Genomic DNA, 72,089 nt, shown 5'->3' with positions numbered 1-72,089 from the left:
CATATCTGTATTATTTACACATAATGCATTTTGTGTACTGTTTACATAAGAATTCTAGCTACTCCAACATTAATTTCTTTGCTTTTTACATGTAGAATTCAAAACGTTGGAATAGCCAGAATAAACCTATTTTAGAGCCAAGATTATGAAATGACATAAATTTAGTTAATATTTTGCGAAATTCAACTGTCACTCATTGTGAACCCTTAGAAAGTTGATAATAGTAATTTTAGTCTCAGCTTTTAAATGTTACAGGCAGGTTAAATATTTAATTAACAATAAATACATGATAATAATATTCCTTTCTTGTCTGTAAACTAGACATTGCTCCTAACTGTACGAATACCCCTCAGCTGTTGAACTCTGTACATCTGAGGACCAATGTGGACACACGATTTATATTGGACACTATTTTGATGGGGGAAGAACTAAACATTGTTGACACACAATTTGCTGCCATTTCTAAACCACAGCTAGTGATATTGTTTTTATTGACAAGACAATGACAGAATACAACTGCAAATTTACTTTAAACATAAATTCCTGAAATTTTTGTCAAGATGCAAATCCCAATACCCATCAAGTTTCATTCCAATCCTGCGAATTGTTGAGGAGGAGTTGTAGACAACACACAAGACCACGTTTTTCTAAAAACGCCTAAATTCAACAGCTGTCATTTCTACAATTTTTGCCCGCACATCTCAATATGGCAATCTAACACTGCATTGAGTTTCAATATAATCCTTTAAGGGTAAGGACGCTTACCCTACCGGTGCACCTGGTCCATGCTCCCAGTTTTTAGTGGAGTAGGAGTTGCTCATTTACTTTCGTTACTTTGTATGTATGATTTTAGTTACTGTATGTTTTTTGTTGTGTATGTCTGTTTTCCATGTCTGGTCTTTGTCCCTGGATTACATTCTTTTGATTACCGCTATAAACTTGGTTCCCTTGATTACTCTTTTAAATCGTTAGGAAGGAGCTGTGGACAACGCATGAGACCAAGTTTTGTTACAAATGCCTAAGTTCAAACAGCTGACATCACTTTAACAATTTGTGTCCATTAACATAAATTGCCGATATCATGCACGTCCAAATATGGTAGTCTAACACCCCATTCAATGTCATAACAATCCTGAAAGTTGTTGAGGAGGAGTTGTGGACAAAGCACAAAACCAAGTTTTGGTGGAAAAAACTCCTCAGTTCAAATAGCCGTCATTTCTAAAATGCATAAATTCCTGACAGTATACACAGCTTATGTGGTTATATTTCATCCCCAAAAGTTTCATAACAATGCTGCAAGCTGCTTAGGAAATAGTTCGAACAGACAGAGGGACAGACAGGATGAAACCTATATAACGGCCCGAACTTCGTTTGCGGGGGTATACATGTATTTTTGAATCTGTGTTTCCTATACGGTGACATATATCCAGGATCTGATTATATTATGTATTTAAATGAATATTTGTATTTTCTGTAAATGCATTATAAGTAATTAGTTTACCCTATATCGTATACCGTACATCACACCTTTATAACATACCTCATATCACACCTTAATCCCTGCATATTAATATCATTCCCCAAAATTACAATAATTTAGACAACTTTTAATTTACTGTGAGTATTATAAGCATACGAAAACCAAGTCTATTTAAAGAAGTGCAGCAAACAAAATGCGTCAATCATATCCAGTTCGGGAAAAAGTGTGGTCTTAATGTATTCTATGTGTTTAGTCACATAGTAAGTAGTACATACAAAAACGAGGAACGCCAACATTTTGTCCATGGAATTCCATTCCTTAAAGTGCATGTGTTACTTCTGGTTTGCTACTTGTTCTTACTAGAAAGTAGAAACCGAGTATTAACCCATGTGATCAAGCCGTTTCTGCTTTCTTCAAGACAGCCGTGGTACACTAAACTAATTTTAATTGAGAAGGATAAACAGAAATATCATTATGTCAGACTAGTTATATTTCAGTGAAAAATTAAACTTTTAGTTTCAAATTTGGGTTTGATTATGAGGAATTTTCATCGATCTATTACCATGTTTTCTCTTGTCGCAGCCTTTCAGAGCTTGCTTAAAGTTGCATTGACACCTAATGAAGAACGTTTGGTGACCTCTGAAATGTATTATCCGTTTTGGATTTAGGTTATTCGCTGGTGCATTTTTTGGGGTGTCATCGTGTTATCCGGTCTTTTTTTATTGGAACATACATTAATTATTTAAGCTATTCATTTTGAGATCAATAAGAACCACACTGATATGAACGTCCTTTTATTTTTAAAATGGAAGTTTTACACAAATAGAAATACTTTCAGATTTTGGATGTAAAGCTAATGTTAGGGTTTTATGTACCAACAGTTTCATTGCTATTTTTGTAGATAATAGTACATTCAAAAGGATTTCAAACAAAAATGTATTCATAGTATTGAGAATGAACATGTTATTCCGTTATTACTCTATTTGCTACCGAATAGAATAATAACGGAATAACATGTTCATCCTCCTGTTACAAGAAAATGTTTAATTTCTTTCTTTATAATATTTTGAATAAAAGCATCACTCATATTTATGACGTGTTCGTGCCAATATAGGTGATACTGGGCTTTGCGTGGGGATTTCTTTCTGTCCTATATTTACTGTCCGTGTTCATTCAATATATTCATACAGAAATATAAAATAAAAGTAGATTTTCCAAAAAAAGATAAATAAATGTTAATTAACGAATAAATAATTAAGTTCGACACGCGTCTTCTCACTACGGAATTAATTAATCGAAATCCCTTAACAAATAACGTAAATGCTAAACATACGTCTGCTCATGGTGGAAATCCCAATCAGATAACTTATATGCTCAATTTGTGTCTGCTCGGGATGGAAGTTCTAGATAGAGTCTTTAAACAAATAACTCAAATATATCTGTTGGCGATGAAAGTTTAATCGGAGTCTCTTAACAAATAACTTGTATACTCAATACGCGTGTACTCATGATTGGAAACCCTTAACAAATAAAGATACAACTTGAATACAAAAATATGTTGCTTAGCAAGGAGTTTGTGTATTATATATATATATACTTGTGCAAAGAAATTGATGTTTTGAGCCTTTCCCGTTTTTGATCTGCTAAGCGGTACTCTTTAATCACTATAAAGGATTTAAAATCAATAACGATTCGTTTTCTTTTAATCTGCTAACCGGACTCTTTAATCACTATAAAGGATTTAAAATCAATAACGATTCGCTTTCTTTCGTACAAGCCCTTAAAACAGCTATCTATCTATCTATCTATCTATCTATCTATCTATCTATCTATCTATCTATCTCCTAGCTGGCCGAGTGGTCTAGGGCGCTGGACTTAGTGCAGGCGGTGTTGCCATAGATGTCACAGCGGTACGAGTTCGAGTCCCGCGGAGGGAACGACCAAAAATTTGCTTCGCAAATTTGACAGTTCTAACATCGGTGGGAATTTTTCAGACCCCTATATATATAAACGTCTCAGAATGTGACGTCGCTACACTGCTCCATCGGGTGATATTGATACAGGGAAGATACTGTAAGCAAAGATGGGTCTGAAAAATTCTCAACGATTTTAAAATCGTCATGCAGGCTAGCTGGTCGAATGGTCTAGGGTGCTGGACTTTGTTCAGGCGGCGTTGCCATCGATGTCACTAAACGGCATCAAATTTGCTCCGCAAATTTGTCAATTCTAACATTGTTTGTATATATATATATATATATATATATATCTGTGTGTGTGTGTTTGTGTGTAAAATTAAGTTCAAGTTACACCCCACCAGCGGGATTCGAACCCCTCCTCTTCTCTGACATCACCACCTGCACTATGTACAGCGCCCAAGACCACTTGGTCAACAAGGTTATATATACTTATAATGTATATACAAACAAGTTGTATTTTAATCTAAATATATGACATAAAAATAGAGCTTTCATTAACCGAGTGATACTACTTCATAAATAAATCTATAGCGCCAATATCAGAACATGGTGTAACTGAACAATACAACCTCTGATAGTATCGGATAAGACATTAGAGGATCTGCGACGGTATACAAATACAGCCACACCAAGTGTATAATATATACAGAATTTATTGCATAGTTCTATCATTGATGATAACATGAACGAGGGCTTATAATAAAAATCAAAACATCGACTAAGTTGACAGCCAAGAGGAGCACATGTTAAGGACAAAAATGTACACTTACAGTAGCATGCAACATGTAAAAGAATTATGAAAACTGAAGATACAAACTCAAAAGTTAGTTATTTATATACATCATATATTTAGATTAAAATATAACATTTTTGTATATGCATTATAAGTATTTGTTTAAACCCTATATCATCTATCCTATATCGCATACCCTATATCACACCTCTAGACCTAAATCGCATACACTATATATATATCTCACACCATTAGACCTCTATCGCACACCTTATATCGCACCTCTAGACCTATATCGCATACCCTATATCACACCTCTAGACCTATATCGCACCTCTAGACCTCTATCGCATACCTTATATCGCACCTCTAGACCTATATCGCATACCCTATATCACACCTCTAGACCTATACCGCATACCCTATATATATCGCACCTCTAGACCTATATCGCATACCCTATATATATCACACCACTAGACCTCTATCTCACACCTTATATCACACCTCTAGACCTCTATCGCATACCCTATATCACACCTCTAGACCTATATCGCATACCCTATATATATCGCACCTCTAGACCTTTATCGCATACATTATATCACACCACTAGACCTCTATCGCACACCTTATATCGCACCATTCACAGACCATACTTGAAATATGGTTAAAATATATGATATAATGAAGATGATGTGTTAAAATCTGTATCACATGCTGTACCAACCCTCGACCTATATCACTCCGGGCCGCCGGTCGGTAGCCCTAATGGTAATATAGGAGTCTCGGGTTGATACAGGATGTGATACAGATTTTGACATGTAATATTCAGTATGGATCACTTTGCGTGCTCCCATCTTGGTCTGATTCCCTTGTTAATTTCATAGCTTCTTTATATAAGGAAGTGAATCGATCTTTCGATAAAATATGAAATAGTATGTGGGTTGAGGTAGTTCCTCCCCCGTGCAACCCCCACGCATCAACCAAAATATGATTTTCAGGTACCCTTATACCTTTCATTTACGATTCTTTTTGTCGCCAAAATAAACTGAAGTATTTTGGATTTTTTATGGCTACTTTTTATACTTCGTTGAAGCAAACATTTATATTTACATGTTTTTTTTATTCTTCGAACTTCTTCTTTCTACCGAAACACTGACACATACATTTATCATCATGTAGCCGAAATGGCGCAATAATACCAAGAAAGCTGCAGTAACACCTAGGGTTTGGGGAAAAAATGTACCCCTACCCCAACAAAAAATCGCTTAAATTGACATATCAAAACCCCTAGAGTATTTAAGCTTCGGTAAAAGAGTGTTTATTTGCTATGTTAGTAGTGTGAAAATGACAATTCTGCCCCACATGCAGAAATCCTGCATAAAATCCCCAACCCCAACGGTCAAATGCAAACGGACGGCATCCCTATTGAGCATAGGGTAAATACAAGAATTATGTCTTTCGCACAGAGCATAAGTCAGGTCGCCCCAGAGGATAGTGGGGATGTGGATAAGGACACCTTAAAGAGAAGTGTGTCACAGATTGAAATAAATAAAGGGATGGCATCCAATAGTGAAAATATGGATCGCTTACAGGATTTATTTCTGAAGAATCAAGAAGATTTGGAGGATACCATTCCAACCCCAATCCCCCAAAAGCAGCAGCAGTGCTGCGATAACCATAGCATGGCGCAGATGGATGAGCATACCCATATGTGTCAGAATTGTGGTGCGCAGTCCGCCAAGCCGCGATTTGAGCATCAACCAGATGGGGAGCAGAAGACCACCTGCGATTATCCACTGAAAAGGAAGAAGGGGCAGTTCTGCAAGAGCAAGCCCGGGATGGGTGGTCGCTGCTGGAGGCATAGCAAGCAACCACGCCAGAGGAGGAAGAGGTCATCCCAGTCGAGGGGAAGATGGTGGTCAAAGAGACCATGAAGACCCTCCGTCAAATAGCTAAGCAGGGTCTGAGGGGATTCAGTAGGAAGAACAAGGAGGCCTTGGTGAAGCTCATCGAGGAGAAAACCGCCCGTAAATTTACCCGTAGGGAAGTCTTCAGCAAGAAGCAGCTGAAAGCACTCGCCAAGAATCGCGGGCTCACCAGGTACTCCCGGCTCAAGAGAGAGGATCTACTCCAGCAGGTGGAAGAGAGCATCAGAAGCGCCCCAGTCGAAGAGGAGATCAAGATCACCGATAGGCGTCAGGCACTGAATGGTGTATTTGGCACAGTCGTCATCGAACCCTTGAAATCGCATGACGTAGCTACTTTTCTCAAGGTAAGTCGAAGCACAATCTCCACCACCATCTCTGATGCTCTCACCGAAAAGAAGGGATTGAAGGTCCACTTAGTGCTTCTAGCAGAGCTGGTAAAGACCAACCCCGCGACCGGAGAAAATACCTACATCACCCCCTACTTCAGATCGGGCCTTACTACCCTCTCCGAATCCGCAGACCTCGATCTGGAGATTGCGTTCATGATGGAGAAGATCAAGGAAAATATGGCTAAATACATGCGGGAAGGGAGCGGATGGACTTTCGGACACGTTGAGAAGCTTGAGATCCACCTCAACCAATTCAAGCCTCTCAAGGGGGCTTCCTTCATACCGACCCCATCAGCACTCGCGAAAAAGAAGGCGATCATCAACGTGCAGAACGAGGATCAGGAGTGGCTTCAAGTGGGCTATCCTCTCCGCGCTTCATCATGAGGACGTGGATCAGAAACATGCCAATCGCCCCAATCAGTACGTGAAGTGGGGGGATGAGCTAAAATTTGAAGGCATCGACTTCCCGGTTTCGCTCAAGGCGATCGATAAATTTAAAAGGCAGAATCCTACCATCAACGTCAACGTCTTTGGCTTCAATGGCGTAAAGAAGGGTGAAGATGAAGAAGAGAATCTCCAGGTTTACCCCCTCAAGATATCGAAAAATACAGGCCCCACCCACGTAGATCTCCTCTTCCTGACCCGTGAAGGCAAGCAGCATTATTGCTGGATCAAGAGCCTATTACGCGTTCTGACAGCGCAGGTCACGAACCACGATGGACAAGCGTACTTTTGCCGAAGATGCCTCTCCCACTTCACCAGGCAGGATCTCTTGGACGATCATATGGAATATTGCAGCCAGAAGGATGCTATCAAGATCGAGATGCCGGAGGAAGGATCCGCCATAGCCTTTCACAACCACAAGAAGCAGATGAGAGTCCCATTCGCGATCTATGCGGACTTTGAATGCTTCACGGAGAAGATCGATACCTGCCAGCCCGATCCGACCAAGTCCTACACGAAGCAGTATCAGCAGCACCGACCATCAGGTTTCTGCTATCGCGTGAAGTATGCCCACGGCGACTACAAGGAATCGGTCGTCTACTGCGGGGAGGATGCGGCTAAGAAATTCGTGCAGTGCATCAAAGAGGAAGTTCAGACGATCAGCAAGATATGCAAGGAGAAGAAGTCGATGGTGATGAGCGACGAGGATAAGGAGGGCTTCGAATCAAGCACGCACTGCCACATTTGCGGGGGTGAATTGGAAGAGGATAAGGTGCGGGACCACGACCATCTCACCGGGAAGTATCGGGGCGCGGCACACAACCAGTGCAATCTAGATTTTTAGCTTCCGAAGCACGTGCCCATCCTCTTGCACAACTTGAGTGGGTACGATGCCCATCTTTTCGTGAAGGAATTCAAGGGATGGAAGATCACCTGCATCCCCAATACGGATGAAAAATATATCAGCTTCTCGAAGCAACTAGAAGATGGTCTGGAAATGAGATTCATCGACTCGTGCAGATTCATGCTCAGCTCCCTCGAAAATTTAGCGAAGAATCTCACACCCGATAAATTCAAGGCGGTTAGGGAATGCTTTGGCGACAGGTATGAGCTGATGATTAGGAAGGGGGTCTATCCCTACGATTACGCCGATGGGCCTGCCAAGCTTGAGGAGACCCAGCTCCCACCCAAGGAAGCTTTCTTCAGCACGCTCACCGGTGAGCATATCAGCGATGAGGACTATGCGCACGCTCAGAGAGTATGGGAGGCCTTCGAGTGCAAAACCCTGCGAGATTATCACAATCTCTACCTAGAATCCGACGTGGCCATACTGGAGGATATCTTCGAGGATTTCAGGGATATCTGTCAGACTCACTATGGGCTTGATCCTGCCCACTACTTCACATCCCCAGGGCTAGCCTACGATGCCGCCCTCAAAACCACCGGCGTCAGATTGGAGCTGCTCTCCGATCCAGACATGCTCCTGATGTTCGAGAGGGCAACCAGAGGGGGCGTCGCCATGATCTCCCATCGCCACGGCAAGGCTAATAATCCCTACATGGCCGACTACGATAGCTCCCAACCCACCAAATATCTCACTTACCTCGACGCCAACAATCTCTACGGTTGGGCGATGGCACAGCCCCTTCCCACGGGAGACTTCGAGTGGATGGAGCCGGAGGAAATCGAGAAGGTCTTGGAGTATCCTGACGATCACGAGTACGGAGCCATGGTGGAATGCGATCTGGAATATCCGCAAAATCTTCACGACGCCCACAATGACTACCCTCTCGCGCCGGAAAACGTGGAAATCGACAAGGTGCACAAGCTCGTGCCTCATCTGGTCAAGCGTGAAAAATATACCCTCCACTATCGAAATCTCAAGCTCTACTTATCGATGGGCATGAAGCTCGTCAAAGTCCATCGCATCATAGGGTTCAGGCAATCCCCCTGGCTCAAGTCGTATATCGAGCTGAATACGAAGCTTCGAGCCGCAGCCAAGACCGACTCCGAGAAAGAATTTTTCAAGCTGATGAATAATTCGGTCTTCGGCAAGACGATGGAGAATATCCGAAAGCGCGTCGTCTTCACCGAGAATCTAGCAGCCGTTCATATGAAGAAGACCAAGCTCAATTTCGATAAGCCCGTCTACCTAGGAGCGTGCATCTTGGATATCTCGAAGCTCCTGATGTACGACTTCCACTACGGATTCGTGAGGACGACGTACGGCGATAAGGCCCGGCTGCTCTTCACCGACACCGACAGCTTGGCCTACGAAATCCAGACCGCCGACTTCTACAAAGACATCGCGCCACACATCCAGGAAAAATTCGATACGTCCAACTATCCGGCCGAGCATCCCTCCGGCATCCCTACTGGCGTGAATAAGAAGATCATCGGAAAATTCAAGGACGAGTGCGGCGGCAAGACCATGACCGAATTCGTGGGGCTCCGCGCAAAACTATACGCCTTCAAGATGGACGACGGTAAGGCTACGAAGAAGGCGAAGGGAGTCACCAAGAGCGTCATCAAGTGCAGCATCGCCTTCGATGACTACAAGCGCTGCCTTGACACCCAGCAGGAGATCCATCGCCCGATGAATATCATCCGGAGCCATCTCCACCAGATCTACACGGAGCAGATCAACAAGATCGCTCTCTCCACCAAGGACGATAAGCGCCACATCCTCCCCGACGGCATCAGCACCCTTGCCCACGGACACTTTCGGATCACTCACGGCAGCAATTGAGGTAGGACCCCTCCCCTCTGCACTTAGCAGGCTCTGACGGATGCGGATGCCCATCCCGCACCTAGCAGGCTCTGACGGGTGCGGATGCCCATCCCGCACTTAGCCCGTACCTAGATAAATGAGCAGCATACGCGTGCACGGCCTCCTCCTCCCCCATAAGCCCCTCTCCAACGTAGAGCTTGAGGAAGCCACCAAAGCCCTAGGCATCCATCGATTCAGAGGAGTATTCATGCGCGATGCCCTACCATCCAACCCCAATCCCGCCGAATGCGGCATCCTGAATCACGACGATCGCAATGACCCTGGCACGCATTGGACGTGCTGGCATAAGCGTGGAGGATTCAAAGTCTACTTCGACCCCTACGGCCTGCCCCCACCCGACGAGATGGTCAACTATCTGCGGCCGGAAATTCGATATAATACCGATGAGCTCCAGCGGCGCGGCGACGTGGTATGCGGGCACTTTTGTCTGCACGTCCTGAAGCTCCTATCGGAAGGTCGGACGCTCGAGGAGGTGATCTTCGGACTATAGATAAATGGATAAGTTTGGATCTCACTCGAGAAAGCGCATGCCCGTCTGGCGGATGCTCCAGGATCTCGATATGAATGAGCATCGCATCACCAGCTTGGGATTGCCCCAGGGCAGCTCGGACGCTGTGACGAAGCGATGGGTCAATCAGCAGATGAAAGACGGTATGAAAGACCTCGAAGAGCTAGATTCGGAAATAAAGCAGATGCAGATGATCATCAAGCGGATGCAAAGGGAGTATGACGCATCCAACAAAGACCTTACCAAAAAGCTAATGACCGTGGAAGATGGCAAAGTCGATAAGTCAGAGTGCGTCTCGACCAATGGCGGCTTGATGACTAAGGACCTAGATATGCAAAAATATCACCTGCTAAATCTCCCTCTCCCCAAGACCGATAATGAGCCCATCACCAAAGCCCTTTACGATCGCCCGCAGGAGGATCTAGACGCATTAAGGGTCTTCGTCGAGCTGAAGCATGCATAAATCAAGACTTTCTGGTCTCCCTTGATCGAGACCGGAAAGCCTGGGGGGATCATTGCCAGTCGGACTCCTTGACCCAGGAATTGAAGGTTTTGGGATATCCTCACCACTTGACGCGGATTTCTTTCTTCCCATTCCGGATGCGTCGGCTCAGGATTTTCTCGATGCGGAAGATATCCTGGTCGGTGCGCTGGAGCTCAGGCTCGTAAAAGGATCCCTCGATTTCCTCACCCTTATAGTCTTTGCGGCGATAGGTGGGCGGCTGCGTCGCTAGGGCCTGGGCGATGGTAAAGATCTCCGTCCATCGCGGAGTATATCCCTTCTCGAAGATGCCCTTCTTCTTGGTGATCCGGACCTGATCGCCGACGTCGAATCGCTGAGGCTGCATGGGTGGAAGGTCTTTGTAGAGATTCCAGAAGACCTTAGACTCGTGCTCTTTCTGGCTGGCGGCGATGGGGGTCATCTTGATGGATCGATGCTTGGTGGTATTATACTGGCGGACGAGATCGTCCAGGACGGGGAGATAGGAGCGCGTGGAATTGACCGAAAAGTATTTGAACATCTTCTCCTTCATGGTACGATTCCAGCGCTCCACCACGCTCGATTTCTCTTCGTTCTCGATGGAGTAGAGATCGACGTCGTGCTTCCGGAGCAGATCCTTCACCTCGCGATTATAAAATTCCGTGCCCTTATCGGTCCATAGCTTCTCGGGCGTGCGATCCTTGAAGACGGTCCGGAAGGCATTTCGCACCGTGGCGCCCTTCTTATCCTTGAGCGGCACCAACCAGCCGTACTTGGAGAAGACGTCGATGATGCTCAGAAGGTATTTGAAGCCTCGGTTATCGCGGGAGAAGGCGCTCATATCTACGAGATCGGCAGCCCAGATATTATCCACCCCACCTACCATCACGCGACGCTTCTGAAATTTGCGCCGGACTGGCTTGTGCAGCTCTTCGGCTAGCTTATCCGTCCATCGGACTTTTTTTCCCCCACACCCAGCCCAAATCGTGCTTTGGTGCCGATGATGGGTCTGACGATACCACGCTCGAGACGCTCGCGTGCAGTGGGATTGGGGATGGCATCGAGGGAGGCTAGCATCGTCTTATCGCAGATCGAATTGCGTGCGGCCGTATCCTTGTGCTTGGCGTAGCAAGATCGTGGCGATAGGCGGCCTCATCGACTCGATTGATGGGTCTGGACCAAGGTTTGGGGGTGCCGTCGGCATTGAGTCGCTGGCTGAGTCTGGTTCCCGGACCGGTGAAATTATGCCCCGGCAGATGCATCTCGACGGGCATCCGATTGATCATCTTATTCATGAGTCCGGCGCCCCTCTCCGTCTTGATGAATTCCGACTTTCGCGCACCGCACTCGGCGCAGGTCCCGATCTTCCGCCGCCGCCGTCCGTCATCACTCGTGATCACGGCGCGATTATTCGTCTCCGTCTTCTTCTGGCACTTCAAGGAATACATTCCAATTTTATATAGATAAATGGACGTTGAAGACCTTACCTACGATGAGCCCGCCGCGAGTCGTCGGCATAACCACTTTCTCCTCCCGCAGCGATCCATCCGAGGTCTGATCATCGGGAAGTCAGACTGCGGCAAGACGACTCTGCTGAATAATCTCCTCCTGCGCGATGGATGGCTCGACTACGATCGACTCTACGTCTTCGGAAAATCACTCCACCAGCCCATCTATCAGCTGCTGCGGCAGGCGTTGGGGAAAGGATTTTCGAAAGACGATATCCGCGACCTTCTCTCCATCAAGGATAGCTATCCCCACTCTCTGGTCGACGTGGTGCAAATGATGAAGCCGCCGTCCAAGCCTAGCGGCATCGAAGCTTTCTTCTTCGAGGAGGCGAGCGACGTGCCCGATCCCCGAGAGCTCGATCCCGCCCGAAAAAATCTCGTGGTCTTCGACGACTTGATGCTGAGCAAGCAGAGCAAGTGCGAGGATTACTACGTGCGCGGTCGGCATAATAACGTCGACTGCTTCTACCTCTGCCAAAATTACTTCAAGCTCCCGCGGCAATCGATCCGGGAGAATGCCAACTTCATATGCCTCTTCGAGCAGGATGCTAAGAATCGCGACCATATCCGCCGAGATCATTGCGGCGATCTCACCCCAGCCCAATTCGATGCCTTATGCGACCACTGCTGGTCCAAGCCTTACAGATTCATGACCATCGATCTCACGAGCCCCAAGACGAATGGGAAATATCGATGCAATCTAGACGATTTCTATCGAGTCTAAGATAAAGAATGGATCACTTGAAGGAATTTTTCCTGGAGAATCAGTTCGAGCTAGAGAAAGGTCGATCTCCATCGATCGCTGAGTTAAGGGGATACCTCTTGGATGTACTCTCCAAGCCTCCCCGATGGCTGGATAGGTGCGAGGGGTGCTCTGCGGATCACTATTTTGACCGATACGGGGAAGAGTGTGAGTGCAAACTTCTCGGCAATATTTTCCACCCCTGCATCCGCCAGCACCTGGGCGAATTTGGAAAGTGCGAGTGCCGCTGCCGCCATAGCCTTGAGGATGGCTTCTGCAATAAGTGCGGACTCACGCTCATTCGCCGCATCGATCATCAGGATTTCGAAGGAAGGACCTATAATTCCCACTCCAACCGCAAATCTAAGCCGCCGCCCGGACCCCAGTGCTGCATCAAGACCATCCGCGGCCATCAGTGCACGTATCCCTCCATATCGGACAGTGATAAGTGCAAGAGGCATTCGAAGCTTTTCCCTGAGGCATACTGCCGGTGCGGAGTCTCGATCGCCCGCAGTAAGGCTTTACATCACGAGGAGACTATATACGTACCCAAATTTGCCACCCTCTGGTCGGGCGTAAAAGTGAGGATGGTGGGGGAGTACGATCTCATCAAAGGCATGAAGCCTTTCTGCTCCTCCAAATGCATGGAGAGTGCGTAGGATCTTCGGGAATCTACGGTTTTTGCATCCCGCTGAGGCAGGAGGCAAAAAGCATGGGAGGTGGCTTGAACGCTATGGGGCAATTGATCCATCGCTTAGGGGCGTTCGTTCCATCGCTTAGGGGCGTTCGATCCATCGCCTTGGAGCGTTCGATTCATCGCTAAGGGGCGTTGGCGATGCTATAAATAAAATGACGTTCATCAAGATCACCGACCCCAAGCAGCGTGACGCGCTTGCCAGGGACTTGCAGGAGACCAAGCGTAGCATCCCGGCCAGCGATATGCAGCGTCGCCTAGATAAGATCGGACTCAGCCGCGATCTCTCCAAGATATTCAAGCCCGTGGTCGAGACGCAAAAGGAGACCGCCTCCCAGATCACCAAAAAGATCGAAGATATCCCACTCGCTCTGCCCGCCCCGGTGCCTGCCCTTCCCCCTCCTCTCCCTGCCGCCGAGGGCGACGACGATCCGCTTGCCATCGAGCAAGCATTGAGAACCAACCTCGGTCCGCGAGCCACCCATTATCTTCAGCTCAGTATGACTCCCAAGGCCGACCATACCTTTGGATTGCGAGTGGAAGACGGCGCCATCATGATCGGGAGTCTGCCCGTCACCTTCGATGGAGACGATATCCTCGTCGATGACGAGCGCTATATTGGTACCCCCGACCTATGGGAACTTATGGTCATGAAGCATCAAAGATTTCGAGGTGGATGACCTGCATACCTATGGTGATATCCTACGAGCATCCAATGCCATGTATCAAGGCAACTCTGCGCTCTCGCAGACCCCCAAGGCAAGCAAGAGTCGGAAATGGAAGGAGATCGTCTCGTACATCTATAAGCAAGATAAGTATGGGAGCGGGGTATCGACCGTCTTCCTCCCCACGTGCTTCGACCAATTGCTGGATCGTCTCGATCTTTGCGCCGCCGCCTACCAGGCCGGAAATAATGGGGTGCGCAACGAAATCGTGGCCATCCTCGACGCCATGAGGAAGTCCGGTCATATCAGCAGGGGTGAGTACGAGAAGCTGCATCGGAAGCTCCTCTAAATAAATTTACGATGCCTTTAGTAGGAAGTATGCCGTCGGCGGAAGAGGCCTTTTCGATACCATCGCCAATCTTGCCGGACGGGTGCTTACCTCCTCCGCGGCCAAGACGTTGGGTAGCCTGGCCGTGAGCGCCGCCTCCAATGCAGCTTTGAAAGGCGTGGAGAAAGGTGCGAGCAAGGCGGTGGACCACGTCGTCAATCGAGTGGCCCACAAAAAGAAGCCTAAAGTATCACCCACCAAGAGGACCCCACAGCAGCAGACCCGTCTCAATAATCTCATCTCGGGCGGGGGCATCGCCACCATCCACGACTTCGTCCAGCGCTATAGATAAATAAATCATGGCCGATATGTTCTCTATCACCGAAAAACTGACTTTCGATGAAAGTCTCCAGGAATATCAGGTTCATGAATACGAACCTCAAGCCGGGGCACAGCTGAATAATGCCGGCTATGAGATACGCATCAATATCGAGACTCAGGATATCTTCCTCCATCCCGCCGAAAGCTATCTCTTGATCGAAGGCCGACTTCAGAAGAATGATGGCGCTGCGTATGGCGATGGCGATCTGGTATCGCTCGTCCATAACGGTGCCATGTATCTTTTTCGCAGCATCAGCTACCGACTCTCCGGCCAGCAGATCGAGCATCTCAACGACCCCGGCATCGCCACCACCATGCTAGGAATGCTGACGTATCCCGACGACTTCTCCAAATCGCAAGGCCTCAACCAGCTATGGTTCAAAGACTCCACGGCCGATGCTGAGGCAGATAACGTTGGATTTGCAGCACGTCGCGGGTATATCATCACCAAGCCAGCCAATAAGGGGTCCTTTTCCTTCTCCATCCCTCTCAAGCACGTCTTTGGCTTTGCCGAGGACTACGATAAGATCGTCTACGGATTCAAGCACGATCTCTCCCTGGTGCGTGATTCGGATGGAAATGCCATCCTCTGAGCCGCTGCCGCCGTCAACGACGTGGCCAAAGTAGTCTTGAGCAAGGTCTCCTGGTTCGTCCCCCAAGTCATCCCGTCCGACGAAAAGAAGCTGCGGCTCTATAAGACCATCCAGAGCAAGACCAAAATCGATTGCGGATTTCGCATGAGGCAGTGCGACTCCATAGCCGTGCCCCAGACCTCGCAATTTCATTGGCGCCTAGCCACGAAAAGCGGGCGAGAAAAACCGCGATGGATCATCGTCGCCTTTCAAACCGAAAAGGACAACGACCAGCTGCATAATGCCGCCGTCTTCGACCACTGCCGATTGCGAAATATTCACGTGACCCTCAATGCGGAGCGCTATCCCGCCGTGGACTTCAATGTTGGCTTCACCCAATGCAGGGTCGCCAGGGTCTATAAGGAGGCTGCCGAATTCCGCAAGAAATTCTATAGCATGGAAAGTCTGCCGAGCAATGGCGGCATCAATCCCTCCGACTTCATCGATCTCTATCCCCTATTCGTCATCGACGGGAGCCATCAGTCCGAGCGGCTGAAAGAGTCGACGGTGGATATTCAGATCCGAGCCGACTTCGAGCGCAACGTCCCTGCCAATACCCAAGCCTTTGCCCTGGTCATCTCCGATCGAATCCTCCAATTCGAATCCGACGGCCAGAAGATGAGCGTCGTCTTCTGAGGAGGCTTAGATAAATGGACGTTTCACTTTTGCGGAAAATCGCCACCAATACCGAGCCCAAGCACGGGTTCTCCTTCATCGTCTCTGGGAACGATAGTCAGACCTTGACTCGCTTCAACCCACCCCTCCAGCTGCGCGAGGAGAAATCTTCTGATATGGCCCTCGTGAATCTGGAGACCTACTACTCCATCCCCAATATTCATGCAGGTAATAATTCCTTCCGCTACTCTCCCGATGACGGGGCTAGCTGGTTTCCCGTCGAGCTGAGCACCGGCTCCTACGGCATCGACGATATCAACGATGAAATCCAGCGGCAATAAGCATAAGGCTAAGGTCCTTCTCGATGCCAATCGCGCGACGCTGAGAGCAACCCTTTCTCGCCAGAAATTATCAAGTGGATTTCGACGTGCCTAATAGCCTAAATACGGTGCTTGGATTCGAGCACCGGACGTATACCTACGACCGTAGCACTAACGGCTACGCGGAGGGTGAGAATATCGTCAACATCATCAGCATCAATAGCATCCTGGTGAATAGCGATATCATCCACGGAAGCTACGTCAACGGCACGTAGCAGTCCACCATCTATAGCTTCTTTCCCGCAGCGAATCCTGGCATGAAGATCATCCAGACTCCCAAGAATCTTGTTTACTTACCCGTGACCCTGAGGACCATCGATCGCATGCAGACGTATCTGACCGATCAAGACGCTCGCCCCATCGATCTGCGAGGGGAAAATCTCACCATCCGCTTCCATCTGCGTGAGGTATAAATAAATGGATTATCAAGAGTATGGTCTGAACTTGACGAAAGGTCAGGCAGAGAAGATCCAGCGTGCGGCAAAGAACGGTTGCCTCGTGAGCGTCCGATTGTCGCATGCCAATCTATCCGGCGAGCATAAGATGCTCCTCATCCGCCGTCAGATCCAGCGCATCGCCAAGCTCTTGCAGAGCGGTAAGGGTGGAATGGTCTTGGAGATGAGTCCGAAGCAGGTAAGGCATAACGTGCAGAAAGAAGGTGGATTCCTCCCCATGCTGGCAGGTCTCGCCTCTGCCGCGCTGCCCATGCAGGCCAAAACCGTGCTGCCCGCTTTGGGCGTGGGCGCATTGAGCGGTTTGGGAAGCGCAGCCATCCAAAAGGCCGTGAGATCTGGATTATTTCTCAAGAAGGGTGCGAAAGTATGCTGCGTGAAACCTCATGGTCGTGGTCTGTATCTCAGCCCAGGTACTTTGCCCAATACTTACGGCGATGGCTTATACTTGAAGAGCGGACGTCGGTTCTACGATGGTAAGGGGTTGATCTTAGGTCCCAATAGCCCCTTCAAAAGCATCCCCATCTTAGGCATGCTCCTATAAATAAATGGACTCCGTAGACTTTGGGAAGAAAGCCTACAGGGAAGCTAGGATCGAATCTATCGGGCGAGAGCTCAAATTCGAAATGCGTAAATACGCCCGACTGTCGAGGATCTATAAACGAGTGGACAAAGTGGTGTATTTTGCTCTGGGTTCATTTGCCGTGCTCAATGTCATTTGCACAACCGGCACACTCAGAACCGCCCCAACGGGGATAGGTGCCGTGGCATGCATTCCGTTGAGCTCACTAGCCGTCGTGAATTCCATCACGATGGCGGGGTTGGCGGTGCTAGCCAAGCGCATCCGCCAAAAGCGTAAAAAGCATGAAGATACCGTGCGCATCGTCAGATCCTACCAATCCAAGATCGAAAATGCAGTGAGCAAAGGCCTGGAGGATGATGATATCGATAAATCTGAATTTGCAGGGGTTGTGAAATGTCTTAGCTTCTACTACGACGAAAAGCAGCAGCTGCGAAAATCTTCCACGGCCACCACTTTTAGTGAATACCTTACTGCGCATGCGCCATAGGGAGGAATCTTCCAACGCGCGCCTCGCTCGGCTACGCCTCGCTCCCCACGCTTATTCCAGAATCCTCCAGATCAAAGTTCCAAGTGACCAAAAAAAAAAAAAAATTCCCAATCCAGTAATTTGGATTGGGAAATTTCGAACCCTATACCCATAGCCCTCGATTATTTTTTTATTACTTCCTCACCAGATCATAGAAGAGGTACTGCTGCTGAGATTTCTTGCTCACCTTGAATCCAGTGCTCCGAACGAAAGCTCCTTGCAAGGGACCCTTCTCCTTGTTAAGAATGGGGCAGGCCCATACCTTGGTGATCTCTCCGTCTCGATTCTTCAAGGTGAGGATTTTGCTTTTACCGAATTTCCCATCCACTTCTACCACCTCCAAGATCTTATAGATCGCCCCGGTGGGTAAGTCCTTCCATTTGAGTGCTTCCTGATTCTGGTCCTGCACCTTCTCCTGGAAGGCGTCTTCGCTGATGAAGTCATCCCCATCTGTGGGAATGTCAACGAATCCATTGTGTACGAAAGTCATATTTCTCGTATTTACCCTATGCTCAATAGGAATGCCGTCCGTTTGCATTTGGCCGTCGGGGTTGGGGATTTTATGCAGGATTTCTGCATGTGGGGCAGAATTGTCATTTTCACACTACTTATGTTCTGTTAAGTATTATCACAATTAGTACTTCTTGGTTTGTTATGATGAATTTTGGCGTTTTTCTTAGTTTGAATTTATCAAAAAAAAAAAAAAAAAAAACACGAAAAATGGGATTTTCGATCTTTCCGTAAAATGACACATAAAGTCGACTCCACAAATTATTGTCTGACTAAAACGCCTTACTTGTGGTATCGTTCGATAGATAATTCAATAACTAATTTTCAAGGCAAAAATTAAAACAAAATGTTAAAAATACTACCCCTACTCATAGAAAACTGGTCTAAGTATCAAAAACAGAATTCTCATTTACAGCTTACCGACACCGTAAAACTAATTTTTAAAGCTTACATAAATAAGATAATGATGTATCCAACATACCTGATCAATTTAGACGCTTATATTTTCTTTATATGTCTTTCTTCTATATCACCTGTTATTTTCATTTTTTCAGAATATTGTAGATTAAACATGCTTATGTGTGATACAGTAAATTAGTATAGTGTTTGAGCTTCCAAATGAGCCCAAGCAATAAATGTTTGAACATTTTCAAGTCAAGTTAGTTGAAAAATTGTCACCCCTACCCATGAAAAAATACCTCAACATGAACTAAAATATTAATTTTTGGTATATAAACGGTGTACAATAGACATGTTGGGTACTGTTGTTTTAATTATTGGTGTTTCCAGCACATCTTCTCAGTTCAGGCACGTATTTTTCAGTTTCAATATAACAATAATTAACAATAATGAGTTTTATAAACAGGGGAATTTTGGAAATTTCATAATTTCTTCCATTTCACCTATAATTGGCATTTTTTTTTCAAATACCAGTCTTCAAACAGCTTTTGTTTATTCAAATACAATTATATAGTGTCTTAGCTTTCTAATGAGCCCAAGAAACAAATATTTCAAATTTTCAAAGTCAAATTAAATGAAAAATTGGCATGTATTGCATTCTGTATATCACACCTTACACAGAACACTTGAAGTATGGTAAAAATATAAGATAGAATGAACATGACATGCAAAAATCAGTTTGGTATGCAGTATCAGCCCTCGACCTATATTGACCAGTGGGCCAGAGGTCCTTGAGTTTATATATGAGTCCCCAGTTGATACTGTATGTACAATTCAGTATGGAATTAAAGAAATGGTAATACGATGTGCATGTGTATTATATACATACACGTATAAGTCATACATTTGTAACTGATTATCAATATGATTCTTTTTTAGTACATTGTCAAGATATACCAAACCGGTTTATTTGTCGGATTTGTATAAGTCAGACTCATTGACTGTGTTGCACAAAGATATTTCTGTCTCTCAAGGATAACCTGAGATCCCTTCCAAATAGTGGCAGGAGACTGCTGTCTAATTTACACATATTAGAAAATACAAGGTTGGAAATCTCTTATCATTGGTTGTATTTTCTTTACAGTTTACTATTTTTATTGACGCGTTACCTCGTTTCTATTTTCTTTCCAGAGTGTTGCAACATTTTTTAGTCTAAAACGATACAATGCAGTTGTGCCTGTTTTTGAACTTTTGGTTTTGTTAATTATTAATGTTTTCATAAAATGATTTTTAGAACCACTTCCTGCTGTGTGAATAGGAGGATCACCCTTTAATATTGATCTGACAAAACAATTGGTTGATGTTTATCAATCAAGCCATATTCTTTGGTTTCGCAACGTATGATATATTTTTTATTACGATATATCGTTATAGGGTATGTAAGTCTCGTCACGTGACTCCGTGGTTTCAGTATGGGTAACAGTCTACCATTCAAATGTATGGAGATTTGTCATTAACTTAGCATTGAGTTCAATATTAAAAGCGAAGTATCATTTTTGGGTAAAAATACTGATTAAAAATGACAATTATCAAGTTCTAAGAGATAAAAATGTTTAGAATAGCATAAAATAGAAGATTTTGCATTGTGAAGCAGCGTTTCAATTTCCCGGAAGTACACACTAAAATACATATGTGTCTTCGGATTTCAATACGTTCTACACCGGAAATTCCGGAAGGGAAACTGAAACTAGAGCGAGACTTACAAACCCTATTGCCAAGATAATTGCTTTCAACAAATGTAACGTAATACGAAAATGTAAATTCAATTAATAATAACTAAGCTTTCGAAAGTAAATAGAGCGAGGAGGTGGTCGTTGACAAAATGCGTCCAATATTAAGCATTTAGCGGTGTGATATCCAAATATTAATGATCCAAAATCTACATCTACCATTTTTTATTTTCATAATTATCATACATACATAAAACATAATTTTGTTTAAAATGTCAATCAACTGATGGATATGTATATAAAATAAAACTCAATTCAAGACACGCTACCTTTTCAATCCTGTATATATCTGCCCACAAGAAAAAAAACCAAACAAACAAACAAACAAACAAACAAACAAACAAAACAACAACAAAACAACAACAACAAAAACAACAACAAAAAACAATAAAAAAAATATATAAGTGTAATTTTTCTATAATCAAACAGATTAACAGAAAATTTCTGATTTTTACCAGAAGTATTTCTCTTCTTTCTAAAACTATAAAACACACCAGTAGGAGTAGCACAAATCACCTGGTATTGATTTTTTTGGATACATGTAATATCTTTTGCATCCATTTCCTCTGTACGGCTTCGATGGTGTCTGAATAGCATGCTCGCTTCAAATGCAGGAGGTCATTAGTTTAAAGATATTTTATTGAAAAATAACAAACATTTGGAAAATACAGATATACAATATACAGTTTAGGAAAACATCAATAGGATTTCGCAACAAGCTTGTTCCACCTTTTACAGGCCATCTCCCAGGGGTCGTTGTTTTAATTTCAGGCCGAGTCACACCAAATACTTAAAGAGTAATCAAGGGTACCAATATTCGAGAAGACATTAAAAGAATATAATTCGTGGATAACGACTAGACAGGGAAAACAGACACACACACCAAAGAACATGAGACAGGGAAAAAAAAAACACACACACACCAAAGAACATGAGATAGGAAAAACAGACACACACAACAAAGAACATGAAATTATCAAAATAACACGTACAAAAAAAAAAAAAAAAAAAAAAAAAAAAAAAACAAAGTAAAAGAACAACCCGAGCTCTACTAAAAACTGGGAGTATTGACAAGATATATTATCACAGCTTTTTTGAAAAGCAAACAACGTTTAAGTGATGACATGTAGGACCGGAGTCAGAACTATGTGCCCAATTTGGGTGGCATGCTTTAACTGCTGGTTGCTGCTATTGTGAGATATGAAAATAAAGATCCGACTCACCGTGACGCACTATTATCCTATATAATAGCATACCAGGCGCTGCTCACAACCCGTACGCTTTGCAATTGCGACTATGACATCGACTCATTCATGTAGAAGGGTTTTAGAAGATAACATTAATGCTACTTAGACAGTGATACATTGCACATTGGTCAAAACGTTCGATGGTCCCACCATGAACTAATTACGCAAGCTCGATTGTAAACAAAGCAGATTTGTTATGTAGATAACTTGTGATATCAGCTTAGCCAACTTGAGATAAGCTTTGCTAACTTTTACATGTAAAACTTTACTAACTTAATTGTTACACCAAAAACAAATGAACCTGCTGTACATTTCATTGGAAGTAGTCTTCATTTTCAGTACACAGAATGAACTTTTTTACTGGAATTTTCGTTTAAATACAGAAGTACTCTATGACTGCATTATGGTATGATCAAATATAACTATTCCCCAGACACGGCGTCATTATACCCAAAGCAATATTAAACATCATTGTAATTCAGACTTAAAAACGTAAAAACCACTTCAGCATCGCCTAGGTATTAAATATAAAAAGAGAAATTGTATTAAATGTCTGCAAAGTTGTAAGTGTTTTAAGCCTCATGTGTTATCATTGTTTAAGCGTAGAAAAATATATGTAAAAGAAGACAAAAAAAAAGCAAAACAAACAGAAACAAAAAACAAACAAAACCAAAACAAAACAAAAAAAAAACCCAAAAAAATCAAAAACAAAAATAAAAATAAAAACAAAAACAAAATAAAACTTCTGCGCAGGCTATTTTATTTTTTTAGCCAACGAAATTAATGTAACCATAATAATCTTGTGTCTATCTGGTTGTTTCTCTCAGTCAGTTTATGAATTATTAATTCTTCACATGATGTTCCCTTTTTCATAGACACCTATTTCACATTTTTTTACCTTCTGTTGAAAGTCACGTGTCGAAAGCAAAACAACAACAATTTACAATGACAGGAGATCACTATTAATAGAAGGAATTAGTAAGATATCTTCCAAGATCAATTAGCTTAGCCGGAAATCCCTTTGCATACAAAAGCTTTCAATAGTAAAAGGCGATATAAAACGCGGTACTTGACACACCTTACACATTTTTTGACGGGTGAAACTCACTTTTTCTTAGACAAAAGAGAAACTTCAATATGGTGAGTGTATCTTAACGCTTGCAAGTTTTTTACATAACAATATAGAGAAAATATTTATATAACACTATTAACCACCAATTCCTAGCGAGCGCATAAATGGATCTTACATTCTTCCGTTTTCGTTGTTTTTCTATGACAGTAAATAGCCTATTGCAACACGTTAAGTAAATACTCAGAGGGTGAATGAATCAAATAATCCAACTTGTTGTACAAAGCGCTCCACTTACCAAAAAACGGAATATCTCACACTCGTGGAAGACATTACAGACGTTCAATATAGACAAGTGAAAGGATAATCTTAACTGTAGAATGAAATCTTTGCATTTGAATGAATTGGCATGAGATGAAGTGGCAGTGGTTTTCCTTTAAAGTCTTAATTTCAAATATTCCTCCTCTCTTAAACGTTGATTGCACACACACACACACACACACACACACACACACACACACACACACACACACACACACACACACACACACACACACACACACACACACACACACACACACACACACACACACACACACACACACACACACACACACACACACACACACACACACACACACATATAATTCTTATAATTTTCAGAGCATCAACATTACTGTTGGACTGGGTACACTAAGGCTTTCTTCCTTATCGTTTCTTCAAGATGTTCTTCATAATCTCTACAATATCAAAATAAAAAAATAGACGTCCATGACTATAAATAGAAACAGAAAAATAACCAAATAATATGTCAATTGTAACGAACGGAAATGTGCAACTTCACAAAAAACTGGACCAGATGTTCCAGTCGGATAAGCATACTTTGTTTTTGTATATAATACATAATATGTTTGCTATTATATATTCCTGGCTATTCTCATACAAGATGGTGGTTGGACTTTTCGTAAAACAAAATATTGTATGGTCATCGAAATTTTTTTCAAATAACAGGTGAAACAATGGTAAAATGTTACATCGAATTGGAAGTTCGTAGACAAAAAAGTTCACCTGTTGGTACCTCGATAGATTGAGCACTCGGTACACAACGATCTTAATGAAGGGTAATACACAAATACCGATCTGATAAAATATAGGAAGCAGCAAAACGGAAAGTCCGCATAACAATTGGGAATATCAGCGTAAAAACTGAAAACCACCGCTGACTAGGTACATACATATCGAAATGAAATGTGGGTTGCACTAGGTTATTATTTACTCATTATTTAAGTGAATAACAAATAATCCGTTTGAAATTATTGCAGCTTTCCATTTAAGGTAGATCTTCCCTTTACAGAGAGCATTTTTTTCAATCATGAAATTACACAGACATACTTATGTATTTTCAATAAAATAATATTATCTTAATGATACTAAAATATTATATTTGTATTATTTTGAGAGAATAAAATGAAAAACAAAGGTATGGTGAACTTACAAACAATAATCTATAAATGCATCTTTCAAGTGGAAAACAACTCGTTTTAGTGATACTAAGACTTGTCAATTATGATTTTAATGAATTCTTCTTGTACTGATGATATATTTCATATGGCGTGGCTAAACAAGTATCTTTAAACAGTACAGCTTTATTGCAAGATTATGCATTGAATAACTAGCATAGCCAAACTCGATACATCGATGCTTTTAGAACAATCGACGTAGAATCTATGATGATCACATTTTTACAATTGTAAAATCACTTTTATTTGTTTCCTTAAGTTTATGAAAAGCATCGAAAGATATTCGTTTGAGCATACGCTTGATTTTTTTTACAGTGCCACTGTCGGTACTTCTTTCTAACATTTAACCAAAGCATTTAACCAAAGGTCACTGTAATAGTCTTCTGACAATAAGTCAATGTCCTTCGCGGCAGTAAGACCTTTTAGGAGTGGTACAAGGGGTTCCCATTTTATTTCGAAATACCGCTTCAAAAGTGGATTTTCTACAGCAATAAGGCGCTGTCCTCTGCCAATTAATGGCTCGTTGATTTCATCTTTCATTTCATTGACATCCAATAATAACTCAAGAATATTTTCAGTGTTTTCCTTGTTGATATTATGCAAAGCCAAGAAAAGTTCTTTTCGAAGATGGTTTTGTCTTTCTGAAATATATCCTTCATAATACATCGTGTCCAATCTAGCCAACAGCTTAGCACCCTTACCACGGAACGAGTTCGCTGCTTCGTCTCGTTTTTCTAATATTTTTGGAATATTTTCTTCCGTGTACAGACCGTGCATTCCGCTTCCGTGATCCGTGAACCTCAATGTTTGAGCGCCGCCTATTCCCACTCCGTCTACACCAGCATAAACGGTATACTTGATTTCGTCATACTTGAACCCAGCAGAGAAATATGTTAGCAGTCCACGTAAATGGGCCTCATGATTTACAGTCAGAGCTGCTTCAGGAGTGAGTTGATAAATAATGCATTTTGATGGATAGGTATCGGATGCTCCATCCCATGTAAGCGTGCCGAATCCACCTTCAACAGTAATTTCTATTGCCCACAGCGCTATTTCTATTCGCTTAGATGACATTCGTGGAGTCTTTTATTTATAATCATCCTCAATTACCTGATTAAGATTCCATGCCTCTGAAAGTATTCGTTTCTTCTTCTTCAGTACCTGGCCTCTTAATTCAAACATATATCTGTGAAGTCGTTAATCCTTCCATAGATATTTTACATTCAGCAGCTCCTAAAGAGAAAGCTGCATATGCTGTAGCAGCCATGATGTGTGTTTAAGAAAATCTTCATCGAAATCACCCGAGTCTTTTATGAATCTACCAACATAGTATGTAGTAGGAACCGATGGACCAACATGACGACGAACTCTTGCAAAGTCGTGGAGGGATGGGATACGGTATGATTCAATATTTTCTCTGGGAAGGTTGTGGGGACGTTCTAAGTGTTCCATGTGGACAGTTGTACCTTTCATCCAGTCGTTGAATCGAGTTGTTCCTCGCACGTGACCTTCTCCTGGATCTGTAATAGCCATGTGGGTTTGTGTGTATGGTCGAAAGCCTGGTGAACCGAGACATCGAGCTGTTGAATTATCGGCTTTTCCTCCGTAGAATGTTTTATAATAAGCTAGCTGAAAAGCAAGGTATTCTATAACAGATGGTTGTCTAAATTCATCTCGTAGGATCTGCGAGAGGTAACTTACTGCTGGTATAAACTCATTTTTAAGTTTTTCAGTCCCAGTGTAGATGAAGCCTGTTAGCTTCAGTATCAATGAAGGCCTCAAAGTGTTCTTTTTCTCCTGAATAATTCGGAATGACACCAATGATATTTTCATTTTTAATTTGCCATTTTTTTGTCTGCAAGATCATTAACTTCATGTCAACAGCAACTCTTGATGGGAGTTTCTCGTCAGATTTAAATGTTTTTTCCAAACTCTCCAGCTTGACTTTGACATTGTAGAGATTATGAAGAGCATCTTGAAGAAATGACAAGGACACTTGCCTCAGATTTCCCAATCCAACAATAATAGGTGTTTTATTCTGAAATAAATGAAATGTTACGGCTGTTTATTCAGACATTATTTTGTCTTCTATATCATTGTAAATAATCCAAATGCCTTGTTTGTGTAAATTATTTCAACCTATATCATGAATCATTAAACAATATCTGCTTTGTTGCAATTTATGCCAAATTTTGTGAAAAAATACTAATTGCAAAAGGAGACGCATGCTATTATTTTTGAAATTAGAGTTACGTAAAGGAGGTACGAGTTTACTTATGACTCTTTTTGGATTATTCGTTGAAACACCAATCTATGAATCACAATGATATTAAATTGGAAGTTTCTCCCTTATCAAAGAACATATTTTGCATGTCAATTCTTTGCATCAATTCCGTTGGAACATATTCAATTTTTTTATAGAAAACATTGTTCACACTTCTAAACCGTGTTACCGAAAACCAGAAAAATTGTGATACATTTATACTCACCAATTATAATATTTCGTCCTTGTTTGCAGATATATGTTGGTTTCGTTTCATTTTTCCCAGTCAAAATATGTTAATGGTAGGCCTGCATCACATTTAACTTATCAGTTTTTTTATTAAATGGAATGGATACAGACATGGACATGGACATAAACTACAAAATTTTGATTCGTAAATCAGCAATTTAAATATCGGATTTCCTGTGGTTGTATATCATTCTCAATACACAAATAATATATGTCGGTTTTTGAAATATACTTTTGAATATTTAATAATATACCATAGATAGAAATTAAAAAAGAACTGCTATAGTAAAACGCAACACATGCACCAGTGTATAACTAAAATTCAAAATAGTAGATACTTTCAGAGATCCCCCAAAATGTTTTGCAAAAAGTGTAAAAACTCTGAAAGGCTCCTATCCACAAGTAACACAATCAACGGTAACAGAACGATGGCACTTCTTCAAACTAAAACTATAAAGTAATATAATGACACAAAGTCACGCGTATGTGTGCGGTGTGATTTTTAATTTTAAACCCAACCACATGTAGAGCGAAATCAGTACAAAATAGGAAGACAATCTTCAATAGCCTTACGATTATTTTCAATTTGGACTGAAATGAATATTAATAAAGAAAATTCCGCTACTCCGAAAACATATAGACTGTATTTGACAGTAATAGTGCAAATGAAAGTTGGTTACTGAATATATTAACACTTAAGATTGATTGCGTTCTACTACAGTAAACTAATGGAAAATTTTCCACCATAGTTTTAGTTTAACACTATGACCAGTCAAAATTATTTCATGATATATATCAGAGCCAAGAAAATGTAAGAGTGTTGCTCTTAGGACATAACAAATGAGTTTGAACAGCTTATTCAATTATCATGAGATATGGTTATCATCCCCAATCTAGTTTCTAAACACACCAATGCTTATAAAAAACCTGAACTGCAATCTATTATAGTGTTGGTCATACATGAGGAATCTCTTATTTACTAATATGAAGAAGGTAAAACCTTAATATTCTTCTGACAATAAGTCAATGTCCTTCGCGGCAGTAAGACTTTTTAGGAGTGGTACAAGGGCTTCCCATTTTATTTCGAAATACCGCTTCAAAAGTGGATGTTCTACAGCAATAAGGCGCTGTCCTCTGCCAATTAGTGGCTCGTTGATTTCATCTTTCATTTCATTGACATCCAATAATAACTCAAGAATATTTTCAGTGTTTTCCTTGTTGATATTATGCAAAGCCAAGAAAAGTTCTTTTCGAAGATGGTTTTGTCTTTCTGAAATATATCCTTCATAATACATCGTGTCCAATCTAGCCAACAGCTTAGCACCCTTACCACGGAACGAGTTCGCTGCTTCGTCTCGTTCTTTCTAATATTTTTGGAATATTTTCTTCCGTGTACAGACCGTGCATTCCGCTTCCGTGATCCGTGAACCTCAATGTTTGAGCGCCGCCTATTCCCACTCCGTCTACACCAGCATAAACGGTATACTTGATTTCGTCATACTTGAACCCAGCAGAGAAATATGTTAGCAGTCCACGTAAATGGGCCTCATGATTTACAGTCAGAGCTGCTTCAGGAGTGAGTTGATAAATAATGCATTTTGATGGATAGGTATCGGATGCTCCATCCCATATAAGCGTGCCGAATCCACCTTGAACAGTAATTTCTATTGCACACAGCTCTATTTCTATTCGCTTAGATGACATTCGTGGAGTCTTTTATTTATAATCATCCTCAATTACCTGATTAAGATTCCATGCCGCTGAAAGTATTTGTTTCTTCTTCTTCAGTACCTGGCCTCTTAATTCCAACATATACCTGTGAAGTCGTTAATCCTTCCACAGATATTTTACATTCAGCAGCTCCAAAACAGAAAGCTGCAGAAGCTGTAGCAGCCATGATGTGTGTTTAAGAAAATCTTCATCGAAATCACCCGAGTCTTTTATGAATCTACCAACATAGTATGTAGTAGGAACCGATGGACCAACATGACGACGAACTCTTGCAAAGTCGTGGAGGGATGGGATACGGTATGATTCAATCTTTTCTCTGGGAAGGTTGTGGGGACGTTCTAAGTGTTCCATGTGGACAGTTGTACCTTTCATCCAGTCGTTGAATCGAGTTGTTCCTCGCACGTGACCTTCTCCTGGATCTGTAATAGCCATGTGGGTTTGTGTGTATGGTCGAACGCCTGGTGAACCGAGACATCGAGCTGTTGAATTATCGACTTTTCCTCCGTAGAATATTTTATAATAAGCTAGCTGAAAAGCAAGGTATTCTATAACAGATGGTTGTCTAAATTCATCTCGTAGGATCTGCGAGAGGTAACTTACTGCTGGTATAAACTCATTTTTAAGTTTTTCAGTCCCAGTGTAGATGAAGCCTGTTAGCTTCAGTATCAATGAAGGCCTCAAAGTGTTCTTTTTCTCCTGAATAATTCGGAATGACACCAATGATATTTTCATTTTTAATTTGCCATTTTTTACGACTTTGTCTGCAAGATCATCAACTTCATGTCAACAGCAACTCTTGATGGGAGTTTCTCGTCAGATTTAAATATTTTTTCCAAACTCTCCAGCTTGACTTTGACATTGTAGAGATTATGAAGAGCATCTTGAAGAAATGACAAGGACACTTGCCTCAGATTTCCCAATCCAACAGTAATAGGTGTTTTATTCTGAAATAAATGAAATGTTACGGCTGTTTATTCAGACATTATTTTGTCTTCTATATCATTGTAAATAATCCAAATGCCTTGTTTGTGTAAATTATTTCAACCTATATCATGAATCATTAAACAATATCTGCTTTGTTGCAATTTATGCCAAATTTTGTGAAAAAATACTAATTGCAAAAGGAGACGCATGCTATTATTTTTGAAATTAGAGTTACGTAAAGGAGGTACGAGTTTACTTATGACTCTTTTTGGATTATTCGTTGAAACACCAAGCTATGAATCACAATGATATTAAATTGGAAGTTTCTCCCTTATCAAAGAACATATTTTGCATGTCAATTCTTTGCATCAATTCCGTTGCCACATGTTCAATTTTTTTTATAGAAAACATTGTTCACACTTCTAAACCGTGTTACCGAAAACCAGAAAAATTGTGATACATTTATACTCACCAATTATAATATTTCGTCCTTGTTTGCAGATATATGTTGGTTTCGTTTCATTTTTCCCAGTCAAAATATGTTAATGGTAGGCCTGCATCACATTTAACTTATCAGTTTTTTTTTATTAAATGGAATGGATACCGACATGGACATGGACATAAACTACAAAATTTTGATTCGTAAATCAGCAATTTAAATGTCGGATTTCCTGTGGTTGTATATCATTCTCAATACACAAATAATATATGTCGGTTTTTGAAATATACTTTTGAATATTTAATAATATACCATAGAAAGAAATTAAAAAAGAACTGCTATAGTAAAACGCAACACATGCACCAGTGTATAACTAAAATTCAAAATAGTAGATACTTTCAGAGATCCCCCAAAATGTTTTGCAAAAAGTGTAAAAACTCTGAAAGGCTCCTATCCACAAGTAACACAATCAACGGTAACAGAACGATGGCACTTCTTCAAACTAAAACTATAAAGTAATATAATGACACAAAGTCACGCGTATGTGTGCGGTGTGATTTTTAATTTTAAACCCAACCACATGTAAAGCAAAATCAGTACAAAATAGGAAGACAATCTTCAATAGCCTTACGATTATTTTCAATTTGGACTGAAATGAATATTAATAAAGAAAATTCCGCTACTCCGAAAACATATAGACTGTATTTGACAGTAATAGTGCAAATGAAAGTTGGTTACTGAATATATTAACACTTAAGATTGATTGCGTTCTACTACAGTAAACTAATGGAAAATTTTCCACCATAGTTTTAGTTTAACACTATGACCAGTCAAAATTATTTCATGATATATATCAGAGCCAAGAAAATGTAAGAGTGTTGCTCTTAGGACATAACAAATGTGTTTGAACAGCTTATTCAATTATCATGAGATATGGTTATCATCCCCAATCTAGTTTCTAAACACACCAATGCTTATAAAAAACCTGAACTGCAATCTATTATAGTGTTGGTCATACATGAGGAATCTCTTATTTACTAATATGAAGAAGGTAAAACCTTAAACGCACCCGAAGAAACATTAATTAAATAGCACCCCTTAATCTTTCAATATGGTATTTTTTGTAATGATATACGGTTTTATTTGTAATGATCTGAAATGTGTTTGGATCGAATTGTCCGGCATAGGTAAACATTATGGTACTTATAAACTGTGAAACGTTTTTAAATATTTTATTTCATTTAATTTAGAATAGTCTGTTTCGATTTGTCTTGTTTTATTTCGTTTTTTTTAAATTTTGTTCTGATTCATTTTGTTTCGAATTATTCCGTTTCGATTCACATTTTACCGACTCCTTTCTGTTCGTTATCTTTTTTGTAATATTTATATACCCAAGAATTATGAGTAATACTATGTACGGCATTTTCGTAAATACCAGGGCGCCATGATGTTTACTGTTTTGGCCATCCCTGTCTTGAAAAACGCTATGGTATTAATCACCGAAGCTGGGGAATATTTTCCGAGACTGGTTTGGTTCTCAATCGCATTTATAAAGAATACAAAAATGAAGCTGCCATGATGCTACTTTGAAGGTCCTGTGGTCCTTTTCACAAAAAATCGTAAGTGTAAAATTAGTAATAGACATAGTAAATCAAAGTATTGTGACGTCATAACTTACGACTAATTTTACTCTTACGATTTTTTGGGAAAAGGACCAGAGAATCTGAAGGTACAAACCATATATTGATCCTTTCCTGACTGTAAGTATACAAAACCCACTTAATGATACAACCATTAGCGCTCCCTTTTTGAGCATATAAAGTTCAGTTCGGGCATAAGTAATGTACACAAAATCTCCATGAGCATGATTAAATACGCCTTGAATAGATGACATTCTACAGCAAAAGTTTTAGTTAAAACAACATACATAAAGTAATGTTTAAAACTGAAAATTGTACTTTCATAGTTATCAAAAGAGTACCTAAATGTAACCATGAACAACAATTTATTACGCGTTCCGTATGATAAGGTTTTTGGTTCAAGGCGAACGCTACTGCGTTTCATGCGTTTCTTGCGTTTCATCATATGCGTTGTTTATTTCGTTGTTCGAAATCTTCATTTTCAAGAACTGTATATGTTTTCATGTGTGTTTAAACTATTTCAAAATCATCACACTTTTCAATAGTGTATGAGACATATCTTATTTTAGTACTTTACTTTACTGTTTGAGAATACATAGAGAAAAAATAGTGCATGAGTAAATATCTTAACAGAAAGAATATATTATATTGGATAAACATAACAAAAAAAAGAGGATATTTTTGTGCTTCATAGGTTCAATAATGATTGAAAGTTGAATATCGTAAAATATCAACTCAAGTTACCTCGGTGGGTATGTTGTGATTTTCCAAACAAACGTCATTTATTCAATGACGGAAGATAAAAAATAAAACAAATAAGTGAAAGCTGTATAAAAAGAGGGAGTATAAGTTATGTATATATACATCTATGCTCCCTGTTATAAATGATAAATCATAATGCAGAAAGGCGTGGCTACTTGAAAGCGGCAATCACGTACTAGATTATATTCCCATTTGTACATTTAAAGAATCATACAAACATATCTTGGTGGATATATGTGGGGTCAGAGTGGATAAAATTGATGCAGAGCTGCAAGTAGAGTGATATTTTCACAGAGTTTTTATTAATCTGAATTTTAAATTGTTGAATAAAATTTGACAAAGTACAAGGAATTCAATGTTTTAAATTAATGAAATTCAAAAGAAAATTAATTTAACTTCCTATCTTTGTGATTTACGTATAAGAATTACCGAACCCACAGCATGTAGCATAATAAACATGGCCCTAGAATTCTTCCATAAATGGTTGTTTCTGAGCGAAGACGACAAATGTATAGTGAGGTCTCACGTTCTCGTAATTTGCTTATAGAGAAATCATATAAACAATTAGAATGTCCTCTTTACAGGCGATTTGGAAAATTGCAATGTAACGTCACAATGAGTGTCATCAAACAACATTTAGAAATTCCTTTTGACAACAGGTTGATTTGAATATGAAATGTAGCAAAACGTTTCACGGGAGAAAATATACTTTCGAGTGCCACTAATGAAAATTTGATACCTCTTTAACTGGTTGGAGAATCTTTTTTCCATAAGTTCCGCTCATGTTAGACAATATGGATGTATGTAAAGACTAACTATTCTATACATGGCTGCCTTTTTTTACAATAATGCTCAATTAGTACATTGACAAAAACAAATACGAAACAAAAATAAAATTAATTTCATGAATATCACTTTAAATATTTAAGTCTGTGAACGCTTGAACAGAAGTACACGATTAATTGATTAATAAGTTAATTAAAACTGCGGTCGTTGCAGATGTCTCAAGAAACATCAGCACGAGGATATTTCTGTCGCTCAACGATGACCAATCCTCGCCTTATCACAAATTCTTTTGATACACCAAATATAGTTCAACAGCTTCCGGGCGAGCGAAATTGAAAGTAGGGGAAAATAATAATCCAAACATAATATACAATACAAAATAACAGCAATGACAACAAAACATCTAAAATCAATCAATGTTGAATAATATTATTGAACTGATATCATTTGTTGACTGGAGATTTCGTAAGATAAACTTCAGACTGCCAAACTGGCTATAGCCTGTTAAATGCAGCTCTAAAGTTAGATTTTAATTGAATTTTATAACATACATATATATTTTTCAATTTTCCCAAATCTCCCAAGTGTACATCGGATTAGGGACGTACGTTCCCGATCTTATACACTCTAATAAACTCGTTTGTAATGATTATACTCTGTAAAGGGCCATTACTTAATAATCAACTTATACTGATGTTAACTTGGCTAATATAGTTTCAAGAGTGTGTTTTATTCCGGTGAGACGAAAAGAAGTTTTAAGAACTGTTGTTCACCTCATGGTCCTAAAGTTTATTCAAATATCTGAAATTTGCTGCCATAAAGTGAAAATAAAATCATGATGGTGGAAAGTTTCTTTGTTGAATTCATTAAAAATCCATTCGACACTGACGATTTATTAAAGGAATTACTTGTAGCAACGGTTTTTTATGAGTACTACTTCAGCTATTTTTTTTTTGATGGTTGATTAAACACAAAAAAGAACTCCGATATTGAGCTGTAGTAATACATGTACGAAACATTATTTCAAACGGTCAGAGTTAATACATTTGTAACGCAAGACATATTATATGTGTTATCAAAAAAAGTGATGTACCATGAATACTTCTTTGAATACGACCAGTCCACTCATTAATATCATTGTCGGCAATATTGGCAAAAAAAAAAATAAAATAAAAAAAAAATAAAAAAATAAAACAAAAATAAAACAAGAAACAAGAAAAAAAAAACACAAAACACAAAACAACAAAAAAAACAACAAAAAAAAAACAACAACAACAAGAAACAACAACAAAAACAACAACAAAACAAAAATAAACAAGATTAAAACATTTCATTTTCACTTGAGTTGAATTACCGATTAAATATAATGTCAAATTACCATGGAAATTTAAACATCTTTTGATAGAAGATAAAAGACAGTTAAATTGACGATGTCCAAAGCTGCAATAATTATTATTGAGCCTCCTGGTCATATGATCTTATTACATTATCGGTTCAAATCGAACGGTTGAAATTAAAGATATATCGCTATTATTGCCTAAATGTTTCTAAGAGAAGCTGAAAAAGTGAAATTCTCAGTTTGCGTGTTAATTTGCACATTTAACTAGTCCAATTTCAACCCTTTTGGGAAGACACTATTCGAAAATGAATGGCTTACAGCAAATAAAGAGAAACTGTCCTATCAAATCGGTCATTGTGTATTGTAGTGTAACTTCCGGTCTTAATTTATGCATATTAACCATATCACACATGGGGTTCATATTTATAAATATGAGTGAGAGAATAATACGTATGGCATTCCATCTCTAGGTATTGCTTAGCTAATTAACTATGATTGGAAACTAGATCATACATATTGTATCCTCTCGAAATGCACAACTTCAATCAGTAAATACTAAAGATTTAACAGTCCAAGCATAATAGTATTCAATATCACTCATAGTCCGCAAATGTAAAACATTTAATTGTCTATTGTTAACGCAAATCTATTTATCAATACCTCTTTTATTTAATACAAGTAACACAGTACGCTGTATGTTAATATTGAACGAACTAAACATTTCATACTAATTTTTGCGGTACATTGTTTATATTTAAATGGGTAATCAAGGGATTCGGGATTCTAACGGCAATTATTAGAGTAATAAAGGGAACCAAGATTGTAATCCAGGGAAAAAGACCAGGCATGAAAAACAGACACTAGCAACAAAGGACATATAATTGTAAATAAAATAATACTAAGTAACAAAAATAAATGAGTAAATCGGACACCACTAGAAACTGGGAGGATGGACCTGTTGCACCGTTAGGATAAGCGTCCTCTGCATTTTAGGAACACCAGCCGAGTTCGACAACAAGTGCGTTTGCGTTTTATGTGCTTTTAGTTGTTTTTATCTTACGTTTGTAAAATGTTATTGTATTTTAATAACTGTCGACAGTGTGTATGTATATTTTTCATGAGCAAAACATTTAAGAAGCAGTCTTTATAAAAATCAGACAGAAGGTTATTCATGCATGTCAAAAACCTACCGAATTCAGTTTTATTCCTTTTTCAGAATCAGTTACTGATCACATAACAAACCAGGCTTGGTTTTTCATTTGGAGGTTGCACTTTTGAGATAAAAATGTACTGTGAAAGATTAACCAAGGGAACCAAGATTATAGCGGTAATCAAAAGAATGCAATCCAGGGACAAAGACCAGACATGGAAAACAGACATACGCAACAAAGAATATATAGTAACTAAAATCACACATACAAAGTAACAAAAGTAAATGAGCAACTCGGACTCCTCGGACTCGTAAGCGTCCTCTGCTCTTTTAGAAACACTAGCCGAGTTGCTCATAAAAGTCAAGTGCGGAAGTTAGTGAAATTACTTTAATTTTTGGATAACAGTTTTCGTGGATTAGGAAAGAAACACAAATTCGTGGATTCTTGAATTCCTGGTTTTAAGGTTTTCAGTATATACTTCAGTGGAGATCTCCTTTTTGTCAGGAACCAAAGTTTGTAGTTTTGCCCACCCACAAAAACCACGAAAATTTTGTACCCCACGAACAATACAATAATACTTTCACAGTAGATTGTACATCAAAACTGGCACTTTGGAGTTCTTGATTTTGTCTGATATGGCTCATTTTTGTGGAAGATAAATGCAAGATTTTCTAAAAAAACAGATCTGAGTACAGAAATAATGTAAATATATAACATATGTATATTGCAAAAGTGTGGTTCGTTCGGTGGGTTTTTCTACACCATGAATCACTTTACTAGTGCAGGGTCTTAAGTGGCAATCACTTCTATAATGAGACCTGCCTTAGAACTAAATAATTTATTTTGCAATGCAATGCATGGCATGCCAAAGACCAAATTCAGGTTTTTTTTTATTTTCAACGAATAGGATGAAATTAAAATGAAAAAAAATATATTTACAATCTAAAGCTTTTGAAAATCAAGTACATTGAAAAACGGTCTAAACAGTTAGAACTAGGTTCGGTCGATTAAAGACAGTGTTACGTTTGCACATGCTCAAGACGCATTGAAACCGGTATGAAAAGAATTTTATAAGTTCTGGATCTTTATAGAGTTTCCGGTTTATCCAACTTTCGCTTTAGACAGGTTTCACTGTTATCATTAATTTTTGTACAAGCATTTTATTTCGGTGATGATTCTGTAAACCAAATGGGGTAAAAGGTCAATTTTTTATGTCCCACCCCTTCTTCAAAAAAAAATAATTTAGTGTTCATGTGATATTTATTGTTGACATGATTTTAAACATCGCATTTTGATTAATAACAATTTAAGATTTTTGTTAAAACAAAACCAAACGAAAATAAAATAAAAACAAACAAAAAGCATGCAAGACAAACAAACAAAAGGGAATGAATATTAACAATAAACGCACATGTCTACGGGTGTGATTCGATAGGTAATAAAGAATGCAATAGGATGTTACCTGCATTCATAATGCATGTATAAGGTGTATCGTATTTAAAATGTCATTTCGGTCTGATGATTTTTAGTGTATTGTAATACGTGAGACTAACACATCCAGGAAGTAGAACATCATTAGTACCACGACAAATTGAGCATAAGGTAAGATTTATTGGCTCAGACTTAAAATTGAATGTATCACTGTTAAAAAGAAAACTGCTAAAGTTCACCCCCCTTATAGGTTAATATGGCTGTATTTTTGTACAGTATCTTGAAAACTGACAGAACGATAATAGAAAAAGAACGAATTTGGTGAAACGCAACGAAGCCATTTCCAAATTAATTTGTAAAACAATAGTTTCTTGACAATATACACTGATGAATTTCGTGTTGCTGTTGTTGTTATAGCTATTTATTAAAACATCTTTTGCTCAATGAAAATGAATTCATTTCACACGAACAACGCAACTGTTCGTGTACAAAATGACATGATAAAATGGTCTATACAATTACCGTGGCGTATTTTTAAAATATACAAATCGTTTCAAAATACATTAGTGTAAGACACAAAAATGTAAAGCAATAACTGACTTTTACAGGGTAAAGAAAGTTATTAAGTACCTGTGATTCATGCATGTCAAAACACACAATATTCAGTTTTATTTCTAGTTAAGAAACGACTACTGATTACATAACCAGTCTTAGTATTTCGTTTGATTGTTGCACTTTTAAGATACAAAAATTATAGGTTGTACATGCAATTGGCACTAAGCAGGAGTTATTGTTCTTAATTTTGGTTGACTCTAATTGGAGATAAATGCATGTTTTTTTACAAAAAAAATTAGAATACAGAAATGAATCTCGTTATGTAAAAATATAGTATATGTAAATTGAAAAGGCATCGTTTGTTTGATGGGTTTTTCTACACCATGATTCACTTTACCATTGATAGCGTCTTAATTTTATGTTGGCTGGTATTAAAAAAATCATATATATTGTTGGAATGTGTTGATATCCAATTCTGATTGAGGTACTTTTCTTATAGTTCTACTGTTTGTAGAAAGGTTATTTTGTTATGTTTGTTATGTTTGTTTTAGCAAAATATTTTTGATAGAATGACCTGCAATCAATCCTTTGTCACTGCTTTGCTATTTAAATTTAAACAGTTAAATGTATGATTTGAATAATTTAGTAACCATCCAATTGAGAGTCATGTAAAGTATTTGATTCAATGCATAACGGTTCACATATATTCGTTTGATTATATTGTTAAGAATGCTTCAGAGTATTGAAAATTGACAACTACTTTCAGTGACGAGACAAAATACGATCTGATTCTACTAAAACTATTTGAACTCTTATATGATTTATATGATTATCTAAAATGTATTCCATTAAAAATGACATATGCTATCTTACACCAAAATGTCGCTGAGAGCTCTTGTCGAACGAATTCGTTAATTCTAATCTAGCATGATTCTTAGGTAGACAAGTATTGAAATGATTAAATGATTTACATTATTAGCTGTAACACACATTTTAAACCTTTGTATAAATTTACTAATACAATGGTGCACAAGTGCTTGCGGATATATTTTATGATGGGGTTTCCCGTCTCCAGTGTAAACAAGGAAGTCCTTTTGATTTTATACACCGCTATTCCCATTGATACTATCGGTCGTAAATACTAGTTTCCTTTAATAAATTCAATAAAATTTCCTTTTCGCATTATTATAGTATATATAAATTTCTACATTTAAATTACAACGCATGATATATGTATATCAGGTTAGTATCATATGCATATTTTTAAAAGAAAGATACTCAAACTGTGATTCAGAATAATATCCATAATATAACGTATAGTATTACAGTACCTGTATGGGATAAACATCCTATTTTATTGAGTATGGGGCAATGGGACATTGGGAATGGGGCAATGGGGAATGGGGGTGGGACAATGGTTGTTTTAGAGTAATCTTTAATGGTTACAGGTGCCGCAGTTCATTAATAATTGACATTTTTTTTAAAAATTAACATTTGTACAATATTTAATTTCTGGTCATTATAGATTGAAAATGTTCGCGTTCATATGATTTCTATCATTTTTGAAAATTTATACTGAAATAATGTGTCGGAGACACTCTTATGATTTTAATATTGACAAATTAAACATATATTGAGCAATAATAATAAAACCATTTCAAAGATGCCCTTTCAATTGCCAGAAATATATCATTCGTCGCAACCTCGAAAGAGGATAATAATATTACCATTTGTAAAATTTTTAACAATAATTTTGGACAATTATTGAAATTAAAGCTATTTACACCCTTACAGTGTGCAGAAATATGTCATTTTTAGAAATTGAACTGAAATCAATGTGTCACAGCCAAACATATGATGCTTATTTTGATAATTTTAACGTTTTAACCTAAAGGTAATTTCAAGTGTTAGCACTCATTCAATTTGCAAAAACAGTATCTTAGTTTTAAGAATTTGGTCTGAAACATATGTATCACAGCCATCATCATAATAATGATATGGACAATTTTAATTTTTTGTACAATAATTTTAGACTAATAGGTATATTAAAAGTGTTCGCACACATACACTTTGCAAAAATATGTCATTTTGAAGATTTTTGACTGAAATATGAATGTCGCAAGCACTAACCAGATACTAATTTTGCCATCTTTAATATTTTAAACAATAATTTTGGACCATTATTGACATTAAAACTGTTCGCACTCTTACAATCTGCAGAAATATGTCATTTTTGAGAAATTTTATTAAAATTAATTTGCCGCAGCCACACGTATGATGTTTATTTTGAAAATTTTATCATTTTAAACAATTTTATAAGACCATTAAGGTAGTTTCAAATGTTTGCACCCATTTAATTTGCAAAAAATATCTCATTTTCAAAAATTTGGTTTCAAATACATGTATAACAACAATGAACAAAAACCTTATCTGGACAATTTTAAGTTGCAAATCAAAAAACTTAATATATGGATTAGAATGCAATTTATGTGGTTTAGTATATGTCGGAGAAACGCAAGAACGATTAAACAAAAGAATGTGCGGTCATCGTTCGCGAATTAACACCACCAAAATCCCGACAGTTTATCAACCATTCAATCCTCACTATACAAGTTCGTATTTTAGAAAAAAATTACCATCCTACGAACAGTCCCGTTTAAGTAAAAACTGTGGTAGGGAAAGAGGAGTACTGGATACGCAGACTAGGTACTGCAATACCTTACGGATGCAATGACAACATCAAAAGTATAGGAAACCTTTCAAGCCAATAGAACAATAACATAAATGTGATGACTCTACTTGACAAAAATCCAAGACGGGAAAGGAGTCATGGCCATCGCCATTATATGTCACCTAAGTTACATGACGTCTCCATAGATGGTCTCCTTACTTTCATACAAAAACCTCTTGGAATTCATCACATTAGAACCAAACTTTATTCTAACCTCTCACTTTACTTCACTCTCTTGACAAGACAAGTCTTGACACTTCTGTTTCTGACTCCACCTCATCATTACACAGACTTGTTGCCATCATTTTGGATATTGGTTTCCACAGACTCTTTCAACCAGTTTGTGTGAAAAACGACCATTTCTTCCACTACCGTTTGTCAACAAAGGTATAGATGCAATTAATTTGGCTAACATCCTCTATCACAAGAATGTTACCAACAAAATTCCCCCATATTTCAAAGACAAATCCATACCAATTATTGCGTATTCCTATACTTCACCCATTGCACCTAAAATTTCAGTTATAAAAGGCTATTGCAGAATCTCGAGATTGAGGACTTCAAGACTAAACCACCTAACTGTTCTTGCAAAAACTCCATTCAAATATGGTCCTTCTGGTCACGTTCTGGAGATTTAACCATAATCGAAAACAAATCTCTACGTAATATCCTTTCTAAAGGTCCCAAGTATTGGAATACAATATAATTGGAATTATAACTTTAAAGTTCTTATGGATGCCGTGTAGGACTACGCAAGTAAATGGATATAACGAGAACAAGAAGACATTGATTCTCTGTCAGAGTGGTTAAAGGCCGTGAGGTCTTTAATTTTGAAACGAATGAAAGTTTTAAGTAGGCCAATGAGTGCCAAGGCTACATCGGTTTTCAAAGACCCCGATCTAACAAAAACATTGTCTACTATACATGACAAGTGTGTTGTCGTACCAGCAGACAAAGCCCAAAACAACATTGTTTTTGTCTGCAAAACGTTTTACATCCAATTTTTATTATCAGAGGTAGACGTAGAAAATAATAGCAGTAATAAGACCTATACTGCTACCACACTCTCCAAAGAAGAGATTGTGGAAAACCATAAATCTGTGCTATCATCTTTTGGTCTCTCTACCAAAGACGATAATTGTGATTTACCGTCTATATACTGGATTCCTAAACTCCAAAGAATTCATACAAACAACGTTTCATAGCTGAATGTGCAAAATGTACCACAAAACCTCTTTCAAAACTTGTAACTTCTATACTTACAACTGTCAAAGAGGGTCTACAGTCCTACCACAATACTTGTTACTTTGTTGAATTAATTCAATGTGGATCCTGAAAAGTTCGAAAGATCTTTGGAGGCAATCTGTACAAGACTATTATCTGAATATAATAGCATTAAAACCTATGATTTTTCAACACCGTATACTTCTATTCCCCATACTCAGTTAAAATCCCGACTTAAAAACATTATACATCGTTGTTTTTCCAAAAAAAGATGGTACACCAAGATACAAATATATGGTTCTTGGTAGAGATTCCTCATAATTTGTAAGAAATAATTCCAAATTATCTTCCAATAAACAGATGGAGATGTTTACAATATGCTGGAATTTTTAATCGACAACATATTTATCCAGTGTGGTGGATGCGTTTTCCAAAAAAAGGTCGGCATTCCAATGGGAACAAATTGTGCTCCTTTACTTGCTGACCTTTTCCTTCATTCTTATGAGGCTGACTTTATCTCAGTTTCCGCTGTATAGATGACGTATTATCTTGAAACAATCCTAATTTCGGGGATTTGATACATCGCATCTACCCCAAAGAACTTGAGATTAAGGATACTACAGACACTGTGAAGTCAGTCTCATATCTTGACCTACACTGAGAAATGGATGGTAAAGGAAAACTATTGACCAAACTTTATGACAAACGTGATGACTTTTCATTCAAAATTGTCAACTTTCCTTTCCTCTGTGGCAACATTCCTTCAGCACATGCGTATGGAGTGTTCATATCACAACTCATACGTTATGCCAGAGCTTACCGAAACTATGCAGACTTTTTGTATCGCGCTAGAACTCTAACAAATAGGCTTCTGGAACAGTGTTATGTTGCTACAAGATTGAAATCATCACTACAGACGTTTTATGGTCGTCATCATGAACTCGTGGATCGTTATGGTGTATCCACCTGCACCATGAAAACTGATTTATTTAACATATCATATTTTTCCTTTCCTCGTTTGTCTACCCCGGACTTGACTTTTTACGAGCAACTCGGCGGGTGTTTCTAGAAAAAACAGAGGACGCTTACCCTACCGGTGCACCTGGTCCGTGCTCCCAGTTTTTAGTGGAGTCCGAGTTGCTCATTTGCTTTTGTTACTTCGTATGTATGATTTTAGTTACTTTATGTTCTTTGTTGTGTATGTCTGTTTTCCATGTCTGGTCTTTGTCCCTGGATTGCATTCTTTTGATTACCGCTATAACCTTGGTTCCCTTGATTACTCTTTAACATTTTAAAGAATAATTTTTGAAATTCAATTTATTCACAATTTATACATATATCTATAGTTTTAAGAATATTTTACATGGTTGTTTCTCATGCAGCTCGGAGCGGCAATAATACATGTAAACAATGCAAATATCGCGTGATTTCGGTAATTCTGGATCTCGCCCGTGATATTCTAAAATAAGCATTGATAACAGAAAAAATTCTGCATGCTTATTCATTATATGTGTTTGATATAACACTTCCTTTACTTTTTTTCCTTTTCGGAATGAGGAAAAGACATTGAACAACAGGAAATAAGTCGATACAATGGGGGTGGTGCAATCAGGAATGAGGCTATAGGGAATGGGGTATGGGGCAATGGGGAATGAGGGATGGGGCAATGGGGTATGGGGTAAGTGGGAAGTTTATCCCATACAGGGACTGTACTTAAACAGTTTTGGTTCACCATAACACTTGTATAAGAAAAAAAATCATATTCTATTGTATATGGGGGATAGGAAATTGTGCTAGGAGAGTCGGGATAGTGTATTTGGGATGAGGATTTAGAATGTAGAGGATGGGTAAATTAGTTTTTAAAGTATTTATTGATATAATACATAACAGAATAAATATAGAATAATTTGAAAATATAAAATTCAATTTAGACGAAGAAAAGGGCAATTGGGACACAATGGGTAATGGGGAAGGGATACGAATGTAAATGATTTAGGTTTAAGTGGTGTAATTGATTCACCTTATATACAAGACTTCATGGAAGAGATTACATCTCCAGTGTATAAGTCCAAATACCGATTAAGAATTAATTCTTAACCAAGCACAAGTGTTAAAGGGATGAATGGTTTGCACCCTTTTTTGGGCACCAATTTGTTGGAAAACTGGGCTGAGTGGTTCATTGATCTCATATATTTACCAAATTTTTAGGTCAATATACTATTGTTTTTTTTTTTTGTGCATATAACTCAAATGCAGAACTAATACATTACACATTCCACTGTACAAGTTAAAAGCTATCAAACATTGAGATAATTACTTGCTTAACCGCTTTGATATAAGCCAATAGTTTTCAAACTGGTATGAAGAGGTTACCGATGCACGTTTCCCTACAAGCAATTAAGTAGCTGTCATTGTAAGATTCATACAATTTCTGTAATTTGTGAGACACCCCAAAAAGTCATCACATCTTTATTTCTGTTATTAAGTAGTTTTGTTGGTATATATGATTTAATGTATTCTCATTCATTCAAATTTGTCTGCTCTGAAGAGATAATCCGCATTGAAAATCCAGTAGTTTCTATTATATTTAAGTGTCAGTTATCTCTATTAATTTTGAATTCTGCAGTACATTCTATACAATATTTATCTCCCAAATACAAGGGTTATATGAAACACCAAATGGTATTTTCTGATAACTATACCATTTTAAACAAAATGTCAAAATTATAAATATGTAGACTTTCCAACCATGAATCTCATTTTGCATGATTCTTACCTGGAGTGCTATATAGTATATAAACCAAACATTACAAACACGAATTAAGCAAATGCAAACACCCACACTTAGTTGTAAGAATAAATTAGCAACTTATATTCCACTAAAACTGGATGCATTGATCAAATGCATCGGTAGAGTAATTGATCCAATATGTTTATATTAACATATCATAAATAGTGGCAATCTAACATAATTAGTCCCGCAATTTTTAAATCGCTGGTATGTGTTTTTGTTTTAATGTACACCAATATGTGTCATTGTGGTTAATAAAAGTATGTATACCGTGTATATGTTTTAGGATTCTACAAGTGCGTCATTGTGGTTCTTGTGGTGAACTTCATTTTTTAGCTTACGGATTAAGAAGAAGAAACATTGATGTCATTTCTATTTTGATAAAAATCATTCACGGATGTATCTTACTAAATATTTTTTTTGATTTGTTTTGACGATTGACGGTCGTTCTCAGTTGTGCCTAGTTGTAGAATTGTCCGTAGTTCCGTAGACAGGAGGTGATTCATGTATGTCAAAAATCCGTCAACTTTACTTTTATTTCCTAATCTTAATCAGTTACATGCCATATGATCAGTATTGGTTTTTCATTTGGGGGTTGCGCTTTTGAGAGAAGAGAATGTACATGAAATTAGCACTTCTCAACAGTTACCGTGCTTGATTAGCTTTAATTTGGTTGATTTTATTGTGAGATGAATGTATGATTTTCTCAAAAGTTCAGATCTGAGCACAGAAAAGATTAATGTTACCTGGAAATATTACCGAATATGTTTGTTCGGTGTGATTTTCTACACCATGACTCACGTGTGCCACAAGCAGAGTCTGAATTTCATATGGACTGGTGCTTAAAAGAGTTATCATAAAACCTGTCATCATAGAAACAAACATTATTTGTCCGCAGACAAAAACTACGGAGTGTATTTTAACCATATAAGCAAACTTTGAAATAAATATCTAAAACAAGCTTAATGCATATTCATGATCACATATCTGCATCAACTCGTATAGTTTTCTATAGTGTATTTACTATAAGCGTTAAGTATTGTCTCTGGGTCAATACATAACAATGCGCACACGGTGAGACGTTTAAACTTCGCATTCATTTACGTTCCGGAAACTCTCTCTATTACTTTAAAGGTTAACTGGTGTTAACTTGCGTAAAATCGAACACATTTCGATAGGAGGCATATCCATTTTAGCCTGAATTGATTTCTACAACGATTTTCTAAATGATATATTATTATTGAAGTATTGCATAAACCTTTATAATCAAAGATGTGCCTCTAGGTAACTTTTACTTATCTTTCCACATCACACACTTTTCACGAAAATCATAAAACTATAATTCCCTCTTGCGTTGTGTTTATTTTTATAATTTTCTATTTGCTTCACATAGAGGAAGTTTCAAAACTTATCTTTTAATTTCTATTTTTCCAGTTTATTTATTTCATTTGTACTCATTTGTATCTTTATTTTCAGAAACATGGAGGAATATACTTGGTATATGTGAGTAGAAATAACTAAACATTTATAGAAGTTCTGAATTCAAACAATTTATTTTTCAAAGTTTCAAGTTCCCCATCGTTGGTTAAAGTTACAGATACATGTTTTCCGTGATGCATGGGATCAACAAATGTCAAATTCTGAACAAATGATAATGTGTTGGTTTAATCCAATTTTATTTCCTTGAGTATCTGCATGAATGAAAGATTTTAGGATTTTCATAGCAATATGACGATTTATACAACTATTTTGAACTGAAAACTTAATTGATATGTAATTAAAAAAAACAAGTATTCTTGGGTGTTGAACAAATAAGTATTCATGGCTAAAAGATAGTAGGTAAAGTTCAAATGCTATTTTATTTTTATTCGTTATAATTTCAGATTATTACCAATACTTGTAATTGCAAAGATCGGATTTTGGACTTGCATCATTGTGAGAAGATGTAATTCACGGCCGCGTACGCATGGGTATATAATCACTAATCCAACCACAACAATTGTTCGTCAAGTGGTAAGTAGTCTATAAATTATGGCTTTTTTCGTGAGTATGTATTTCGTTTTTCCGAAAAAAAGTTTGGTTTTAATAAGATATACAATGATATAATTTATTTGCCAATGTTTTTCATTAAACATTTTTACCAAATTTAAAACCACATGAAAATATACGATAAGTTTGGTTAAGAACAAAACTATAATCAGCTCCAAATAAAATTATGTCGTAATCTGAAACAATTTAGCTTAATTTTACGCGGAAGAAATAAGAAAATGTTTACATTTATTTCAAAATGGTTTTGTGAATTCTTGACATTCTTAATTTAACACACAATATGCAATAAAATTCAGTAGATTATAAGGCTTTGACATGTTTACCACCTTTTTACATCGTTGTTTTACATTATATTCTAAATGTCCTCTAAGGTAACAAACACCGGTATGCCAAGTCATCCACAAACTGGTTTTGAAAATCCAAATTATACAGAGGGCCTACCGTCCTACGTGACATCTGTCGGGCAAAATAGAATGCAAACTACTCCAGTCTCTCCACCAGCCTATGAACAAGTTGCAGCAGTTGCTCCTCCATCCTATGGACACGCTGTGCAGTCACCTGAGTATGTAAACCAATCAGACAGGAAAAATCTGATTATCTAATCAAAAGAAAACTAAAAGCAACATTTGTACATAGATTGTTCTGGTTTTAACATAGTTAACCTATACCTTCATTTGTGTGATAGCGAAAAGAGGATGCGTAACGTTAACACAACTCTTACAAAGCATTCAACCCCGTTAAAAAAGAGGTATGGAAACTGATTGAAAAGGACAAAAAACACAGTCATATTTCAGGCAGTTTTGTTGACGCAAAATATTCCCTAATTAGTAGACAGACATTGAATATTTCGTTTATTTATGCTCAATATTAAATTTAACATTGTTAATACAAGAATATCAGCAAGACTAGGATTAGTTAGCCAACACGATATCATGCTCTTCATATAAGCTAATTTAAGAAGCAGAAGAAGAAATAGCATGGTAATTTTGTAATATATATATATGATACACCTAAAAAATGGCTACATAATCATTTTCTTTGTAATTAAATTGCTTTATGGATCTATATGAGTAAATGAATAATTATTAATTTCAATCTGTCAGGTCTTATAATTTACAACAATTCCAAAAGTTTCTATTGTATTTCAGTTTCGTGTAAATATTTACTTTCTCTTGATTTTTAATTCTAAAATTCATTCCTATATGCATTATATCTTCGGTTAAATGAAAGTCACATGTTTGTTGCTGTTTACATAACATTTTAAACAAATATGAAACCTAAACATATATAGGCTTTCCAACCATGTATCAAATTTTGCGCGAGTCGTAGTTGAAGTGCTGCTTGAAAATATCTGCATGTTAAACAAAATCAGTCGAATTTGAATACTACTAGCAACAGACTGTACATCATATATATTTATATCATGATAGTAGACTTTTTTTCAATTATTATTAAATTGAGTGGTTTTCACTATGGAGTTATCTTGCAGGATGTCTGGTTTCTACATGGACAGTGCATGTATATCAGAAGTATTGTAACATTGGCCCTATACATCCGACTATGTGGTGTTTGAAATTCCAATTATTATAAAATTCAGACATTGCTTATGATAAAGATGGTTCATGGTGTAAAAGAGTAATCGAGGGAACCAAGGTTATAGCGGTAATCAAAAGAATGTAATCCAGGGACAAAGACCAGACATGGAAAACAGACATACACAACAAAGAGCATAAAGTAACTAAAATCATACATACAAAGTAACAAAAGCAAATGAGCAAATCGGAGTCCACTAAAAACTGGGAGCATGGACCAGGTGCACCGGTAGGGTAAGCGTCCTCTGCTTTTCTAGAGACACACGCCGAGTTGCTCATAAAAAGTCAAGTCCGGGGTAGACAAACGAGGAAAGGAAAACTATAACCCGTTGAATAAATCAGTTTTCATGGTGCTGATGGATACACCATAACGATCCACGAGTTCATGATAACGACCATAAAACTTCTGTAGTAATGACTTCAATTTTGTAGCAACATAGCCCTGTTCCAGAAGCCTATTTGTTAGAGTTCTAGCGCGATACAAAAAGTCTGCATAGTTTCGGCAAGCTCTGGCATAACGTATGAGTTGTGATATGAACACTCCATACACAGGAGCCGAAGGGATGTCGCCATAGATGAAAGGAAAGTTGACAATTCTGAATGAAAAGTCATCACGTTTGTCGTAAAGTTTTGTCATTAGTTTTCCTTTACCATCGATTTCTAAGTGAAGGTCAAGATATGAGGCTGACTTCACAGTGTCTGTAGTATCTTTTATCTCAAGTTCTTTTGGGTAGATGCGATGTATCAAATCCCCGAAATTAGGATTGTTTAAAGATAACACGTCATCTATATAGCGGAAACTAAGATTGAAGGATCTAACCAAACAATATTCTTTCTTTCTGATCAGATCAGCTATAAAGTCAGCCTCATAAGAGTGAAGGAATAGGTCAGCTAGTAAAGGAGCACGATTTGTTCCCATTGGAATGCCGACCGTTTGTTGAAAAACACGTCCACCACACTGGACAAATATGTTGTCGATTAAAAATTCCAGCATTTTGTAAACATCTTCCTCTGTATATTTGGAAGATGATTTGGAATTATTTCTTACAAAGTATGAGGAATCTCTACCAAGAACTATATATTTGTATCTAGGTGTACCATCTTTTTTTGGAAAAACAACGTAAATTGTTGTAAATTTGTAAAAATCATCCAAATCCAACTGAATCAACAAAAATAACTCTTGCAAAATGCCATTTTTATACCTAATCTGAATATTTTATCTACCTAGTGCACCATCTAAATGACAAACTAAGACTGGTTATGTGGTTTCTTAAGTACCATTCTGTGTAAGAATCTGGCAATGTGTGGCACGTCATCAATCTCAGTTTGTTTTTTTTTTTTTTGCCTCATATATATTTAATACATATAGAAAAGAACTGAAAAGATATTTAAATTTATCTTGAAGCATATGTGACGTAGACATTTTTTCACTGCTTATATAAGGAAAAATTGCGGGAAAAATTTTCCAACCATTTTTCCATAGTGCATTTCAACTAAATCTGACCTATCAAAAACAAAATTATAGATTATTCGTTACACAAATGCACAAACAATTTTGACTATTAGCAGTCAACTGACATGCCAGCTCGAGACCAGTTTAAACCTACAAAAAGTTGCGCCCTCAAGATATAGTATCAATTCTTATTCTTCCCATACGGGGTTGAGAACCACGGTACATCATACGTCATTCAATGAAGACACAACCCATTTCATGTCGAAAACTACTTTCAAATATAGTGTGTTTTTTTCGTGAAATTAGATGAGCGAATCAATGTTTACACAATAAATGTAATCTTTAACGATTTGACAACAATATCATAACTAAATCCTTTTCGAATTAGCCTATTTAACGGTTTAGTCAAATTATATGGTGAGTATTGAGCTTTTCGTACTTTATAAAGAATATTGCCATAAAATATTTGGCGGTATATACACGCACGTATTAATCGTTTACAATTACATCTGTATTTGAGAATGATTTCCTTGTATCGGTTGAAAAAAATGTGTGAATGTTTTACGAGCTAGTGAAATCAAAGACCTTGAAATAATAATTTCTCGGTTATTTAAAATTTTCCTTCGTTAAAAACATTTTACAAATACGAACAGTTTAACCTTTTTTATGTTTCAGTTCCTATGCATACAAATGTAAATAGGGTGCATTTCGTGTATGAAAACAATAGTAAGAGTCTGTGCAGCTTAACGATAAAATTTGTGTCTCAAAGGAGACACCTATAAAACATCTCTCAAGAAAAGAACAAAGCTAATAACTGTTTATCTTCAATGTACAATTGTATCTCTTTTACATACAACAGGAACGACATTAGATTTACCTCTTTAATATTTGATTTTTTTAAAGACTTAATTGGTGGTATTGTCGCTTTATGTCTACTGCTTTAACTAATTCTCACAAATGTGAAAACAATCTATCAAATTGAATACAAAGGATTCCAAAGATTTGTAAATACAATCATATTAAAGTCTTATTGAAGCATACTTTTATAATGGCGCCAAAAATGTATAACATCAAAACAAAAGATGGATACACAAAAAAGTAACGTTCAGCCAAAAAAAAAGACAAAAACAAAACAAAAACAAAAACAAAAACAAAAAATTCTTTGTCGCAAACAGCAAAGTAATTAAAAAGTACATACAAATTAACAAACAAACAAAACTGAAAACACAAAGTCAATTCAGAACTTTATCATACTGAGTTGCCGGGTAGGACGAGCAGTTTATATGTTTTGAGGTAATCCACTTTGGTGCTTTTGTCAGCAAATGTGATGAATAAGAAAGGACATATGTATGACAGATGGAGGCTAATTCCCATGTACGAAATTGGACATCCCTGACTCATTGGTACTAGGAACGATTGTTGAACAGCCATAATGTTCTTTAATTGAACAACACTTCATAAAAAGTTAATAACCGAATGGTATACGTCCAGTCTTTTTTGTACTCAATTTATGATAAATATTGCCGTGTTATCAAGTCAATACAAACACGTTTTTAACACTTGACTATTTTGCAAGAAATGTATAAAAAAGTATGATAGGACAGCAAATGTGGTTAGCCCCACCAAGCTACAGTTTGTCTATCTGTGGATACTGCTCTAAATAGGGCTTACACGTATCATGGTTGGCCTCAGTGAATTCACGAGTTTAAGTCCCTACCCCCTTGTCAACAGAATAAGAAGTGGTTGTTCAATGAGCAAACGGTATGATATTGTCAGAGAAAACTACATATGGATTAATACTGCGATATATACTTGAAGCTAAAGTTTTCTACAGTATATCAAGACTAGAAAGCACCAGAATAATGTATTAGAAGAAGCAAACTTCCATATTCATGTACCACAAATCGGTCATCAGATTTTAATGCTTTAAACAATAAAAAATCAGGAATAACAAAAATTCGAGAAAAGGGAGCAAGACATACAAGCCCATGTACAAAAATGAATATGATGTTGCACAAATACACCAAATATATACTACTTGTCTTGTACCATCAGTGCTAAATCATTTATATATACGACTATAAAGCAAATGTAATCAGTTTAGGATAGTCTTTGATTTAAAAATATTAGGTTGACATCTAGTCTTCCCTTATTACTCCAAGGACTGTTGATCCTTTGACATCCTTCTTCCAATGAACGAAAAGCATACATGAATTTCTTATTACATATAACCATTGTTTTAATAAAGTATACAGTACACCAACTTCTACCTCCAGTTGTTTTTCAACCGCGTCCTTTTTATAACGAATTACATATGAATTTAAGTATTTAGGTTTGTAAGATATTGGAGATTCGAATTGCGGAAGACATTAACTTTATCAAAAAAGACAACACAGTTGAGAAAGTAAGAATTTGTTTCGATAAAAATAAGAAGAATATATTTAAATGAATCTGCTTGACGATTCTAATTGGAAGTCTACTCGTCTAATTGTTTTCCACACCATACTCCGTCATATAGTTTTGGACTTGCTTTAGAAAGTATTTCGCATTTATATTATTTAACATTTTTGACACGTAAAGGCTATTAATTTGCATTATTTTATTCAAAATGATCGGTAAATGTAACATAATGACATTTGTCTAAAAAAACAAAAATAGGATTCCGACCCCAGGAACTACTAGAACCCTCAACTGATTACATTCTTCGATATATCACCACTTTGTATGAATGTTTAATCAAAAGTTAGTTCAGTTTGAAGTAACAAAGTCTAACTGATCGATACTGACAATAGTAAACGTTCACAGCACATTGTGAACTAAAGCAAGTCAATAAAATGCTAAAATTGTTTTATATACTTATGTACTGTATTCATGCAAGTATCTGCAGCTTTGAAATTAATGTTTTTCAAAGTCAAACATTAAAAAGTAAACAGTTTCTGATCGTGCTATCGACAATCTAAATTGATAGCTTTCGTCTTTCTTTTCTCTATCAAAAATAATGGTCATGTCTAAGATAGAAACCATACCAGATTAGTGAAAGGAAAAATGCAATCTTAAATTTCAATATCATAAAGATATAATGAAACGAGTTCATCAGGGTTTAAACTATATATTCTGTTGACAAAACCTTAAAATACATGTACATCCGCTATCCACCACTAAATCTATTTTGTCAAAATGAAAATTAAGTAAAACTCCACATAAGAATCATGCTAAATGCGATTCATGTTTGGAAAGCCTACATATTTTTATTTTGATATATTGTTAAAATGTCATACTAAACAGAAAGTAACATGTGGCTTTTCATATTTCCCTTGTTCATAGGAGATGAACATTATATAGAATGTACTGTAGAATATAAGGTTAAATGAGATAACTCTATAAATGACACTAATTACACTAGAAACTATTGGATTTTCCATACGGATTATATCATAAGAGCAGACGGATTGGAATGAATAATTATACATTTCATCATATAGACCTATCAAGGTAATTAATTACAAAAATAATAATATGTAGCTTTTTTATATGTCCTTTACATGTTACAGAATTTGCATGATTCTTACAAATACTGAAACAAAAAATTGCAAACACGAAACAGGGTGTTTACGTCACTCTCCTCAGAAATCGACTCCAACGATATGGCATATCTATATAAAGCTTCTATGAGATACCAACTACCTGAGATAATTAGTTGCACAGAAAATTGAACAATTGTGTACATATGAACGGATGGACTGGCGGATACCATGATCACTATATACTTCCTGCAAAGCGAATGAGGAATAAAATAGTGAGAAATGTTACAATTTTTCATTGGCAGTTATAAAAATAAACATATATCGTACTACCTAGATGTGCATTGCGAGTGACATTTAATTATGAAACACAGGTTTGTACTTATTCGCCTTAAAAAGCAGTTAATTACAGGTTATACTACGCCTGACGATAGTATTAAGACCCGTCAATGCTTGTCACACATTTACATTTGCATGCATGGTGTGTATCAATCAATTGCTACATTGCTAGTACCACTTAAGTACTAGCCCATGTAAATACAGAGCTTTCCTCTGGTAGAGGTATAGAAAACCCACCTAACAACCGATGCTTTTTTGGTCTACATATACTGCATTTTTACGTAACGAATGTCGACCCTTCCTGTATTGAGATCCGTATCTCCTTGTACAAAAATCATATATTCATCATCCACTTATATCAACCAAAGAAAAACAGTTAGTGTACAATCCTAAACGAGGAATCAAGGGAACCAAGGGTATAGCAGTCATCAAAAGAATATAATCCAGGGACAAAGACCAGACATGGAAAACAGACATACACAACAAAGAACATAAGGTAAGTAAAGTCATGCATACAAAGTAAAAAAAGCAAATGAGCAACAAAAAACTGGGAGCATGGACCAGGTGCACCGACAGGGTAAGCGTCCTCTGCTTTTTCCTGAAACAACCGCCGAGTTGCTCATAAAAAAGTCAAGTCCGGGGCAGACGAAAGTGGATAGGAAAACTATAACACATTGAACAAATCATTTTTCATGGCGAAGATGGATACACCATAACGATCCACGAGTTCATAATGACGACCATAAAACTTCTGTAGTGATGACTTCAATCTTGTAGCAATATAACCCTGTTCCATAAGCCCATTTGTTAGAATTCTAGCGCGATACAAAAGTCTGCATAGTTTCGGTAAGCTCTGGCTTAACGTGTTGTGATATGAACACTCCATACGCAGGTGCTGAAGGGATGTGGCCACAAATAAAAGGAAAGTTGACAATTCTGAATGAAAAGTCATCACGTTTGTCGTAAAGTTTGGTCAATAGTTCTCCTTTACCATTGATTTTTAAGTGAAGGTCAAGATATGAGGCTGACTTCACAGTGTCTGTAGTATCCTTTATCTCAAGTTCTATGGGGTAGATACGATGTATCAAACCTCCAAAATTAGGATTGTTTAAAGATAACACGTCATCTATATAGCGGAAATTGAGATTAAAGGATCTAGCTAAACGATATTCTTTCTTTCGGATCAGATCAGCTATAAAGTCAGTCTCATAAGAGTGAAGGAATATGTCAGCATATTGGGGAGCACAATTTGTTCCCATTGGAATGCCGACTGTTTATTAAAAGACGAGTCCACCACACAAATATATTGTCGATTAAAATTTCCAGCATTTTGTTAACATCTTCTACTGTATATTTGGAAGACGGTTTGAAATTATTTCTTACAAAGTATGAAGAATCTGTACCAAGAACTAAATATTTGTATCGAGGTGTACCATCTTTTGTGGAAAAAAACAACGGTGTATAATGTTTTTAAGTCGGAATTATAATTGAGTATGGGGAATAGAAGTATACAGTGTTAGACATAATAGGTTTTAATGCTATAATATTCTGATGATAGTCTTGAACTGATTGTCTCCAAAATATCTTTCGAATTTTTAAGGATCCACATCGCATTAATACCACTAAGAAAACAAGTGTTGTGGTAGGACTGCAGACCCTCTTTGACAGCTGTGAGTATAAAATTTAAAAGTTTTGAAAGGTTTGGTGGTACTCGACGGCATCAAGAAAAACTTTAAAGTTATTATTCCAATTTATGGAGCGTAGTTCATGGTACTTGGGACCTTTAGAAAAGATATTCCGTAGAGATTCATTTTCGATGATGGTTAAATCTCCCGTAACGACGTGACCAGAAGGACCATATTTGAATGGAGAGTTTTTGCAAAAACAGTCAGGTGGTTTAGCCTTGAAGTCCTCAATCTCGAGATTCTGCAGTAGACTTTAATAATTGAAAATTTTGGATGCAATGGGTGAAGTATAGGAATATGAAATAATATGGTATGGATTTGTCTTTGAAAATAGGGGAATTTTGTTGGTGACGTTTTTGTGATTTAGAATGTAAGCCAAATTAATTGCATCTTTACCTTTGTTGACAAACGGTAGTGGAGGAAATGATCGTTTTTCTTCATCTTGATTTTCCACACAAGCTGGTTTAAAGAGTCTGTGGAAACCAATATCCAAAATGATGGCAAAAAATCTGTATAATGATGAGGTGGGATCAGAGACAGGAGTGTCAAGATTTGTTTTGTAAAGGGAGTGTAGGAGAGTAAGAGGTATATAATAAGTTTGGTTCTAATGTGATGAAGTACAAGAGGTTTTTATATGAAAGGAAGGAGACCATCTATGGAGACAGACATCATGTAACTTAGGTGACGTATAGTGGCGATGGCCATGACTCCTTTCCCTTCTTGGATTTTTGTCAATTAAATTCATCACATTTATGCCATTGTTATATTGGCTTGAAAGGTTTCCTATACTTTTGATGTTGTCATTGCATTCGTAAGGTATTGCAGTACCTAGTCTGCGTATCCAGTACTCCTCTCTTTCCCTACCATAGTTTTTACTTAGAACGGGACAGGTAATTTTGTTCTAAAATACGCACTTTCAGAGAGAGGATTGAATGATCTCGATGATAAAAGTGTTGATAAACTGTCGGGGATTTGGTGGTGTTAATTCTCGAACGATGACCGCACATTCTTTTGTTTAATCGTTCGTGCGTTTTTCCAACATATACTAAACCACATAAGTTGCATTCTAATTCATATATTAAGTTTGTTGATTGACAACTTAAGTCATCATGACTTCTTGCATGGAAGGTTTTGTTTGGAAGGGGACCGTTTAATGCACTGAGTTAATTTTTTTCACCTACAACTGAAACAGACTGTTGTTTTTCAATCAATTTAAAAGAACATTTAAAAACACTAATTTGCTATGTAAAATTGTAAATCTTATGAATCTATAATCTAAATGAAAGAAAACCTATCAATTGTTCCATTCAGTCACTACATGTATGACCATCTATATTAAATGTACATTTTTGTTCGGATGACCTTTCTGATCATCCAATCAGATTTCATATTTCATGATTTTGAAAGCATTATTCAATCGAGTTATAACCCGAGGATGCTGAAAAAGTCTTTGGAACAGAAAGAAGAATGGCACATTATTGATCCTACATGCGGTGACTGAAAGGAACGATTGACAGGTCTAACTTAATTAGATTGATGAATCTATTGATATATTATGTATTTGTTTCTTGCTTTTATAATTTTAGGGCACTATTATTTCTAATATCTTTAGGGTTTTTGTTTGTCATATTTATATGCTGGCCCTTATATGATTCAAGAATTTTTTTTCAATCTTGTGAGTACAATGTGTAATTGAAATGTGTAACACGTGTTGTAAAACATTTGATATTAACAACAGCGAAAAATCTGTCTACAAACTTGGGAATCACTGTATTAGTTATTCAGAATTCGATACACAAATTCCAAACTGACAGGCTATTTGAGATTGGAATGCCTGCTTCTTGCAAGACACTGGCCATGAAAAACAATATTGATATAAAGTAGAATGATTTAACGTGTAAAATCATTTGCCGGCGTCATATTGTTTTAAGGCACATACTTACTTCCAAGACTTGTTCTCAGCTAAAACAAAATGTACTGGCGGCCAATCAGTTCGTGGAAATACTACTTTATGCATTCCATCTATTATTCTGTATTTCAAAAAAAGAAGACACTAAAGATAGTATTTAGGTTAAGAGACCGATTGAATAAAAAATCGATTCTAACATGTCAGATGTAACTAATGGAACATAAGCAAAAAACAAAACAAAAAATCAAAAAACAAAACAACAACTACAACAACAACAACAACAAAAAAACAACAAACAAAAAAACAAAAAACAAAAACAGGCGAATCCCAACACCTCATTAATAATTTATCACAAGTGTTGTGATAGGACTCGAGACCCTCTATGACAGCTTTGAATATAGAAGTTTAAAGCTTTGAAAGAGGGTTGGTTGTACATTTTGCAGATCCAGTTATGTAACATTGTATGGATTGCTGTGAAGTCCCGTGAATCAGGCAAAACGTATATAAACTGTGGCCCATGCAGAAAAAAGGCGTGGAGATTTTCGGTTGCATTATCAAAGTGGTCATTCCTTATAACCTCCAGAAATATCCATCAAAGTGTTTTTAAAGTTTGTCTTTATAGTAATAGGTCAAATTAAGTTGCAATACACTATGGAAAAACGGGGGGAAATTTTTACCACACTTTTTCACAATGTGCACAGTCAAACAATATATTACAGATGCTTAAGGATAAATTCAAGTACAATTTAAGTTGCCTTCTAGATGTATTGAATATATTTGAGGCAAAACAGACTAAATTGAGAAGATTTATCTGCCACTGCTGTCTGATTCTTACACAGAATTGTATATTACTCCTAGTTGTAATTTTGGGTAAATAAACCAAATCAACTTATCAAAAACAATCCAATCCTTGCACGATTTTTCATCATAATGCATTAATAGTGTTTTAAGTTTACCGAACTACTTGCATATATGAAAAATAATAATATTGATGCTGATAATAACAAATCACTTCTTTTATCATTTTTTTCAGAAGTATGTCAGAATTTCAATCGTAGGTAACTTGTAGACATTGTAGACCTTATGTTACATGGTACCGAAACGGGAAAATTATTACATTAACAAAATGAAGGAACCAAAAAAAAAACAAAAACAAAAACAAAACAAAACAAAAAACAAAACAAAAAAACAACAAAAAAACAACAAAAAACTAAAAACAAAAACAAAAACAAAAAAAAGAAGAAAAAAAAAGAAAAAAAATTAAGATTGTTGAAATTTACTACATGTATAATATAAAAGGATACATTCAAGTACCTTTTATGTTGCTTTCCAGATATATTGAATATACTTGAGTAAATACAGACTAAATTGAGAGGATTTATGTGCCACCAGTTGTTTGATTTTTGCACAGAATGATACTTATCTCCTACTTGTAATTTTGTGTAAAAAACCAAATCAACTATTCAAAAAACAATAAAATCTTTGCATATACGAAAAATAAAAATACTGATGTTGATAATATCGAATCAGATATGTTTGTTTTCCAGTGGGTCAGATTTGACATGTTTGCATACGAGAGTAAATTGTTACTATGCAAATCTCATGTTACATGGCTCTGAAACGGGAATCTTATTTCATCAAAAAAAAAAGAAACAAAAAGAAAGAAAGAAAGATAGAAAAAAAAACTAATTATAAGTTTGTTGAAAATTTAGTACATGTACAATATAAAAAAAACATACACATTCTTTTCCTGATTAAAGACACTTTCGTACATATTTAAACAACATGTTATAAATCCTGCTTAGTAGTATGTTTCAAACGTACAACTGATAAACTAAAAACCAACGTATCAGTATTAACCCATCTAGTTAATAGTTTACATTTCTATAAAATACAGCATGAAAAGAAGCAGAAGTGATGAATTAAGGTTTTCGTTAAAGTTTACCTTTACATGCACTCGAGTTTGATATGCTTTTCTTTTACCTAAAACAAAAGCAGGCTGTTTCTTTCTAATTAAGGTTAACATTAGGATCTAATGATTTGCTGCAGAAAGTTCTAACTTGACGAATATAGTGTAATGTCATGCCTTTGTTCTTGTGTTTAGAATTTTAGAGCAACCGCAGTATCCTTGGTGTGGTTGTTTATTCTTTTTATCTGCTGGCTCTTTTATGATTCGAGAACACGTTCTAATCTTGTGAGTACAATACAAAATTTAATTGGGGGGAAGTAAAACATTTTCTAATACATTCGATACAAAAGACAGCGAAACAATCTATCTACAAATTCTTATTGAGATTGGTTGTTTTACTTTTATTATAAGGGTTGAACAGCTATTTTCGGTCGTTCATGCATATATGAACGGATCTAGGAGCTTCCAAACTCAATAGACGGCCAAAGGCTGTTCATGTAATGTTTGGGAGTGGAGAGATTCATTCATACATGCATGAACGACCGAAAATAGCGTTCAACCCTTATAATTCTATCCGACAGTCAAAGTTACCTTCTGAGAGCCTCAGTTGGTTATATTGATACACTGTGTTTGTGTTTACGCTTCGATACACACACATTCCTTTGCACACGTATGGGAGCGCGGACGAATATTTACACATAAACGGCTGCACAACGACAGTGAAGGCGGCATGGATGAAGTGACAGTTGGCATTGAAAATACGAGATGTTAACAATTCAACAGGAATATAATTATTAAGAAAATACAACAAGGAAGAAGGAAAATTACAACAAGGTGTTTTAAGATTTCAGTCAGACTCAGTTATAAGTTTCTTTCCCCGAGAAGAAAATTACTTTCTGTAAACAGACTTGACTGGTAAAATCAATGTGCACGGCAATATTATGCCGTTCAGTTCGTTGCCACACTCTTTCGAACTTCATGGCCGCCATATTGGTTTCAAGTTGACTGGCGTTCATGCATGTATGAACGATGTGGCGAAATTCATGCATGTATGAATTATCTAGCAACGACGTTCTCGACCAATTAAAAACGGCTATAAGCATGAAGAATCTCATGATTAGAATTATTAACTAGTATTTTGAAATTTGTTTAACAAATTACATTATGTGGTTTAATGTTTAAATTTTAAGGAGTATTAGCTCTCTGTTTAGACAACTCGTTGTATTCGTATAACAATGCTATTTTTTATTGGACTAAAAAAGAATTATCAAACAAAGTTGTAAACTAAGGGATGGAATAAATGGACAAACTAGGGGGATGGGAATCAATCGGTGACAATCAAATGACAAACCGATAATGGGAAGACAAAAACTTTTACTTATGGAGAACAGGACATACAAATAAACAAAACGAAAGATTCAAAAGAAAAGAAAAAACCTACAGCACGAGCCCGTAAAATTATAATATTAATAAAACAGGGTGCTTCAGAAGAATAGAATGTTCCTTCTTCTTACAAAACACTAACCATGAAAGCATTATAGGTATAAATTTGTGAACTGATGTATAACAACATTTATCTTTAGTCTCGATATGATGTATACAATCCTACGTCAGACTCTCTTTATATATTTATGTAATGGAATTTTTATTATAGGACTTTACTGTCAATGCACCTAACACCGGACTCATTGAGGTTGTTGATAAGAATCCAACCGGTTCGGTCACATCGCCATCAACTGGGACAGCTTCAGTTTATTCCCATGGAAATTTTGTAGATGCATCTTACATGTAACATTTTTTCAAAATCGAATTTGCAATGTCTATTATGTTTAAAGAGACGATTACCCATTTACTCACTGTATTGAAACTGTTAGTTTATTTTAGCTGCTATTTACTTAAGGAATATTAATACTTAAACAGAAATTGACAATCTTTTTATTTTATTTATCGCAATTTTCTTACTCTGAGCTTTAAAAAATAATTAAAAAAAATCCAATGTAACATAAGTATTAACCCAAATGTCAACACATTTGCTAAAACGATCATAGAATAAGTCTTAAACTTAATTCGGAATTGAAAATATGAAAGTAAATTATGACTTTATGGAAAGTATTAAAGGCTTGCAACCCCCTCCTCCCAAACAAACAAACAAACAAACAAACAAACCAAGAAATAAACTGAAAAAAAACACAAAAACAAACAAACAAAACAAACAAGCAGAAATGCAAACAAACAAACAAAAACAAACAACAAAAAATTCAAAATACCTAAGGCCAAAACATAACGAAAACAAACACCAGTAACAGGAACCAGACCAAACAAAATACTTCGGAACATAACCCCTAAAATAAAACAATAAATAAAGGAAACACAAACAAAAACAGATAACACAGAAACAAACCCAAGAACTAAAAAACAAAAAACCAAAAAAACCAAAAAAAAAACAAACAGCATTTAATCTTGATTTGACAAATCGTGTTAAAAATATAGCATTACTCGGCCTATACGAAAAGTTCCTTCCAACCACTTATTCATTAAAAATCTGTTTTAAAATTAGCACACAAATAAGTCTCTTCTTGTGTTTTCTGTACATTTGGTCGACTGTTTACATGCCTGGAATCTAAAATCACTTTAAAAGATATTCATGATCAAAGTGCAACAGTGACTAGCAAATACAGCTATTTATTTTTGTCATCGAAGCTTGTTATTTTTTCTGCCATGTATCATATATCATTGCAGAGTAAATGCATGGACACAAATGCCAAATTGTGTCTTAATTATAGGACGATTGATCTGCTTTGTAGTTTAAACAATATAGGTTAAAGCACCATTACCTTTACTTTATATAGGAACAATATCACGATTATTTGTGTTAAATCGTGTAATATGAAATTCTTGACAATTAATTAATAAAACAACGCTTGATGTTAACCAAATGAAATACTTTTTATGATGATACATTAATAGGCATACTATACCACAACCTATCCTTTTCAATTTCAGTCGAGCATAAGATCATCACAAGGTCTTGCCACTCAATCTGCTTTTTGCCAAAACATCTTCTTCACTACATGTCATTTTCAACCTTTTTAACAGTTCATTACGCGATATTATTGTTGGTCGGCCTGTTGGTCTTTTACCATGCGGTGTCCATATAAGGAATTTTTGTAATCTCTGAATTTGCATCCTCAATTTTTCTCGGTTTAACCTGATTTTCAAGTTTCTTCCATTTTCGACAATTTTAATAAATAACTCATTTACCGATTCGTAAATTAATATAGTACACATGCAGCTCCGGGTGTCGGACTAAAAATAACAAAAAATAGCGTCTACACATTATTTCAATAAATTCATCAAGCGTAACTGAAGATGTAGGCTTTATTTACCTTATGCAAAACATAAGTACTAATAGAATCAATCTTATCAGGTTAGCGCACAACAGATAAAGGTTGAAATGATATTGATTTAACTTGCCAAAGTAAGTTTTATTTAAATGTTTTTTTTTCCAAAAACTATACATATGCTATTGATTGATCGAGATTGAATAAAGCAAAGGCAATTGATATTTATCGCGTTTAAAAGTTTCTAAATCCAGACAAAAAGCATTGCTCAGACAAAATCTATATATCTATTGTTTGTTAAGGAAACAATAATTGAAAACGCGTTATAAACACATTGTGATTGTACCATCAATGAAGTGTTTAAGGGTCTATTTCAAAGACATGTTTGGTTTTACAGTGAAACCTACAGAAACCTGTTTTTACTGTTAAATGTATAAACAGACGTTGTGTTTTTGAAAGTTCGCTAATATTTTAATTGATACAAAAGGATTTTAAAAAAAGTGTTTGGTTAAGACAAGTTTTTGTAGTATTTCGGTTCTATTTTGACATATGTTTATGAGCAACTCGGCGGGTATTTCTAGAAAAGTAGAGAACGCTTACCCTACCGGTGCACCTGATCCATGCTCCCAGTTTTTTAGTGGAGTCCGAGTTGTTCATTTACTTTTGTTATTTTGTATTCATGATTTTAGTTACTTTATGTTCTTTGTTATGTCTGTTTTCTATGTCTGGTCTTTTGATTACCACTATAACCTTGCTTCCCTTGATTTCTCTTTCACGCTATATCGCCAAAAGGCGAGCAGGTTCTGTCGGATAGATGTAGGTATTATAGAGAGAAGTACCCTTATCAAAGCTTTAACTTCATCTGTTGTCCATTCTTCAGAAGTTGTCAATGTTTTTGTTGATTAAATCAATCCTTTGATTTGCGACTGATATAGAAAAATATGAATGATCTACATGGCACAAGCCTGATACTGTTCATTTTGTGGATACAATTTTCCTCCTCGACGCTGACATACGTTTACAAAAATAAAAAAATGTAATTTCACTTCAGTGATAAACACGGATATATTTAACAACGCACATCCTTAAACATTTTTTTTAATCGGCAACTCGGCGGGTGTTTCTAGAAAAGCAGAGGACGCTCACCCTACCAGTGCACCTGGTCCATGCTCCCAGTTTTTAGTGATGTCCGAGTTGCTCATTTACATTTGTTACTTTGTATGTATAATGTTAATTACTTTATGTTCTTTGTTGTGTATGTCTGTTTTCCATGTCTGGTCTTTGTCCTTGAATTACATTCTGTTGATTTCCGCTATAACCTTGGTTCCCTTGATTACTCTTTTAACAGAAAAAAATGCTTTCACTGCACAGACATAAAGGAAAAATGTGCAAGTAATGGCACACGTTTTTACCTGGTGTTTATTTATTCATAGCATGAAGCTATGCACTCTGGAAAATTAGTGCCCCTAGTAAATAATTCAAGTGCAAAACATTTATGAAGTTTCAAAAAGGTATTCTATTGTTCAATAAACAGCAAAAACAGCACACTTGTAACACCATTTTGACCAGGTTTTATTTAAACATCAAAATTGGATTAATATTGAGGATTGTACGCGTTGTTTTAATTTTAAATGACTATATCTTGAACTTGACGTCCCTTCCATCGAAAGATAAAAACTTTTGAAACTCATGGCTAGGATGTACATTATGTTTCTTGTATTTAACTCTTTTATTTCCACTTTTTTATTGTTCATATCTTTGGAACTCGTATGACTACTTGATTCACCTTTTTGACTGGTTGCAATTTGATGTTTGTGTTGAAATATACTGCAATTAATGAATCGTCTTTTATTTGTCTTGATATTGCCATTGATTATACATGTATACGGACTATTCATTTTGACTACCTTATGTTCTTTGTTGTGTATGTCCATCTCTGGTCTTTGTCGCTGGATTACATTCTTTAGATTACTGCTATAACATGGATTCCCTTGATTACTCTTTTAAATCCAGTGAAACACAAACAGTCTTAAAAGCTGCTAAGAAAGCTTTAAAGGCGAATGACTTCATTAATAAAAGGACACTTTATTTATCTTTACATTATTGTACTCATCTTACATACAGCTACTGTTTTATCTATTAAATTTGTGATGTTTTACCTTGATTTTGTAGTCGGTCATAGATAATCCAATATTTGTTTTTGTAAAATCATTGTTTATAAGATCGTATGTGTGTGTTGTTTTAAATTACAGCATTGTCGAACAAGCTTTCATTATACGGAACCCTTTATCATGTTTAAAAATCGTGACTACTTCTCACTTTGTTTTTATTATAGCCCTTAAATTATAGATACCTATAGAGTAAGGTCTAACCTGTCTCAGTTAGGACCAAGGCCCTCTTCTTTATAGCTTCATACCGGAACTGACGTCGTTAAGTCTTGATTAGATTTCATTTTGATTGATTTTATGGGTATGACGTCAATTGTTGTCAAATTAACTTAAATGCGTCCTTTGGTATGTCTATGATAATAATTGAGTTTCGACGGTTAAATATTCAAATGTTTGCTACCATTGTAATAAAAGGTGGTGTTGAAGATTTCACAATATTTTTATTTGTTTTGTTGTGCTCCACATTCTTCTGCTTTTTAATGAAATGTGAAAGTTGATTTTATAACTAATGTGCTTAAAATATTTAATGCCAAATATTGTTATATAAGATTGAAACTTCCGAGAGTTACTTGCGTTTTCTTTTTGTCATTCCTTCCTCTTTCTCTCTATTCTTAACCGCCTAGAAGTGGATTGAAGAGCCGAAAAACGGTGTAACGTCACTGGCTAACTGGAGCTGTAAAAATGCATTGACATATTTATAACCGATAAAAAACCCAACGGAATTGCCTTGACTTCAGGAAGCCAATGTGTTTTTACATACTCTAGTTGTCATTGTAGTAAACGATTTCAAAATGTGCAGTTAGTTATTATTAAAACAAAATTACAAAATCAATCTATGTCTATTGTACAAATTCACTCTTTGTTTGGCACGTCCGCAATGGCCAATTATAAAACAAAATAAAAACTAATGTTTGAATGGGTTTAAGAGACAAATCAAATTGAAATTGTTTGTTTTGATGCATAGTCTCTGAAAAATGCTGCTTGCGTGATCTTTCTCTTGGTTCAAACCTGCACTTATCTGCTCTTTTCATTCCATTTTTTGATTTTTGAAACAAAACAAATATTTCAAACCTCTTAGGGTCTAAGAACAATGTCTGCATCATTATTTTTATCTTGAAATTGATGCGTCTTCCCCACAAAGTTCAAGAGTTTGACCATTCCTTTTGATTTTTGTTTTGCCTAGAGTTAATCAGTATGGTGAATTGGTTATTAAATTTCATTTACACTATTTCGTAGTGAAACCAAAATATGATGACGAGTGCCGAAGAACGCCTATATTTTTAACAAGTGTGGGGAACATGCGTTGTTGGCACGAGTGATCATATTTTGGTTATTTACGATAACCAATTGATTATCATGTTTATTATATAGATTTCCTCCATTATTCATCGCTATTTTCAATAAGAATTTGGTAATGGTAAATTGATATTCGTGTTGTGAAGTTTTGGCATGAAAATGTGCGTAAATGAAATTACCGAATTTATTTCACGATTTTGTTTACACTGGGAACATTCAGTAAATCACAGCTATCTATACAATAATATTCCCTTTTTTATCTTATGAAGCCTACTTCTACATTTAGATTTAGATTTTGTTTTGCTGATAAATTGCATCTATTGTTTTTCTTTCTGTCTATGGGTAAAAACATTCGAGAATTGGTTTAAAATCACATATTTTTTGTAATGTAATGTTAAGAAAATAATTGTTGTTTTTATAACTTACATGCTTCAGAAAAATGTCTCTGGGAAAAGTTTATACTAAATATGCACTGTCTGCATTTGTTTTTCATATATGTATTTATTGATTAGCCGGAACTTGCATCAAAATTTTTTTTTTATTGAGACGATGTTCACATTGTGACATTTAACCAAATCTTGCAAAATGATTTGTGGCGATGAGGTATAAAATTTCCAAATGCAGGCTACAAGATTCATTGCTGAATGTAACAAAATGAATAAAACTAGAGACGGATCAGAAATTTTGGAAAGGGAAAGTTTCAACCTAGGAAATTAAAAAAAAAATTCACGCTATTATGAGATCATTTTGCCTCCAATTTTACACAAAAACCAACACAAAAGAAGAAGGAGTCCCCTTCTCTATGGACAAAAGCTAACACGAGATAAACCCGTCGAAAATGTTATAAAAATTGAGATTAGACAAAAATACATTCAAACAGACCGGAATATATGATCAAATGCAAAATAAGTTCAGACAACCCAAACATGTCTGATTTAACAAAATACGTTTCGTCAGTTCTAAAATGTCAGAATAAAGCAAAATTAGTTAAGTCAGTCCAAAATCGTCTGAATAAACGCAAAAACATGTTTAATAAGTCCAAAAATGTCTGATTAAAAGAAAAATAAGTTTTAGACATTCGAAAATTGACTTACTTAGTCAAATTTTAACTTAGACAGTTGCTACAAAAGACTGTTACAACTTTATCAGTGGAAATCAGTCCTTTCGTCAGTCATTCTCAGTCATATATAGTATTTATCAGTTAAAATACGACTGAATATTATACGGACAGTCGTTTTTTTGTGCAGTAGTGAATTAACTAATATATTATATTATCATCAGACAAAAGTTCGTTATGTTTCAATGTCATTGCTCTGAAACATTTTTTCATCGATTGTCACGGCTCAGGTCTAAAGACCTTTAAAGCACATTATACTAAAATAATAGTTAAATGTTATTTTGTTGTTGTCAGGACTTGGTTAGTTATATTTTAATTTCAATTCATGGTAACAATTATAATTATTAAGTCAATATCCGCTCATAATCAACAACAAGGGACCAACGAAAATCCCCCCCCAAAAAAAAACAAAAAAAAACGGAAAATACAAAAAAAAACCAAAAAACAAAAAACAAAAAAAAACAATATAAAATCGACCCTTGATTTGAAAGATCTTTGTGAATACTTTTGTGCTTTAAAAATAGAGTATTATTCATTAAAGCAATAGTTTTAAAATTCTCACACAAATAAAACTATTCTTGCGTTTTTTGTACAATTGACTCTGTTAACATGCCTAGAATCTAAAATCACTTTAAAAGATATTTATTATCAAAATGCAACAGTGACTATTGAATACAACTTTTTATTTTGTTCATCGAAGCTTGTTGTTTTAATTTTATTTTATTTTAAATTACTATCTAGTTTAAACAATATATGTTTAAGCACCTTCACCTTTACTTTATATTGGAACAAAAACAAGCTTTTTTGTTTGCGTTAAGTCGTGTAATTTGAAATTCTGGGATACAAAATAATAAAACTACGCTTGGTGTTAACCCTGAATAAAATACTGTTTATGATGAATTGTGTTAAGGCATACTAGTATTACAACCATCTTTTTCAATTCCAGTCGAGCATGGCGGGAAATCATGTTATTTCACCTCTTCAATTGTGAGATAATAGGGAACATTTCAAAATATCCATAGAAACAAGATGGCGGATAAACAATACATTCAATGCAAAATTCTCGTAGGAAAAATAAATTTTGAATTTTTTCAATCTCGGAGGTAAGAACGAAAAATAATTGTAAAGGAATCGTAGTACAGAACGACATGAATAAAATGGCAAGTTTCTGAAAGGAACCGTCGAGTAATTACAAAAATAAACGCAAAAAACCGCAAACAATCTGAGGTGACTTGGACTATAGGTCTTGGATCTAAGGCTAGTACAGCACTACTTGCTATACATCAATACGCCGTACTACTATATTTGAACTTTTTATTTTTTTAAATTGTCTTCCACAGTTAATTGTAACTTTGATAAAAAGACCCTCTTTGTTATTTTCATTCAGGCTCCTCATCAGTTCCTTATGTGAGCTTTTGATAAAGGTACAATCACCCACAGCGCACGCTATTCAGCTTCTGAATCTGTTTTGATCTTGAACTTTGTGAGTTTTATGCTTGTTAAGTTTTATGAGTTTTATGCTCATATAGTTGTATGAGTTTTATGCTGAGGAAGGATATCTGTTATCCGAAATATTCAATTTTACCATCTTCTGGTGATGTTAAACATATTTAGACGTTTATTTTAGAAATATATATTAAAAGTAATTGAAAACGCGTTATAAAAACATTTGGATGGTACCCTCAATGAAATATTTATGGGTCTATTTCAATGACATGTTTGGTTTTACAGTGAAACCTAATTAAACCGAACATGTTTTTAATGTTAAATATATAAACAGGCGTTGGGTATTCAAAAGTTCGATAATATGTTAATAGATATAAAAGGATTTTAAAAAAATGTCTGGTTGAGGAATGTTTTTGTAGTTAGGTTCGATTGTGACATATTTCACAGGATATCGTTTTATGAAGAGGCGACCAGGTTCTGACAGATAGATGTATGTATCATATACATCACTGTACAATTGTGAGAGTCGTACTCACATATAAGTCAGCACAAGCTTGATACAGTTCGCTTTGTAGAAATTGGTGTCCTTCTCAACGCCGACAAACGTTTACAAAAATATAAAATTTTGTTATTTCACTTCAATGAATAAGTTTATACACGTACATCCTTAAACAATATATATTTTTAAAAAATAGATGCCTATACTGCACAAACATAAAGGAAAAATGCACAATTAATGGCACACGTTTTACCCTGATGAGGCTGACTTTAAAGCTGATCTGATTCGAAATTGAGAATATCATTTCGCTAGATCCTTTGTTCTCAGTTTCTGCTATATAGATGAGGTATTATGTTTAAACAATCCAGGTTTCGGGGTTTGATACATCGCATCTACCGCATCTAACGCAAATAACTTGAAATAAAGAATACAACAGACACTGTGAAGTCAGCCTAATGTCTTTACCTACATTTAGAAATCGATAGTAAAGGAAAACTATTGACCAAACTTTACTACAAACGTGATGAATTTTCCTTGTCAACCTTCCTTTCATCTGTGGCAACATCCCTCTAGCACATGCGTATGGAGTTTCAAATCACAACTCATACGTTATGCCAGAGCTTGTAACTACGTAGACTCTTTGTATCACGCTAGACTTTTTACGAATAGGCTTCTGGAACAGGGTTATGTTGCTTGCTACAAGATTAAACTAATCACTACCGAAGTTTTATGGTCGTCATCATGAACTCGTGGATCGTTATGGTGTATCCACCTGCGGCATGAAAACTGATTTGTTCAACATGTCATAGTATTCCTTTCCTCTTTTGTCTGCCAGGGACTTGACTTTTCATCGGCAACTCGGCGGGTGTTTCTAGAAAAGCAGAGGACGCTTACCCTACCGGTGCACCTGATCCATGCTACCTGTTTTAGTGGAGTCCGAGTTCATTTACTTTTGTTGCTTTGTTTGCATTATTTTGGTTACTTTATGTTCTTTGTTGTGTTTGTCTGTTTTCCATGCCTGGTCTTTGTCTCTGGATTACATTCGTTTGATTTCCGCTAGAATTTTGGTTCTATTGATTACCTTTTTACTTGGCGTTTATTTATTCATAGCATGAACCTATACGTGAATTCTACAAATTTGAATTCCTCTTATACAATTGAAATGCAGTGTATTTATGTACTTTCAATAGATATTCTATCATTCAATAAGAAACATACTGGTAACATCATTTTGACCATGTTTTATATAAACATTAAACATTGGTCAACTCCAATAAGGATAAATATAGCTGATTGCGTGTTAAAGACAATATCTTGAACTTGGCGCCCCTTCCACCCAAAGCTCAAGACTTTTTGAAATTCATGGCTAGGATTTACATCATGTTTATTGTATTAAGTTCACTTATTTATTGTCATATCTTCGGGACTCTTATGAATATTTGCTTTACCTATTGTGATTGGCAGCAATTTGATGTTGCGCATTTGTGATGAAATATACTGCTTTTGATGAAACGGCTTTTGTCCATTGCCATTGGTTATACAGACTTTCCTTTTGTATTACTTCTTTTGACTACTATCTAAATTTGACTAGTTCGGTAATTTTTTATAACCCTTCAAAAGAAACACTTTGATCAAAGGTTAGTGTGCTAGCAGAGGGGCATTCTTAGAGGTCCTTTTTAAATGTTTGAGAATTCACATCAGATAAACGCCACTTCTACAGTAGTCATTATTGTAAGAACTCTTTAGTTCACTATTTATTAATGCGAAAACATTATTTTAGTTTAAAAAATGGTGACATGTTCACTTGACAAACCCTGCAAAGCAATAGCAAAGTTGTGGTATGCAATGAATTTAAGGAAGAACCATATTTTCATCTCCTAAAGTGAAGAATGTTAGAACAGATACTAACTATTGAAAATAACATGAAAACCTAGAATAAACGTTCCTTTGCCGGTTTTAAATGACCATAACATAAAAATATTTAGTTGATGAAATGGTCATTTTAATGAGATACTAAAATAATGTGCATCGCATTAGCATATTTTAAAAATCTTGATATAATAACCTTAACGTATTATTTTGTTTCGAAACCCGATCAAATTCTCGATTTGTCAGGTGTAGCAAGTTGTGTATACTACAGTACAGTTTTGTGACAATTGCACAGCACTAAATGTAAAAGGTAAGATTACTGTTTAATCGAGGTTTTCTAGTGGTCTTGGCAAGTCGTTCATTAACGAAAAAAAAATTATAAAACATTTTCTTACAAATATGTTTAGACCAATGACCCTTTGTCTTTTAAAGGATGACAGTGGAAATACAGCCATGCGTGCTGCAATTTCCTGTAGAGGTATCGAATCTTCTATTATTTTGAATGCTATATTTGAAAAAGGGAAAGGTACTGCCACTACATACAACAATATGGGATTCAATGTACTACATATAGGTGTAAAAAAAACAGATAGGGTGTGTATTTTATTGAATTTAAAACATAGTACCTTACTAGTATAAACGATTGCAGTAGGAACTTGGCCGTTGATAAAAAGAGCACTTTATTTTATTGAAACAGAGCACGCTAACTTCATTTCCGTCGACAAATAAAAATTGAAAACAACGTTTTATGGCAATTTCTGACTATCTTATTTTCATTTTTTTATCCTCTCCTACCAATTTCCCTTAGGGATTACTTTCAGACGCAACTGACAACTGCAAACAAGAAAATGATTGCCTTTCCTATCTTAGAAAAGCTATGTTTTGATTTGTACAATACGATCGGAGTTTTATTTTTTTTCCAAGGAGGATTAAGTTTCTTGACGACAGCAAAAGTGGGATAGCGGAGATACACGTATGTATATCCACGGCAGGGCACGTGTTTCCCAAAGTAATTAAAAACATCACATTCACATCTTTAAATAATCTTTTTTTATGACAGAGAAACATAAACGAATCAGACCTAGTTAGTCAGAACAACGATA

At 36.6% G+C, this 72,089-nt stretch overlaps 3 protein-coding genes, 1 long non-coding RNA gene and 2 pseudogenes across 4 annotated transcripts; 3 read left to right on the top strand and 3 right to left on the bottom strand.

Moving 5' to 3' along the window:
- The first annotated feature begins 8,070 nt into the window (after positions 1–8,070).
- Positions 8,071–9,705, top strand: LOC148617838 (uncharacterized). The gene has a single exon (XM_088585134.1). The coding sequence runs from the start codon at positions 8,071–8,073 to the stop codon at positions 9,703–9,705; it is 1,635 nt and encodes a 544-aa protein (XP_088441260.1).
- A 1,113-nt stretch (positions 9,706–10,818) lies between these two features.
- Positions 10,819–11,178, bottom strand: LOC148617837 (uncharacterized). Its single transcript, XM_088585133.1, has one exon. It carries the CDS (start codon positions 11,176–11,178, stop codon positions 10,819–10,821), a length of 360 nt encoding a protein of 119 aa, XP_088441259.1.
- A 13,852-nt stretch (positions 11,179–25,030) lies between these two features.
- On the bottom strand, positions 25,031–27,408 carry LOC148617836 (uncharacterized; annotated as a pseudogene).
- Positions 27,409–28,290: 882 nt separating this feature from the next.
- On the bottom strand, positions 28,291–33,569 carry LOC148617835 (uncharacterized; annotated as a pseudogene).
- A 4,003-nt stretch (positions 33,570–37,572) lies between these two features.
- Positions 37,573–48,312, top strand: LOC148617834 (uncharacterized). Its single transcript, XM_088585416.1, has 4 exons — positions 37,573–37,663; positions 46,270–46,296; positions 46,677–46,806; positions 47,214–48,312. The coding sequence occupies exons 2-4, from the start codon at positions 46,274–46,276 to the stop codon at positions 47,442–47,444; spliced, it is 384 nt and encodes a 127-aa protein (XP_088441542.1). The 5' UTR covers positions 37,573–37,663; positions 46,270–46,273; the 3' UTR covers positions 47,445–48,312.
- An 11,545-nt stretch (positions 48,313–59,857) lies between these two features.
- Positions 59,858–61,534, top strand: LOC148617833 (uncharacterized). The gene is made up of 2 exons (XR_015922542.1): positions 59,858–60,084; positions 60,905–61,534. It is a non-coding gene; the product is annotated as an uncharacterized LOC148617833 (long non-coding RNA).
- The last annotated feature ends 10,555 nt before the right edge of the window (positions 61,535–72,089 follow it).

Source organism: Perna viridis, chromosome 5, assembly GCF_037379345.1.
Source record: "Perna viridis isolate PV_CMFRI_1.1 ecotype Kerala chromosome 5, ASM3737934v1, whole genome shotgun sequence".
In the NCBI taxonomy this organism is placed as follows: Eukaryota; Metazoa; Mollusca; class Bivalvia; order Mytilida; family Mytilidae; genus Perna; species Perna viridis.
Note: the sequence above shows the minus strand (reverse complement) of the source record. Positions and strands in the feature narration are given on the sequence as shown.

Bases quoted from the DNA above. Each gene is read 5' to 3' on its own strand.
- LOC148617838 (XM_088585134.1), top strand. From the start codon at position 8,071: ATGATTAGGAAGGGGGTCTATCCCTACGATTACGCCGATGGGCCTGCC.
- LOC148617837 (XM_088585133.1), bottom strand. From the start codon at position 11,178: ATGACCCCCATCGCCGCCAGCCAGAAAGAGCACGAGTCTAAGGTCTTC.
- LOC148617834 (XM_088585416.1), top strand. From the start codon at position 46,274: ATGGAGGAATATACTTGGTATAT. The intron at 46,297-46,676 runs GTGAGTAGAAAT...TTATAATTTCAG, and splicing joins GAGGAATATACTTGGTATAT to ATTATTACCAATACTTGTAA. The intron at 46,807-47,213 runs GTAAGTAGTCTA...ATGTCCTCTAAG, and splicing joins CAACAATTGTTCGTCAAGTG to GTAACAAACACCGGTATGCC.